At 33.4% G+C, this 60,948-nt stretch overlaps 5 protein-coding genes across 5 annotated transcripts; all 5 read right to left on the reverse strand.

Annotated features, from left to right (window-relative positions):
- Positions 1-23,305: 23,305 nt before the first annotated feature.
- Positions 23,306-26,568, reverse strand: LOC101247173 (pyruvate decarboxylase 1-like). Its single transcript, XM_004249021.5, has 6 exons — positions 25,679-26,568; positions 25,429-25,592; positions 24,392-25,042; positions 24,191-24,308; positions 23,900-24,088; positions 23,306-23,820 (listed from the first exon to the last, which is right to left on the reverse strand). Exons 1-6 carry the CDS (start codon positions 26,195-26,197, stop codon positions 23,650-23,652), a joined length of 1,812 nt encoding a protein of 603 aa, XP_004249069.1. The 5' UTR covers positions 26,198-26,568; the 3' UTR covers positions 23,306-23,649.
- Positions 26,569-32,553: 5,985 nt separating this feature from the next.
- On the reverse strand, positions 32,554-39,140 carry LOC101245813 (wall-associated receptor kinase 17-like). Its single transcript, XM_069290061.1, is given in 5 exon segments — positions 32,554-33,982; positions 34,483-34,659; positions 34,729-35,176; positions 37,503-37,908; positions 37,910-39,140. Coding segments are annotated over 5 exon segments (3,396 nt in total). The 5' UTR covers positions 39,094-39,140; the 3' UTR covers positions 32,554-32,801.
- A 5,342-nt stretch (positions 39,141-44,482) lies between these two features.
- Positions 44,483-45,247, reverse strand: LOC101246105 (wall-associated receptor kinase 5-like). The gene is made up of 3 exons (XM_069290062.1): positions 45,139-45,247; positions 44,535-45,046; positions 44,483-44,488 (listed from the first exon to the last, which is right to left on the reverse strand). The coding sequence occupies exons 1-3, from the start codon at positions 45,245-45,247 to the stop codon at positions 44,483-44,485; spliced, it is 627 nt and encodes a 208-aa protein (XP_069146163.1).
- A 2,363-nt stretch (positions 45,248-47,610) lies between these two features.
- LOC101246395 (uncharacterized) lies at positions 47,611-55,442 on the reverse strand. Its single transcript, XM_069290063.1, has 6 exons — positions 55,334-55,442; positions 53,186-53,229; positions 48,069-48,086; positions 47,905-47,987; positions 47,834-47,847; positions 47,611-47,713 (listed from the first exon to the last, which is right to left on the reverse strand). The coding sequence occupies exons 1-6, from the start codon at positions 55,411-55,413 to the stop codon at positions 47,611-47,613; spliced, it is 342 nt and encodes a 113-aa protein (XP_069146164.1). The 5' UTR covers positions 55,414-55,442.
- Positions 55,443-58,335: 2,893 nt separating this feature from the next.
- On the reverse strand, positions 58,336-60,586 carry LOC101247477 (protein trichome birefringence-like 3). Its single transcript, XM_004249022.5, has 6 exons — positions 60,375-60,586; positions 60,056-60,296; positions 59,703-59,874; positions 59,415-59,614; positions 59,052-59,210; positions 58,336-58,959 (listed from the first exon to the last, which is right to left on the reverse strand). The coding sequence occupies exons 1-6, from the start codon at positions 60,511-60,513 to the stop codon at positions 58,626-58,628; spliced, it is 1,245 nt and encodes a 414-aa protein (XP_004249070.1). The 5' UTR covers positions 60,514-60,586; the 3' UTR covers positions 58,336-58,625.
- Positions 60,587-60,948: the final 362 nt, after the last annotated feature.

Below are 60,948 nucleotides of genomic sequence, written 5' to 3' on the forward strand. Positions count from 1 at the left end.
ACGAGCAACAACAAAATAAGATTGCACCAAATCTAGAGAATTAAAGGAGCAAAATCACCAATTTCGCAGCTACTGTTCACGACAGCAAAACTGAAGCTGCAGGCCACCAAATCCAACTCTGTCAGTTCCTAATCAAAGATTGAGATGAAGATAATATGCTGTCCAAAAATCAGCTCAATCGGACAAAAGACGAAGCGGGAATAGCAATTTGAAGTTGGCTGTTAGGGCTGAATTTTTGACTGCGAAAATCTCTCTTTCTCTCTTTTTGGCTGCTGAAAAAACACTCTTGTATGTCTGAAAATAAGACCCTAAATAGGTTTATATTTGCCTCATAAGAATGAGCCTATGGGCAAAAATGGGTTGGTCCAAATTGGACTTTTATTTATCCACATAGGAAGGGAAAAAAGGTCCATAACCCAACAAGACCATTCTTGAGTTTAAGCAACAACGCCTTTTGACCGCCCAAACAATGACCATACACTGGAGAATTAATCAGAAACACCACCAGCACGGTGATGAAAGAAAGCTGTAGCAAGAGTGATAATTTCATTGTGAGGCAATGTTACAAAAAATGCAGTAATGATATTGAATGATGTGTAACATGTATACAAATAATATTGGCCGGCACACGCATAGAAATATTAAGCAATATCCACTAAAGTTACTGTGTTGCTCCAATTTTGAGTTTTGAAAAAGTAAAGACTGCATCACCATTTTGTCGAATGAGGTCCTACTTCAGATGTTTTAAAATACAAACAAAGTTGATGTTTCTGTCTTTTAATTTATGCATAAGATGGTGAGAAAGGCTACTCTTTTATCTCTTATCTAGTCTTCAGTCTCTAAATTTTCTGTTGACTTGTGTTGTGCATATGCAAGTCAACCTAAAATGTTAATCACATAAGGCTAAATTTGAAAACTTCCAAGAATTTACCTCGTCTGAATACAACATTCAGAAGTTTTTCCAATCTTATTTTATGCTCATATTTAACCAACACGTTCGTAAACCTGCATACGTGATCTGTAGATGATACAAAATAAAGTTTCTGCTGAACCTAATAATTGTGTATATATTCTGTGTCGTGGGCATCCATTAATACGCACAAGTCAAACAATCCAATTGGCATATCCATCAGTCTTTATCTAGCGAGGAACCGTCAAATTCATCATTTACCAATCTTCGATAGTCTAATCAACATTGAAATGGATGTCCTGGCTAACATTAGGTAAAATCATTCATACATAACACAAAAAGATAAACTAAAAAAGCTACTCATAAAAGTACCAAGTTAAATTAAACATTATTTTTGTATGCAGAAGCGCAGCTCTAGACGTAGCTTGTGATTTAGAACCAAAACTAACAGAGACAACTTAGACAAGAAAACTCAAGTACAAGTAATCATGTGTAATCTAGTATACTAAGCATTAACCATGTTTGCTACTCCTCTATTCGGCTTGATACAAAACCAACCCCTAAAACTTGTCAAGATACTTCATTTAGACGCTCGAATTATGCCCTGTTTCAATTGAATATCTCAGCTCCTACTAATCACTTTAAGAGGGAGTGTGAAGAATACTATCTTTGATATTTGTTATACTTAAAGAAATGTGTAGATATTGTAGAGCCTTGCCAGATCATCATAAAAATCATTTCCTATATTCAAATTCAAACACCATATATTCACCAAGTTCATGTAAAGGAAATGTAAGTGAACAAAGTATAATGAACTCCTTCAAACAGAATGTAAAAGATCAAACATCAAAGCTATACTATAGCCTTATTTTTCTTGGCCTCCTTTGGTTTTTATTCTTTCTCCTCCTTTTGTGCCGACCCAAAATTCTTAAAAGAAGTCCATCAACGAGCTCATTGTATCTTTGGCTATGCAAAAGAAGCCAGGTTACGATGCCAAAAGCCATAGAAGATCCCAAGGAAAAACTTATATATTTCCCATCAATTTCATGTTCAGAATGGTTGTTAGGTTGTGATGATCCATTCACTTTGGTTTCACTGCACGTTTTCTTTAAAGGTACACCGCACAACCCAATGTTCCCTTCAAAGGAATCTGCTGAGAATGTCTGAAATTGGTTGCCACTTGGAATCCTACCAGATAGTTGATTAAAAGATAGGTTCAAGAAAGCAAGAAATGTGAGACTCACGAGCTCGTCTGGAATTCTCCCGCTTAAATGGTTACCTGAGAAATCTAAGGATTCAAACTGAGTCAACTTTCCAAGAGCCTTTGGTATTCTTCCAGTCAAAGCATTATGTGAGAAGTTAAGATGGATAAGTGATTTGAGATCTCCCAATGTCTCAGGTATCTCCCCTTGAAAGTTGTTGCAAGAGAAATCAATGGATGTTAAAACTACAAGAATTTTCACATATTCCACTGTTAGACCTTTGATAGTTAAAGTCACCTTGTCTTGATACAGACTATCAACATGCAAATAATGCTCCCCTGGGTCTAGATTTCTGCTTTGCATCATGCCTTTCAAGTTCGAGAAGTATTGTGGTAGCAGTGCACCGCTGAAATTATTGTAAGCAAGATCCACAATTTGAATACTTGACCAGGTTTGATTAGCAACAGAACACTGGAGATCCCCGTAGAACTTGTTCAACCTCATAACTAGTACATGCAAATTGGAAAAATAATGAAACATGCATGGGAATGTATCTTCAATCTTGTTGTTTCCAATGTTCAAAACCTCCAAAGGTTGACATGTAAGCAGGGATCTTGGAACTGTTCCTTCTAAGATATTGCTGCTGAGGTCTAAAGTTCTCAAACTACAATTTAGTGGAAATGTGTCCGGAATAGTGCCACTTAGTTTGTTTCTCCCAAGATTCAGTACTACGAAACGGTCAGCCTTTTGGAATAGACATGAAGGTATTTTGTTGTTAAATGAGTTGTTTGACATATCAAGAAATTTAAGCTGATATAGATTGCATATGAAAGAGGGTATTGATCCCGTAAATTCATTATTGGCAAGTGATAAGAAAGTAATACTACCTCCCCATCTACTAAGGTGATACGTAGCAGCAATGTCAGGTGGTAGAAAGGGTGGTTTACCCTTGATCCTATTGCAACTCAAATCAATGGAAAGAGGAGTGGTAGACATGTGAGATTGTTCTAGAGACTCCAGGAGGTTGTGAGAAAGATTCAAAATTCCAACTTTCCAAACCCAATTTGGTATTCCCCCTCTAATTTTGTTGTCCGAAAGGTCTAATTCAAATAAGAATGATTGGTTTTTGAGATCAGGAAACTTCTGCAACTGGCATGAAGCCAACCTCAGGTGGTGCATCTTAGCTGGAAAGGGAAATGAGGTTGAATTACTTACAATTCTCAAGTTGTTGTAAGAAAGGTCGAGGGTGGTTGGCCTAGGAAGTCCGCTAATCGCTTCAAGATTAATGGTCCCACTGAAAGAGTTGGAAGAAAGCACTAGTTCAGAAAGACTTTTGAGTTGAAAGATAGACCGCGGAATAGATCCATTCAGATGATTATTATGCAAATCAAGTGTATCAAGAACAGAAGAGGATGCATTTGAAAATTCATGGATTTCTCCACTTAAACGACTGTTCTGAATACTGAGAAACTGCAAGGACGGGAGGGAAAGGAGAACTGCAATTTGAGTTTGAGTGGAAGAAAATGGACCATTGTTATCAGAAAGGTTAATGTAAACGAGCTTCTTTGCCTTATGAAAGAATGGGATCGAGCCAGTAAAACTGTTAAATGACAAGTCTAGGTAAACCAGATCTGTGAGACTTCCCATTTTTGATGGAATATCTCCACTGAAATTGCAACTTCCTATGTCAAGCCGGGTCAAATTCCGAAGGTTAGCAATTGAATCCGGTAGGGGACTGGTGAATCCCGTGTTACGAAGCACTACTTCCCTTAATGCACTCTTTTGTGGAAAGTCAGGTAAAGTGCCAGTAAGGTTTTCATTGTATGATAAATCAAGCTCCTGAAGAGTTTGTACCTGAAAGATTTTACTAGGAAATGGACCAAACAATTTGCAGCTCCGGAGACTCAATTTTGTAAAATTTGCTATAAATTCAGGAACTCTACTAGTGATTACTTCATGGTCCAGCTCCAGAACAAGCACATGACCTTCTTGATCACAACTTACACCTGGCCACAGGCAACAGTCGGTGTTTACATCCCATTTAACCAGTTTGGTTGATCTAGAAGAATTGAACGTAAGGCTTTTCTGGAGTTTAAGCAACAACGCCTTTTCATTGCCCAAACATTGGCCACACACCACTAGCACAGTAATGTAAGAAAGTTGTAGCAGGAGTGATATTTTCATAATGAGGCAATATTATGAAGTGAAGTATTGAAAATGATGATGAATTCTATATATATATAGACAAAATAATCTAGGCCGGCACTCGCGAAGACAAGAATTTTTTTTTGGAGAAGTCAAGCCAGCTTCATTGTTTTGTCTAATGAGGTCCTACATCACATGTTTTAAAATCTAAACACCAGTTGATGTTTCTGTCTTTTCTTTTGCAGATGAAACGACTAGACTAATTCCAACTTGGTATAATTTCGCTTTGTAGTTTTGTGTTGACTTGAGTTGTCCATATGCAAGTCAGCCTAATATCACTAACCTAAGGTATAAATTTACACAACTTAAGCTTGTAATTGACAATGCAATGTCACTTTCAATTTTTATAAGAGCTTAAGTTGATGCCTTGCAATGCTTTGTTGTTTCTCAAATACAATAAGATGGAAACTTTGACATTTTGATTTTAGGACGCGCCTAGATATATAAGTAGAGTATGATTATTAAGTGACTCTAAGCTAGGTGCAGGGTTACAACCAAAAGAACAAATATTTAAATGTGCTTAATCCCGCCAACACTTCCTTAGACCTATATGTTTATCGTTTACCAGTTCATCAGGACTCAGTCAAAAGAACAAAAGGAAAAATGAATGTAAACAATAAGGACTCTAGCAGTATTTGTTATGCGGAATTCGAGATAGTACGAGAAAATATAAATGCGAAAAACAAGACAACAGATTTACGTGGTTCACCAATAAATTGGCTACGTCCACGGGAAGAGGGGGATTAGTTTTATTATGGAGAGGCAAAAACAGAATTACAGAATAGGGTTTGCCATAGCGTCTATATATATATAGTGCTAAACTACGCCCTAACAGGCTTGAGCCCAAAATACAGAATTGACAGATAATTAAGGGCCCAATTCAAGGCATTCAACAAATCTCCACCTTGACTTGAATTCTCAAAACAGATTCTTCAGGCCTCCCCCTCTTCCTCGGAATTGCCCCGCAGGGCAATTAACAGCTTCTGATGTTGAGCAAGTCCAAACAGTGTTGAAACTTGCTCTGTGGAACCGGCTTTGTGAACATATCAGCAGGATTATCAGCAGTTCCTACTTACTTCACCTTGATTCTCTCGTCACTTCTCAGAAAATGATACCTCACGTCAATATGCTTGGTTCTCTCATGATGGACTTGATCCTTGGCTAGACAAATTGCGTTCAAACTGTCACAATACACCGTAGCCTGATCATGATGCAGACCAAGATCACTAACCAGCCCTTTCAGCCAAATCCCTTCTTTTGCAGCCTCTGTCAAGGCCATGTACTCCGCTTCCGTAGTAGACAAATTTACTGTAGGTTGCAAAGTTGCCTTCCAACTGGATCTTCCAAGAATAAACACATAGCCAGTCATCGATCTTCTTGTGTCAACATCTCCAGCATAGTCAGAATCAGAATAGGCAGTAACCAAGCACTGAGTATCACCTCCATAAATGAGACCAACGTCAGATGTACCTCTAAGGTACCGGAAAATTCTCTTCACAGCCTGCCAATGTTCTTTCCCTGGTTGTCCCATGAATCTGCTCACTACACTGACTGCATGTGCTAAATCTGGTCTTGTACAGACCATAGCATACATCAAACTTCCTACAGCACTGGCATAAGGGACTCGTGACATATACTCCTTCTCTTCTTCTGACTGTGGAGCGAACATGGCCGTGAGATGGATATTGGCAGCACTGGGGGTATCAATAGGCTTAGATGAAGACATGCCAAACCTCGCCAAGACCTTCTGAATGTAGCTTCTCTGTGACAAGAAAAGTTTCCTTCTCTCTCTGTCTCTAATGATCTCCATCCCTAGAATCTTCCGAGCGGCTCCCAGATCCTTCATCTCAAACTCAGCACTAAGTAAACCCTTCAGCTTTTGAATGTCATACTTCTTCTTTGCAGCTATCAGCATATCATCTACATAAAGCACCAGATAGATAAATGAATCATCCTTGAGCCTATTGTAGTAGACACAACAATCATATGAGCTCCGAGTATAGCCCAACTTCACCATATAGCTGTCAAACCTTTTGTACCACTGCCTTGGAGACTGCTTAAGTCCATATAAGGACTTCTTCAACTTGCAGACGTGATTTTTCTTCCCTGGAACTTGGAAACCATCCGGCTGAGTCATGTATATCTCTTCCTCCAACTCTCCATGTAGAAACGCTGTCTTCACATCAAGTTGTTCAAGCTCCAGATTCTGATGTGTAACTATCGCTAGTAACACTCGGATGGAAGTATGTCTGACCACTGGTGAGAATATCTCATTGTAGTCCACTCCCTCTCTTTGGTTGAAACCTCTGACAACAACCCTGGCTTTATACTTGACTCCTTCTGCTGGTGATATCCCTTCCTTCTTCTTGAAAACCCATCTGCAAGTAATAATCTTTCTCCCCGAAGGCTGTATGACCAAATCCCATGTCTGATTCTTGTGTAGGGACTCCATCTCATCTCCCATAGCAGCAAACCATTTTTCAGAATCAGGACTTAAAATGGCTTCTTTGTAAGTAGACGGCTCAGATGTATCTACCTCTTCAGCAACCTGCAGTGCATAACCCACCAAGTCCTCAAAACCATACCTCGTAGGTGGCCGAACTCCAACCCTCCTTGGCCGATCTTGAGCTACACTCCGATGGATATCTGATGGCATAGATTCTGGAATATCAGTTTCTGTCTGTGGCTCTTGATCCTCCTCTTCAGGTTCTTTCAAATCGCTCTCGTTCTGAATGACTTGAAACTCCACCTGTTTATCAAGACTCCCATTTTTTGACGTAGTTGTAGGCTTCACAATGGTTCTAAGCATAGAACTTTCATCAAAGACAAGTAATGTAAGAAAGTTGTAGCAGGAGTGATATTTTCATAATGAGGCAATATTATGAAGTGAAGTATTGAAAATGATGATGAATTCTATATATATATAGACAAAATAATCTAGGTCAGCACTCGCGAAGACAAGAGTTTTTTTTTGGAGAAGTCAAGCCAGCTTCATTGTTTTGTCTAATGAGGTCCTACTTCACATGTTTTAAAATCTAAACACCAGTTGATGTTTCTGTCTTTTCTTTTACACATGAAACGACTAGACTAATTCCAATTTGGTATAATTTCGCTTTGTAGTTTTGTGTGTTGGGTTTTATTTGCCCTGATTTCTTACCATAAATAGGTTTTCCTTTAAGAAAAAGGTTTTGGATTGACTAATCCTTTTCTTGTAGGAAAAGGTTTAGAACTCTATAAATAGAGGAATTTTCCTTCTAACTTAATCAGCATTCAAATGTAGTTTTAAGGGCTTTGAGAGTTTTGGTTAGAGGGAGAATTTGTGAACCTCTCATGTATTCCGAGTGAATTGGTTGAGGTTGTTTCCTTCTGTATTTTGTACTCTCATGTTTATAGTGGATTGCTCATCTCCTTTATGGACGTAGGTCGATTGACCGAACCACGTTAAATCTTTGTGTCTTTTGGTATATTTCTCGTTGTCTTCTTACTCGTGGTCTTTCGAGGTTTGCTTTGCTAGCTTCCGCGTTTACACCTGCTTATTTTCGATCCTAACATTGTGTTGACTTGAGTTGTCCATATGCAAGTCAACCTAATATCACTAACCTAAGGTATAAATTTACACAACTTAAGCTTGTAATTGACAATGTCACTTTCAATTTTTATAAGAGCTTAAGTTGATGCCTTGCAATGCTATGTTGTTTCTCAAATACAATAAGATGGAAACTTTGACATTTTGATTTTAGGACGCGCCTAGATATATAAGTAGAGTATGATTATTAAGTGACTCTAAGCTAGGTGCAGGGTTACAACCAAAAGAACAAATATTTAAATGTGCTTATCCCGCCAACACTTCCTTAGACCTATAGTTTATCGTTTACCAGTTCATCAGGACTCAGTCAAAAGAACAAAACGAAAAATGAATGTAAACAATAAGGACTCTAGCAGTACTGTTTGTATAAAAGTGAAAGAGCCAAATAGTTTAAAAATGATATCTTTGACTTTTGCAAAAGCAGCCAGATTATGAGGCCAAAGCCCACAGAAGATCCCAAAGCAAAACTTCAATGAAACATTCACACCATCAAGGTAAAGTTCTCTAAGATTCGCTAGGCTTCCAACAAGTGTCCCCAAATCGGGGATCTCTAGATTTAATAGAGAGTAAGGAACACCTACAATGTCATTATTATAAGTAGAGATATCATTACAATATGGGTTACAGCGAAACCAATTTAGTCATTTGTAAAGTCGAAGTCAATGAAGGTACTTGTTTGAAGAATAAATTACAAATTGGGCAAAATCGAATACAAACCAAAATCTCAATTTTCTTAGGGTTTCAACCTAACTTTTGAAAAATAAACAGATTTGGATTGGATTTGAATTCTTTTGAAGAATTTTTAGTATCTTAGTTGGTTGATTAGCTGAACTCTAATCTCGTGAAAGTTTAATTCCTCACTCAATAACCCTCGCCGCATTTCATATCCAATATGAATTGCCCAAACACCTACCAGATAAAGGTGGGAAACTTTTCTGAGTTGTAATAAATAAATTGGTAATCGCGCTTGAAAAACTGTCAGCACGCGTTTGAATATGTTTTCCTTGAGTTGATCATTTTTTAAGTGAACCAATTAGAATTTTTAAGGGTTTTTTAATTTAGTAAATGGGTTAAAAAATATTTAATGTTTTCTATAGATGATAATGTTTTCTTGAAAAAAAAGATTCCTTTTAACTTCTTGTGTTTATTACTTCATTCATTCACAATTATTTGTCACGATAAGATTATACACAATTCTTAAGAAAATTTAATATAAAATGTAATTTGATTAATATTAAATCTTACTATCAATCATTATTAAAATGATTTGTACTTTTTGAAAATCGTAAAAGTATTTTTTTCTGTTTTTCACATTAAAGTAGCCTTGTAACTTTAAAATAACTATTTTTTGAAATCAGTAGTTATGTAATTATTAAGGATAAAATTTAAAAAAATAAATGACTAATTATTTTTTAATTATTTAAAATAATAATTAATTTTAAATAACTATTTTTAATATACTTGACAAACAATAATGGATGGAAGGTATATAGCTCAAAAAATGTTCAAAAATTAAAGTATTTGTAGGGATGTGAGTGATAGAGATGGAGGCTATCGAGGTGATGGTGAGAAGTGTTGGAGGGTGTCATGTCTAGAATTTATTTTTCTTATTTTCACTAGGAAAATCATTTTTCAAGACCTTATTTTCCTTGAAAAAATGTACACGCTAATGTCGAAACTTTGATAATTTCTTAAAGGGGAAGGAGGATTATTCTTGAACCAAAAACAAAGGTTAAATGTATTTTCAAACCTAAATCATTCGACATATACAAAGTCTCATTGGTTACAAACATGTCCAAAAATTATAAATTTGCTCGTGGATATGTATCTTTGCTTTACTTGAAGATTATGCAAATTCAAAACAATCGAAAGTAAGGTCGAATATAATATGTAGAGAATAATAGAAAAAAAAGTATAATTGGAGAGACCTTCTGCTAGACCAACATCGTTAACTAAGATCAGAAGATTCAACTAAAAAAGAGGAAGTTAAAAGGAAAACTTGTTTATGGAAGAAACTCTTTGATTTGAATTGTTCTTAGTTGTTTGGATTGTTCTTGGGTTACTTGGATTGTTTACAAATGACTATGGCAATTCCTATTTATACTAGAGTAGAGATGCTTCTAGAAATTATTCTAGATAGATTTACAAGAAAAGTCTAGATAACCTTATTTTCTAACTATCTAACAAGAATCTAGATTTTTCTATAATCATCATATCATATCATATCATATCATATATTACTAAAAGCATGAACAAAAATGTTGAAAGTTGAATTACGGTTTTACCCTTTCTATAAATTTAATTGTTATAAAATATTTAAATATTTGATTGTATAAATTTAATTAAATGTTAATGACTTCTAGACTTCTTAAGATTAATTTCTAATTAAATATCTAATCTATTAATATTTATCATCTATAATCTGTATGTATATAATAATTATAATTTTTTTTAAATTTTTTTACCTAAATTTCTTTTCTTTTCCTCTTGTTATAACTTTTTCCTTAGCCCCTATCATAAATAATATAATTGATGTGGATAAAGTATTATCTTTTATGATAAATAACGAAATTTAATAATTTAAAGGGTGCAAAATCTACAAAATGGAGACGCACATTGATAATGTCCTCTTGATTATTATTAAAGAATGACTCTAGCTTCACAAATTTAAATTCATTAATACTTATTTGCATGATAAGAACTTTAGTTGTTCTTTTTACATGGTTTGCTAACTTTAATTTTTTTTTCATATTCTTCATTTATTTATTATTATTTCCTAATTACTTATTTAACTTTTATACTCTTAATATTCATAACTTTCATCTTTTCATATTCATAACCTCCAAATATTTAAACTAAAACTTTAAGATATCTTTTGATATTGCTTCTATTCTATTTATATAAATTCAACTTCTTTATCTCATGAAACCCATATCAAAAGTATTATTTTTATTCTATAGTAAAAACAGATGATGAAAACTCTAGAATTTTGATAGGATATGAAAGGAGTCGATAAAAACTCAGAGAGTTATGTACTAATTTTTACTTATTTTTTCATCCATATATACATCAATCTTATAAGAATAATGTCTATATTGTATTTTTTCTTAAATATTCTGTTTCTTTTTGTCTTTCTTTCATTCTGTTAGACTTCTTAATTTAGTTTTCTGTGAATGTTTTATTGCCGTAAGTCTTTGAATTTTGTAATTGTTATATTTTATTATTCATTACAATTTACATATATATTTCCATGAGATTTTAGTTATTCTAAGTATCTATAAAAATTCACATGAAATACACGTGCGAAGCACGTCCTCAGAAACTAGTATTATTATAAGTGGGAAGCTCCAAAGTGAAAAGTTGAATTACTATTTTATCCCTACACTAAATGAAAAGGCTATAAAATATTTAATTAAATTCATCTAATATAATTAATTAAACATTTTTATCTTTAAATAAAGAAAATACTTCTTTAATAATTTGTGTAAAAAAATGTAAATATATGTTTAAATAAATGCTAAGTATCATATTGACTACCATACAATAAATGTTTTTGTTGAATGCCTTGAATTGGGCCCTTAATTATCTGTCAATTATGTATTTTGGGCCCAAGCCTGTTAGGGCGTAGTTTAGCACTATATATAGACGCTATGACAAACCCTATTCTGTAATTCTGTTCTTGCCTCTCCATAATAAAACTGCTCCCCCTCTTCCAGTGGACGTAGCCAATTTATTGGTGAACCACGTAAATCTGTTGTCTTGTTTTTCGCATTTATATTTTCTCGTATTATATCAAATTTCGCATAACAAATGGGTATCAGAGCCTCTCGGTTAATCGGTGTTCTTGGAGAATTCGAGATGTCTACTTTGAACGTGAAAATCGACAAATTCACAGGGAGGAACAATTTCAGTTTATGGCAGATCAAGATGCGGGCTTTGTTGAAACAGCAAGGCTTCTGGGCGCCGTTGTCGAAAGACAAGAACGCCGTCGTTACTCCTGAGATGGCGATTCTGGAGGAAAAGGCGCACTCGACGATCATGTTGTGTCTCGTGGATGACGTCATCACGGAGGTCTCGGATGAAGAGACTGCTGCTGGTCTGTGGTTGAAGCTGGAGAGTTTGTACATGACAAAATCTCTAACCAACAAGCTGCTTCTGAAACAACGTCTATTCGGTTTACGAATGGCTGAAGGTACACAACTCAGGGAACATTTAGAGCAATTGAATACTTTGTTATTAGAATTGCGTAATATCGATGTGAAGATCGAGGATGAAGATGCTGCCCTGATTCTGTTAGTATCTCTCCCAATGTCGTTTGAGAATTTTTTTCAATCGTTCATTGTTGGGAAAAATACTGTGTCGCTGGAAGAAGTCAGATCGGCCCTTCATAGCAGGGAATTACGGCATAAGGCTAACGACACAAGTACGGACATACAACCTTCTGGTCTGTTCACTAGTAGCGGAAAGGGAAGGAAAAACGGCCGAAAGAAAAATAAGTCGATGTCGAAGGGTGCAAAGCCGGATGATGTTTGTAATTACTGCAAGGAGAAGGGACATTGGAAATTTGATTGTCCGAAGAAGAAGAAGCAATCGGAAAAACAATCAGTTTCTGCTGTTGTTGCTGAAGAAGACACCAATTCTGAAGAAGACATTTCCCTAGTTGCGGATGAGCACACTCATCATTCAGATGTGTGGGTTCTCGATTCTGGGGCATCCTATCACATCCGTCCTAGGAGAGAGTGGTTCACGACTTATGAGCAGGTAGACGGAGGCAGCATCTCGATGGCCAACAGTTCTGTCTGCAAGGTGGTTGGGACAGGCTCGATCAAGATAAGGACACATGACGGTAGCTTCTGCACATTGAACGAGGTCAGGCACGTTCCATTGATGACGAAAAATCTGATATCTCTCAGTCTTTTGGACAGCAAGGGATTCAGCTGGTCGGGAAAAGATGGAGTCTTACGGGTCTGGAAGGGTTCAAATATGATTCTGAAAGGTGTCATGCGTGGTACTTTGTATTTTCTACAAGGTTCCACGGTTACAGGTTCAGCCCATGTTGCATCGTCAGAAGTTCACTAGGAGGATATGACTAAGTTATGGCACATGAGACTTGGTCATATGGGTGAAAGAGGGATGCAAATTCTGTCAAAGGAGGATCTTCTTGATGGTCATAAGGTTAAGAGCCTAGAGTTTTGTGAACACTGTGTCTTTGGAAAACTACATCACAACAAGTTTCCAAAGGCCATTCACAGAACAAAAGGCACACTTGATTATATCCATTCTGATTGCTGGGGTCCATGCCGTGTTGAGTCTTTGGGAGGCTGCAGATTTTTTGTGTCCATTATTGATGACTACTCAAGTATGACTTGGGTGTACATGATGAAGCATAAAAGTGAAGCTTTCCAGAAGTTCAAGGAGTGGAAAATTTTGATGGAAAATCAAACAGGGAAGAAGATCAAGAGGTTGCGAACTGATAATGGGCTGGAATTCTGCTGGTCTGAATTTGATCAATTCTGTAAGCGTGAAGGGATTGCCCGACATCGTACAGTCAGAAATACACCACAGCAGAACGGTGTAGCTGAGCTGATGAATCAAACACTTCTGGAGAGAGCAAGGTGCATGCTCTCTAATGCTGGGCTAGATAGAAGATTCTGGGCAGAAGCGGTTAGTACAGCTTGCTACTTGGTTAACCGCGGACCACATACAGGCATATAGTGCAAGACACCTATAGAGATGTGGTCAGGAAAAGTTGCTGATTATTCAAATCTGAAAGCTTTTGGTTGTACGTCTTACTATCACGTCAGTGAAGGTAAGTTAGAACCAAGAGCTAAAAAAGGAGTATTTGTGGGCTACGGAGATGGAGTGAAAGGTTTCAGAATCTGGTCTCCAGCAGAAAAGAGGGTTATTATGAGCAGGAACGTTGTCTTTGATGAAAGTTCTCTGCTTAGAACCATTGTGAAGCCTACAACTACGTCAGAAACTGGGAGTCTTGATAAACAGGTGGAGTTTCAAGTCATTCAAAACGAGAGCGATTTGAAAGAACCTGAAGAGGAGGATCAAGAGCCACAGACAGAAACTGATATTCCAGAATCTATGCCATCAGATATCTATCAGAGTATAACTCAAGATCGGCCAAGGAGGGTTGGAGTTCGGCCACCTACGAGGTATGGTTTTGAGGACATGGTGGGTTATGCACTGCAGGTTGCTGAAGAGGTAGATACACCTGAGCCGTCTACTTACAAAGAAGCCATTTTAAGTCTTGATTCTGAAAAATTGTTTGCTGCTATGGGAGATGAGATGGAGTCTCTACACAAGAATCAGACGTGGGATTTGGTCATACAGCCTTTGGGGAGAAAGATTATTACTTGCAAATAGGTTTTCAAGAAGAAGGAAGGGATATCACCAGCAGAAGGAGTCAAGTATAAAGTCAGGGTTGTTGCCAGAGGTTTCAACCAAAGAGAGGGAGTGGACTACAAGAGATCTTCTCACCAGTGGTCAGACATACTTCCATCCGAGTATTACTAGCGATAGTTACACATCAGAATCTGGAGCTTGAACAACTTGATGTGAAGACAGCGTTTCTACATGGAGAGTTGGAGGAAGAGATATACATGACTCAGCCGGATGGTTTCCAAGTTCCAGGGAAGGAAAATCACGTCTGCAAGTTGAAGAAGTCCTTATATGGACTTAAGCAGTCTCCAAGGCAGTGGTACAAAAGGTTTGACAGCTATATGGTGAAGTTGGGCTATACTCGGAGCTCATATGATTGTTGTGTCTACTACAATAGGCTCAAGGATGATTCATTCATCTATCTGGTGCTTTATGTAGATGATATGCTGATAGCTGCAAAGAAGAAGTATGACATTCAGAAGCTGAAGGGTTTACTTAGTGCTGAGTTTGAGATGAAGGATCTGGGAGCCGCTCGGAAGATTCTAGGGATGGAGATCATTAGAGAGACAGAGAGAGAAGGAAACTTTTCTTGTCACAGAGAAGCTACATTCAGAAGGTCTTGGCGAGGTTTGGCATGTCTTCATCTAAGCCTATTGATACCCCCAGTGCTGCCAATATCTATCTCACTGCCATGTTAGCTCCACAGTCAGAAAAAGAGAAGGAGTATATGTCACGAGTCCCTTATGCCAGTGCCGTAGGAAGTTTGATGTATGCTATGGTCTGTACAAGGCCAGATTTAGCACATGCAGTCAGTGTAGTGAGCAGATTCATGGGACAACCAGGGAGAGAACATTGGCAGGCTGTGAAGAGAATTTTCCGGTACCTTAGAGGTACATCTGACGTTGGTCTCATTTATGGAGGTGATACTAAGTGCTTGGTTACTGGCTATTCTAATTCTGACTATGCTGGAGATGTTGACACAAGAAGATCGATGACTGGCTATGTTTTTACCTTTGGAGGATCTGTCGTCAGTTGGAAGGCAACTTTGCAACCTACAGTGACTTTGTCTACTACGGAAGCGGAGTATATGGCCTTGACAGAGGCTGCAAAAGAAGGGATTTGGATGAAAGGGTTGGTTAGTGATCTTGGTCTGCATCATGATCAGGCTACGGTGTATTGTGACAGTTTGAGTGCAATTTGTCTAGCCAAGGATCAAGTCCATCATGAGAGAACCAAGCATATTGACGTAAGGTATCATTTTCTGAGAAGTGAGAAGAGAATCAAGGTGAAGAAAGTAGGAACTGTTGATAATCATGCTGATATGTTCACAAAGCTGGTTCCACAGAGCAAGTTTCAACACTGTTTGGACTTGCTCAACATCAGAAGCTGTTAATTGCCCTGTGGGGCAATTCTGAGGAAGAGGGGGAGGCCTGGCACTATCATAGTGCGTCTGAAGAATCTGTTTGGAGAATTCAAGTCAAGGTGGAGATTTGTTGAATGCCTTGAATTGGGCCCTTAATTATCTTTCAATTATGTATTTTGGGCCCAAGCCTGTTAGGGCGTAGTTTAGCACTATATATAGACGCTATGACAAACCCTATTCTGTAATTCTGTTCTTGCCTCTCCATAATAAAACTGCTCCCCCTCTTCCCGTGGACGTAGCCAATTTATTGGTGAACCACGTAAATTTGTTGTCTTGTTTTTCGCGTTTATATTTTCTCGTATTATATCAAATTCCGCATAACAGTTTTAACAGTTTCAAAATTGGTTCTTCATATTCTTTTATGTGTATTAGTACATATGTTGAATACTTATAGTCATACGTTTTAACTTTAAAGAATTACGAATTTGGATTTTAATAGTTTTGGAAATATAACCATTTTTAAAGAATAAAATATAAAGTGTCCTTTCACTTTTTTAATAAAGAGATTTAATGATATTTTAATGATCTTTTTCTAACTTGACTTTTGAGTTTTTATACATCTTGGCTATAAATACCATTGTGTGCTTCACTAATTTTCCGATCTGTAAATTATGTCATGATATATATTGTCTTAGTTTTGATGATAGCTACTTCTCTTCATTCATTGTATCTTAATATTTGTTTGATAATTTTATTTTAGATTAACTAAAATCTGCTAAGATTTCTCTTCTATGTGTTCAAGTGGAATTTTTATTTTGTATTATTATATTAGAAATGAAGATACTATTGTTGATGTTCATAATAATATATTTGTTACTTTCACCTTTCATTCATGAAATGGGTTAATGACAAATTCATGATAATCCTTTGAGTCCCTCAATTATATCCTATCGAAGAGATTTTGAATAATTGGAAGAGAATAAAGAAAGTTGTCATCTCTTTTTCTTTCACATTGTTACTACTTTTTTCTTTCACATTGTTAATTTTAGCTTCATTTTATAATATTTTTGTTGATTTTTAGAGGTGTTCTTTTATTTACCATTAAAAAATTTCTATTTTCTTTCCTATTTGATAAATAAATAACTACAAATAAAATATTATTGTACACAATAAGACTTTGAGTTTTATGATTTAAGTTTTTGCATGGTTGATAATTGTTCTTGCTTTGATAACCACGTAAGTTGTATAGCTTTTAAAGTACTTTTTCCTGATTTACTATTTTATTTTACAAATTTTATAGTAAAAATAGAATTATTAGTTCTATTAAAAGTGTGAAGCAACAAAGTTAAGGTTGGATTAATAGAATTATCCTATAAATTTGTATAGAGTATAACATTCTTTGAAATTATAAAATTAGAAGAAATTGAAGGGTTACTTAATAATTAAATACACTTAATTTAATATGTTGACCATATTCATCTACTAAAAGTCTCTAGCTACTGGTGAAATATGTAAAGATGTTTGAGACTGTTGTGCGGAATTTGAGATAATACGAGAAAATATAAACGCGAAAAACAAAACAACAGATTTACGTGGTTCACCAATAAATTGGCTACGTCCACGGGAAGAGAGGGAGCAGTTTTATTATGGAGAGGCAAAAACAGAATTACAGAATATAGGGTTTGCCATAGCGTCTATATATAGTGCTAAGCTACGCCCTAACAGGCTTGGGCCCAAAATACATAATTGAAAGATAATTAAGGGCCCAATTCAAGGCATTCAACAAATCTCCACCTTGACTTGAATTCTCCAAACAGATTCTTCAGACGCACTATGATAGTGCCAAGCCTCCCCCTCTTCCTCAGAATTGCCCCACAGGGCAATTAACAGCTACGCCCTAACAGCGAGACCCCCGTCCTTTCTGTTTGTAGCGGGTCCGATTCAAGGCATTCAACAGAGACTTCGATTCCTATCCTTCATTTTCTTTCATTTAATTCATTTTAATTCTAATATGAAGTTTAAGTTCAAATTGTCCAATTTAATTAATTATTTCTCTTAGTTAAGTTAAGACCGTCTTTACAAGAAAAACGTACATATATCTTCCATTACAAAAGAAAGACTTTTTTGATTTTCTTGAAAAGAAAATTTGAAAGTTTTCTTATAAATGTGAGTTTTCTTATATAGTGGTATGCCTTCTATTTTGCCTAATATTTTCTTATATATGTGAAAGTTTTCTATATATTTTTCTTAATTAATTATTGTAATTTGTAACTATCTTTTTGTTGATCTATTTTTATTTTATCAGCAAATTACTAAATCAAAATGTACGCACATTTAACATATAATTATTTTTCTTTCACAATATTTATGGTTTCTTCATCTTTAATATCAAAAAGGTCATACAAACACATCGTTACAAAAACTTCATGCAATTTAGCTTGGGGAACATGTGCTACTCACGTGTCTCGAACTAGTATTATTATAAGCATGAAGCTCAAAACTTAAAAGTTGAATTACTATTTTGCCCTTCTAATAAATTAAAACTTTTATAATTTTCATATATATAATCTTCTTATTCTCATTCCATAATCTTGACCTTTCAAATTTCTAACACAAATGTAAATAAAAATAAAAATGAGTAATTATTCCTTATAGACAAGAAACTAAAGTAGATTCATGTATCTTTAAAATTAAATTTCATCTCTATATCTTTTATATTTATTTTAACAATAATTCATGTGACTTTTCATATTTCCATAATTTTGTTCTATAAATTTAACTTTTTCAAGAAAAACTTTTATTTACCACTCCTACAATTCTTGTGTGTAGGAACTCTAAACATGTGAAATAATGTCACAATTTGAGGTGAAAGTTGTGAGATTCCCTTCGGGTCACGAGAATAGACAAGAATTCAATTACTGAAGTATCGGAGTTTGATGTGTTAGTTCTATATTTATTTGTAGTAAGAATTATAATAAGACTTTTTTGTCTCTCTTCATATAGTTGGATTCTTGTTTTATTAGCAAGTTGTTCTAAATTCATATTTGTATTTTGTATGCTCAAATATTCAGTTTCACTATAGAGACAAAAATAAAATGAAATGCCTAATTATCTTGTTCATCTGTACCTTTTTTTTTTTTGCTTCGTAATAATTTTACATATACATTAATTTTCATCTTTAAGAATGAATGTGATAAAATAGGATGTTTACTCTTTTCTTTCTTTTTATGGAAAAAAAAGATGAAACATATAATATTAGATTAATGGTGGATAAGTTATGTATGAAGAGAAAATTAAATTTTATATAAAAATAGTAGTTATTCATAAATATTCTGATTTTCAAAATATAAATAATAAGACTTTTTACATCATAGTTTTAAATATTTATAGTTAACTAATTAGTTTAAAGTGTTTGTGGATAAAAATTTCATACAATACTTTAAACACATTCAATATAATTATCAGAAGATTCAAAAGGCAAAGTAAAACAGTTGAAAGGTTTTGTTTTCCTTTCACTCAAAGTTAATCTTACACTATTTCTTCTAACATTATTCTACCAATAAAACAGAACTATCGAGAAATTTAATTTAGATAGTTGTTATTTTTCCTTTTTGCTTTGCAAACTTATTTTTGAATTATAAACGAAGTTTATTTTATTAATTTCTCATATTATTATCTCGATGCATTTACTAGGGGGTCAGAAAATTGAAGTGTCACAATTAGTAGTAAAACAAAGTAAGAAATCTCAATTAGACATATTTTATTATTTAGTAATATTATCTTTTAAGAAATAATACACTCATGGGTTACACGCGCAAATCGAAAACTAGTATTATTATAAGTGGGAAGCCTCCAAATCCAAAGTAAATTACGAAAATGCCCATACAAATTTTTATTAACAATTTTGTTCTACACTAAAAAAAAAAACTTTTAAACAGAAAATCATTCACTTTTGTTAAAGAATGACAAAAGTCCCACATCGGTGATTAATGAGATGGATGGACTCCTTATAAGGCTTGGACAATCCTCCTCCCTTTGAGCTAACTTTGAGGTGTGAGTTAGGCCTAAGACCTAATTTCACATGGTATCAGAGCAGGGCTCGTCTCACCCAATGTTAGGACCCTCGAAATCAAATTGTCCACGCACCAAATGCTAAGCACTGGGCGTGAGGTGGGGTGTTAAAGAATGACAAAAGTCCCACATCAGTAATTAATGAGATGGTGGACTCCTTATAAGGCTTGGGCAATCCTCCTCCCTTTGAGCTAGCTTTTGGGGTGTGAATTAGGCCTAAGACTTAATTTCATAATTTTCTACATTGAATTTGATGTAGAAATTATTCCATCTTCCCACAATTATTAAATGTTTGAAATGCTTAGTTATCACCTGTACTTATTTCAATTTTAATGTTTTGTCTCTTTCATCTTCCATGTTAGTAATAGCTTTTTCATATTCTTTACAAAATTCTATAAATTTGCATAGAGAAATATATACATTGATCAATCAAATTATCACTCAAATATCTAATTTCTTGACAGAAAACAATGTTAGAAAAGCAATCAGAAGACAATTTTACATATTTGTTTCTTCAAGCATAGATATTGCCCTTCTCCTTCACTTCTCAGTAATCCTTTTAGGTTTGAAAACCTTTTCATAGGTGTCTATTTTAATGCCGAATTGATCCTTTCCCTAGCAAATCATTCTAGGTATGAGAAAGTTGGTGCAAATTATGCTTATTTGGGTTTTGATGATAATTGTATGAAACATTATTTGGGTATTAAAAATATGCTGATTGTAATCCCATAATTTATGTATTAATATTATGTATTAATTTTCATAGGTGTCTATTTTAATGCCGAATTGATCCTTTCCCTAGCAAATCATTCTAGGTATGAGAAAGTTGGTGCAAATTATGCTTATTTGGGTTTTGATGATAATTGTATGAAACATTATTTGGGTATTAAAAATATGCTGATTGTAATCCCATAATTTATGTATTAATATTTGTTAATTATTTTTTGGGTTTATATGATACTTCTTTTAGGATGAGTTGTAATAATATTTGTATCCTATACAATTTTTACTAATATTCCTTACAATTTGTCTTGCTGAAAATCCCTTCATTTTTTCCGTTTGTATAAATTAACCATTTATTTTTCTCGCTTTGTATATTTTGATAAATAGGTTTGTTGAGTTGCAATTATTTTGGTCTTTTGATAAGCTAATTTCTTGAATTATATGTCATGAATTTTCCTTTTTGTAATTCGGCTTCTTCAATAGAGAAGACGTGGGATTAGAAATTCTTTATAGTAGTGTTTCATATGCTTTTAAATATGTTGTGCAAAAGATGATGGACTCAAAAATCATATTTTGAAAGTTATACTATAAAGTAAAGTCAGAAGTTTCATATCTACTTGTTATTTATGTGATACAAATAATTCATAAATTCTTGTAAACAAAATAATTAATAATAAGATTAAAATTTCAATAAGTGAAGCAGATTGTTGTTGATACTTTTCTCTTAAGGACTATGTAGTATAGCTTCTCATGTTAACATTTTTATTTCATCTTGTTTGACTTGTGCAAATTACGTATGATAAGTTTCATTATACTTTTAAGTGACTTGTATAAATTAGGTATGCTAAGTTTTATTATGCTTTGAAGTGTAAAGCCGAATTATCATTTTAACTCTATGCTAAATTTTATTATGCTTTCAAATGTAAAGTTGAATTATCATTTTACCTCTATGCTAAATTAAATATCTAACTAATTAAATAGTAAACAATATCATATATATATATATATATATATATATATATATATATATATATATATATATATATATATATATATATATATAATATTTTTCTCATTTTATTGCAATTAAAAGTTTATTTAAATTTTTACTTTTAACATCTTTTCACTTTTAGTATTTAGTATAATATATATATATATATATATATTATACTAAATACTAAAAGTGAAAAGATGTTAAAAGTAAAAATTTAAATAAACTTTTAATTGCAATAAAATGAGAAAAATATTAACAAAGATATAAAATCAAAGATCAACACTTTTCATTTAATTTCTACAAAATTAAATTTTAAAACTTCATCTTCCATTCTCTCATGTTGAATGAAGGAAAAAATTGGACTGCACACTATAAATTATGCATTGGGTAATATCTTATAAATCAAAAGAAATGGTAGTCTTTAATTATTAATTTCAAAATATCTTCTTTTATTTTATTCAATCTTTATACGTGTTTTACCATATTTAGTTGTGTTTATGTCATTTTTTCCATTTCTCTCAATTTTGATGGCATCATATAAATCATAAATATAGGACAAGATAGTGTATAACTATAATTATATGTGATAATTCAATAATTAACTATATTTCTTCATCTTCCATTCTCTCATATTGAATGAAGGAAAAAATTGGACTGCACACTATAAATTATGCATTGGGTAATATCTTATAAATCAAAAGAAATGGTAGTATTTAATTATTAATTTCAAAATATTTTCTTTTATTTTATTCAATCTTTATACGTGTTTTACCATATTTAGTTGTGTTTGTGTCATTTTTTCCATTTCTCTCCGTTTTGATGGCATCATATAAATCATAAATATAGGACAAGATAGTGTATAACTATAATTATATGTGATAATTCAATAATTAACTATATTTGGTAAGCCTTTCTTACTTCTTTATAGCATTTTTTTTTATGTTCTACAATATCAATCTCTGAACTTTTAAAATTTGTTGATTGCGTGAAAAATATGATATGCATGCATTATTATTTGGAATAAACGTGCAACACACGTTTTTGGAAACTGGTTTACTATAAATATCTACTTCTCTAGAACATCTAGATTTTTCTTAAGCACAAATATCAAAGATATTTACTCTATCAAATTCTAGAAAGTTCTATTATATATCTAAGATATTTTTGTATCTCCAAAAAATCATCTTTATTTTTCACATAATAGTTTGTTTTTTTAAAAAAAATAACACTTTTATTCATTTTATGTGGCAGTTTTTTTTTCTCAAAATTCAAATCAAGTAAACTTGTGTTATAGACTAATTAAACAGGAACAAAGTCCAATCCAGAAGACTAATCTAGTAGGTGGAAATTAAAGCACATTTCAGTCTATAAACTCATTATTATGTATCATTTGAATTAAAAAGTCAGTATAACAAAATTGTGAATTATATGGGATTTTTTCTAAGAATTAGTATAAAAATTTATACATTTTCATACATTGACATTTTTTTTACAGTGAGTGACAATTGAGACGTAACAATTTGACCAACATAATTGAATGTCTTTTTATTATATTAATATGAAAAGAATGGTAATGAATAATACTTTTTATACAATTTTTAAATATCTAAAATTTTGATTTGAAAATATTAAATTGATCTATCTGAATCTGAACTTTAAATTTTAATTAAATTCTCTTAAGTAAATTTTCTTTTCATACTATCAAATTTTTGTTTAGCAAAATCCTGTTATGAACACAACAAAAATACTAAAATATGCATTACAATGTTACACTTAATATTTAGAAACGTTCAGTTTTTCTTATATAGATGGTAAAACCAAACTTTTTGAGGGTCTGAAATGCTGAAAATTGAAACAAATATTTTAATGGTCTTAACCTGACTTATTCATACTTTATCACATAACAAAGGTGACAATTTCGTATAGAAGACATCAATTTAAACAAAAACTTGGTTAAATGAAAGAGACAACATCCCAAATATTGACAATTTTATGGACAAACAACACTAGCAGAATACGTGATAGTTCGAATGAAAGAGACAAAATTCCCAATGTTGACAATTTTATGAACATACAACACTACCATCATACCCTAATGATGTTGATAGGAACTAGAAACTGAAAATGAAAAGATAACATGGGAACTTGACAACTTGATAACAGTTGCGCGGTGATCTGAAACTTGTTATCGAACATTCAGACGTTTTACTGAGGATTTGGAGGACGACTATTAGCTGCCGAGACTCTAGAACCCCATTCAAGCAGTTCTTTGCTGGTGTCATCCTTGTGAACAATCACTTCGATGAAGCACAAACTATCTTTCTTTGCTTCAGTTGCAGTTCCAATTGCTTCCACAAGCTCCTCTTCGCAACGAACCTAGTATAAGAATGCATTATTTTAGTTGAAATAACTCTTTTGACTCCACTAATGGTATAGGGATAGAGAAATTCCTCACCTTTGTTGTCCAACATTTTCCTTGCCCGTTGTGGATTGCATCGACTAGTCCAGTGTAATTCCAGTTCTTGATCACATTGTAAGGTCCGTCGTGAATCTCAACTTCAATTGTGTAACCGCCATTGTTTATCAAGAAGATGATAGTCCTCTGACCACATTGCAGCATTGTTGAAATATCCTGAGCAGTCACCTACAACAAGTATATGCCAATATAGAATGATAAGAACACGATGAAATAGATAAACAAAACGAACTTATCGTGTTGAATTCAGTTCACAGGACTTCTTTATACCTGAAAACTACCATCACCAATGAAAGCAATCACCCTCTTTTCTTTTGCTGCTTGTGCGTAACCAAGAGTTGCCCCAACAGACCAACCAATAGATCCATACTGCATTTGGAACTCGTACCTGAAAGATAGACAAAGAATTCCAAATGTCATTACGATGAACACAGAAGTAAACGTCATTTCACATTATTATTTGGAGCTCACCCACATCCCTTGGGCAGTTTAAGTTTCTGGCAATTGAACCATGAATCCCCCGTCTCAGCAATCACAGCCGTGTCACCAGACAACATCCTCTGAATGTGCTCAAAGAGAACATTAACCCTCAATGCCTCTTTAGACTCACACATGAGAGGATGTCCCTCTGGAACATAAATCCTTCGATAGTTCTCGTAAGCAGTCGGGTTGTGCTTTAGCCTCTTGCCCAATGCAGCAAGGAAATCCTTCATTAAAATACAACCAAATGTAGGTCCATTACCAACAGTCACACGATCCGGCTGTACAATGATAGCTTTCTCTCTTTTGAGAAGCAGAGAATACCCAACAGAGCTATAGTCATTAAAAATAGGTCCAGCAAACAAGTAAGCATCAGCTGATTCCACAATTTCGGCGCAGAAGGCCGTACTCACTGCACCCCAATAAGTTCCAATGAAATGAGGATGGTGTTCTGGAACCATCCCCTTAGCTGATGGCATCACTGCAACAGCATATCCACTTGCATCCGCTAATTCAACAAACGCATCACACGCCTTTGCAACGCGCATTTTTGGCCCTCCCACAATGACTGGTTTCACAGCTTTGTTTAAAAACTCTGCAGCTGCCTCCACTGCTGCTTCCAAACCCATCTTATTACTCAATCTAATACCAAAAACAAAGTAAACACCTTGTTCACATTACTGGAAAAACAGAACCAACACTAGTGAAGATGTCCATATGTCACAACTCATATAGTATCTTCTGTAACATACAAATCAAATCAAATCCGCATAATACATAGATATGCCCTTCAATTTAATAAAAAATTTAACAATAAACACATTTGTTCACTACGTGTTGCACGTAAACACCACTGAGACAGAAACTTACCATACACATATGACTATGCTAAGTTAAAAGACACGTTCATGTATTATGTCATTAAGTTAACATCTTAAACTTTATGCGGAATCAAATATTATCATACCAAAAAAGGAAAACAGAGCATATTATAAGTGAATAAACGAAAAATTCTCAAAATTACATACCTGGGAGCGATGAAAAATGGAACAGGTTCACGGCTAAAAGTAGGATGTGGAATCCCCGGCAAGTTACAGCTTATACTTATATAAACCGGCTTACTCTCTTTCAACGACGTAGAAATCGCGGTATCAATCATTTCATGTGCATCCTCTAAGTTATTCACCACAGCCTGAAAACCCAAAAACACGACAAAAAAGAAATTCACTATCAAATACAAAACATGTATCTACCGAATTCATTTAAATACAAATCTACCTGATAGCAAGTGACAGCTTGAAAGCAACGAAGTTCTTGACTAAAATCAGGCAACCCAATCGTATGATGAAGGATTCTGTTCGTTCCATAATCGTTCGAATTAGGTCCACCCACAATACAAATCAATGGAAGATTTTCACTATAAGCACCAGCAATAGCATTAAGAACACTAAGTCCACCAACAGTGAAGGTCACAACACAAGCTCCAACACCGCGAGCTCTAGCATATCCATCAGCAGCATATCCAGCATTAAGCTCATTACAACACCCAACAAAATTAAGCGCAGGTTCATCAATTAAGTGATCCAGCAATGTCAGGTTGAAATCACCAGGAACGCCAAAAACATCGGTGACCCCAACTTGGACTAAACGGCGTGCTAAGTGACGACCCAGTGTGGATTCCGGCGAGTTGAACGGAACGGCTGGATTGTGAATGGTTACGGCGTTAACCGTCGGTAAACAGCCCACGTCGGTGTGCGGTGGTTTACACGTGTCAATTGCTCCGATCTTCACGTCCATGATGAAATTGAATGTGTGCCGTATGTGTTTTTTTTTTTTTTTTTAATCAGAAAATGTTGAGTAATTTTTTGAGTTTTATAAGAAGGAAAAAAACTGTGTAGTAGAAAAACAGGGGGCGGCCTTTGGGATTTTTTTTGTTTTTTTTCGTATCAATTTTACTATTCAATTCTCTGAACACATGGGCGGTGGTTTAAGAGAAGAAACGGTGGGAAAGTGCTTAAGAGTGTTTTAGAATGAAGTAGAAAAAGTTGATTTTGAGTTATGGTAAATGAAAAAATGTTTGTATTTGTATTTATGAAAAAGATATTTCCAACGACCAGGGAAGGTTTTTTGTCAAAAGAAAAATAAAATAGAGGTCAATGTGTTAACACAACACATAACAAATTTAAATACTCAACTATATTTTTGTAGAATAAATGTGAACTTTGACAAAGTTCATGCTCAATTTTGTCATTTGGAGCTGATATACTCCTTGTTATAAAAGTGATTCATATGTGTCCTTATCGTTATACAAACGATTCACATATACCCCTATCGTTATAAAATGGCTCACATATACCTAAAAGTTAAAAAAATTGGTTTTAAATTTATATTTATTACTTCTAATTTTTTAAAAAAATTATTTAGGAGTATATATAATTCTTCTATCAAAGTTCTAGGTATATTTTAATTTTTTTCATACATAAATTATTTTTTTACTTCTTTCATTATAATTATTTGAGTTTCTTATTCTTATTTTGTTTTTTTCTTACATTCCTTAGTTTAAAGAAAAAAAATTAAACTATTTTTTTTTGTATGTATTGTAATTTAATTTCGTATTCGAAGAAAAAATTTGGTTATCTACAATAAGTTTTACAAGAATATTAGTGAAACATAAATAAATTTGATTATCAAAATAATAATTATAAATTAGTCATTGAAATAAAAAAAAGTCAAAAAAAATATGTTTGACCAGGATTAAATTTACTCAGGATTATATTTTTAGAAAAAAATAATAAAAATTTAGATTAAATTTTTTTTTATTTCTATCAGAGGAAAAGGGTATATGTCAGTCATTTTGTTTACAAATAGGGATATATATATGAGCCACTTTCATAACAAGGAATATATTAGCTCTAAATGACAAAGGTAAAGGATATATCAGACCCTTTTTCTTATATATATAAAAATAAATTTGATTATATATAAAATAATATAAATCAAAAGGTATTTCGATAAAATTTTGAACCCTCAGTGGCTTCGATTCTGATAGTAGGAGCATAATTACATTTTGTTTATGTAACTGAAATATATTTTTTAATCTGCTGTCAGTGCAATATGGAATTATTTTATTTTCTACTCACCGAGAATCGAACAAAAAGCACATAGTTGAATACGTCACAAGAGGGAGAATCACTTTTCTACTAGTCCACTTTTCCACCGAAGAAGATTGAAATATACGCAAATTATCGTTTTGTGCTTAATATAAAAAAAATAATTAAAAAGAACTTTTTCGAAAACTTTAATTTAAAATATTTATATGTTCACCTAATAAAAGCGATGATGATCCGAAAACTGTCCTTGGTATGCAAATACAGGGACCTTTATCCTTTCGAAATGGCCCAATAATTTGAGTTTTTAAACTTTTATTTAAAAGTTTTACATTTGATATTTAAATCGAGCTCGTTACATTAAATTTGTCTTATAAATTTAAAAAATTATTATATAAAAATAATATTTTAATCTGTATACATCAAAAAATAGCGACAGTCAAATTGCCTTTGTCATTAAAAATAAATAAAAAACAGGGAGCTAGCCTTGGGTTAGCTTTAATGGTTTTTAGTTCGAAGAAGAGAGGCAAATGAGTAGTGGCTGTCACAAACCTGATTCAGATTCGGCCTGCCCCAGCATTGATGCACTTGGCGGCTAATAATAATTAATTTTTATGATTAAATTATTAAAATATTTAAAAACTATATTATATAAAAAATACAAATTACTGTATGATTTTTCATATCAATATATACTAATAAAATTCTTATTAAATATTAATAAAATTTTAAACAATTTAAATATAAAATAATAAAAATGTAACATAAATGAGAGGGAAAAAAAGTAATTTATTAATTTATAATTACTTGTCAATTTTTTATTTCTATTAATTATCAAGTAGATGAAGAAAAGTTAATTAAGGGATAATAGGTAAAAGAATTTAATGTTTCTTAATTTTGTCAAAATGTACAATAAAAATAGACGAGTGAAATTTTTTTTAGAAAAAAGAGTCATAGTTAAAGTTCACGAGTCAGCTTCTTTGTTTATCTGAAACCAATCACATTTTGCTTTCTGCTCTACTAACCACTTTTTTGTTTTATTGGACTATCTTCGTGGTTGGTTTTGTATCCACAAGACAATTATATTTAATCCCTCCATCCTAATTAATATTGCAATCAATGTTTTAAAAATGGAAGGTAAGAATACCCGTTTTATATCGTATAGGGCGAGGCGTAAATTTTGTGATACAAGATATAAGTCTCATAGATTTACAGGACGTAATTTGTATCTCAATTTTATAGTTTTATTATTAATATAATAAATGAAAGTAAATTTTTTAAGGAATAATTGTATAGAATAGCAAACTAATAATGCAAAATAAATACAATAGCTATCGTTTGATTTTTTTGTATTCCTTAGCAAAGAGTTTGATTTATTTGTATTCATTAGCAAACTGTTTTGCCAGTGTCATTTGTCTCTCTCGCTTCATACGAGTGTCCAGACCACTCTCTACTAAGCTCTCTCAATATCTGGTTCACTTTGAAAATAGAGTGATTTGTGTTTCCAAGTACATACAATGCATTCACGATACAAATACAATGGATTTTTCCTAGCAAGATAGCTAAAAGCTCCAGTACCTTGTTTACAGAACCTAAATGACGACTCGTCATCTCCATTAACCTATGTCAAATATACACCAAATCTAACATTTACTAACACGGCCTTAAAAGGATAATGACATAAAGCTGAGATATATACTGTGAAGCATAGCAATTTGTATAAAGCGAGAGAAAATTGTATATATACCTGCAAAAAAACATATATCTTCGTGCTATAAACTTAATTATACAATACACAAACGTTTTACTTCGATTCAATTGTATACAAATGCAAATTTACAGATATCGTAGCAAAATAGGCCAGCGAATTATACAATTGCAGCGAAACACAATTTTCTCTTGCTTTATACAACAAAAGTGTATAAATTTTTGTTTCTGTTTTGTATAAAGCGAGAGAAAATTGTATATACACATGCAAAAACATTATCTTCTTCCTAAACACTTTAATTATATTATATACAAACATTTTACTTCGATTCAATTGTATGCGAATGCAAATTTTATAGAAATATTGCAGAGAAATAGGCTAGCAAATTATATAATTGCAGAGAAATAGGCCAGCGAATTATACAATTGCAACGAAATAGGCCAGCGAATCACACAATTGTATATGTATAACGAATTATACATTTATAGGTTTGTTATGGACCAATTATACAAACTTTGTTATAGCATATAAATATGATTTTTTTTGTTTGCTATATGTGAAAGTTGCCCATTTTTTAATAATATACGGACTTGCATTTTTATGCTTGATGCTTACACCTCAATTTTTAGGACTTACGCCTTATGGATCTACGTCTTTAATTTATGCCTCAGAGCACACCCTGCCACGAAACTCGCTCTAAAACTCCCCCCAAAAACGTTTTTAAAAATATTGATTGTGATTTCCAAAATCGAGATTTAATTGACTTAAAATTTAATTGTGATTTTTTAAATGTTATACGCTTGTTATACAATAACCAGACATATAAATATTATCTCAAAAAGACATAAATTTTTTATAATTAAATACATAATAAAAATAAAAAATAAAATGTGTCACCTAATTTAAAATTGCAAAATTTGTGATATCCTTCTAGACTATTCATGCTTGGACTCGAAAACAAACATGCATGACTTTTATTACGTGAGCGTGGTGGCTGAGCATCCAAATAAAACAACAAGAAAATGGAATACGTAATTGCATGAGACGTTCAAGGCAAAATAATATAAAATTTCGATTATAACAAAAACTCGACATAAAATTTACATCTGTTTATGATTTGAAATTTCTATTTCTAATCCAATTTAGCAAAATTGACAGGATTGATTCGACTTAATTTAACTAAAATTTAACATGATCTTAAAATACTTTTTTGTCTCAATCCATTTGATATAATATTTTGAAAAAATTATTGAATATAGAATGACTCTTTTTTAATATTTAAAGATAATTTACTTAACTTTCTTATTTTATTCACAATGAGATAATTTATAATCACACAAGCAGGGGCGAAGCCATCTTTCAATAGAAAATTATATTATTTATATATGGTTAAAAAATATTTTATGTATATATAATAGATGTTGAACCATCTTCAGCTACTCCGTGTGTCTATTCTACGAATTTTGAACCCCTTATTAAAAATTCTGACTCCACTATTACACACGACTATTTATAACTTACTCCAAATTATGAACAACAATTTTTTTTAAAAAACAAAATAAGTAATCATACTAATCAAACATATAATATAAAAAGAGGGGGATACAGTATCATATATTGTTTGTATTTATTTGCGAAAAGTAATAGTAAGTGCAGTTACTTTTGCATCAATTGATTTAAATATTAATAAAAACGGAAAAAAGATTAAAAATATCTTTCGATTTTATTTTATTAATTAAATATATTATCGCTGTTTAAAAAAAAAAAAAAAATTCAAAATACGTTTTCCAGTTACTCACATATGTAAACAAAACTTGTATCTTCTTATCAACATTTAAATCACTTACATTATATATGACAATTACACTCATCAATCAAATGTATAGTTGATTAAGATTATCATGGGACAAACTATATTACTGATATTAATCTCAAAATAACAGACCATAGATACTGATAGGTTGTGAACAACCAACCATCATAATTTAGAAATTTGTATTATTACTCTTACCTAGCTTTAAAACTATTTATATTGAGGAAACATAAGCTCACATAAGGAGATTGTCTATACTAAAATGTGGGTGAGGATTATGTTAAACAGTTGTACGCTATGATTCATATTAGTTTTACCTTTTTATTGAACTAAACGTCCATCAATACATGATGTATTTTTTAAAGAATAACTTTATACTCTCTTTGTTTTATTTTATGTGGCAATATTTGATTCGGCACGGAATTTCAGAAATAATGAAGATTTTGAAATGTTTACTATATTATCCTTCAAAAAAAATAACTTACTTTTCTCTCTCCTTATAAACGCATTAGAAAATTAAGTGGGATCAATAAGGGTAAAAGAGAAATTATATCTTCAAATACTTACCATATAAAAAAATGTGTTTATTTTTTAAATTGATCAAAAAAGAAATGATGTCACATAAAATGAAACGCAGAGACGGAGGAACTAATATTTTATATGTTATTGCTATAAGCTTTCGTTTATTTTGTCAGATTATATATAGAAAAACTAAGAGAACTACTTGTGAAATTTTAGTGAGTAAAAATACAATTTAAAATTTCAAATTATATACCAATAAAATTTTAAAACTTTATCTATAACTAAATAAGATACTACATAAATAAAATTTCTCACGAGCCCATCGTAGTGTGGATTAATATTATTGAAGGTTTTAATTTCTTCCATGTCCTTCTTAATGCCAAAAATCTGTTAATTAGCGATGTTACTTTTTCTTCGGGTTCGCTTAGTGAAGGCCCAGGGGAAGGGGTAGATCTATGTAACTGTTTGAATTTGCGTCTCCTATGAGAAATTTGTGGTCTGTATTGTGAAATCAATTGCGTCTCTGGAGTTGTTTACTTGAGCTTTTTGCCTGTTCATTGTGAAATATGGGAATCTGTAATTACGATTGTGAAATATTTTAAGATTCAGATTTGAATGTCGATTAATTGGCAGCCTGCACTGACCTTGGTACATCTTTTTACTGCCGTGAACTTTAGGTATCCAGTATTTTAGTGAATCGCATGCTTTTTATTTGAGTGGGTAATGAGCAATTTGTTGACTTCAGTTAATGTTTATGTTGCTATTAATGCAGTTTATGAACAAGTTTGAATTCTTTAGGCTGCGAAGCTCATCTACAGTTCTATTGGGGATGAAACAGAAACAAGTGTTGCTTTCCATTATTGCCTTCCAAGGTTCAAGATATCTCTTGTAAGTACTACCGCATTTTTATCTATCCGTATAGTAACTCAGTCATGCATAGTATGTATATATATATATATGCAAAAATGATAGGGTATTTGAAAGAGGAGGAATTAAGGAGCTCTTTTTCTTACTTTTACAGTTAATCAGTATGATGAAAATAATGTTGAGTTATAACAAGTTTAAGTGTTCAGTTGACAAAGTGCCGAGTGTAGGGGTTGGGATAACAATCCGGGACAAGTACAAGGGTATCCCAAGCCATACCACCTTGAGAAGAAAAGGAAAAGGAACCTACATTAGAACATTCAATATGGAAGAAAACACAAGGATAGTACAGTAAGAGGTGCCAGTATTAGTAGCCTAGATTTTGGATCAACTTGGATTGTATGTAGGATGCATGATACGAGAACTATCTGAGTTGGGTTTTTTTTCATAGGCGTCGATTGGAACTGTGTAAAGATCTGATAAATCATCCTCTTCGTGTAGGTGTTGATTAGACCAAGAGACCCCACTTACCTTCCTTAAACCTTCAAGTTCAATAGCCACTTCCTTCATTGTAGGCCTATCTTCTCCATGCAATTGAATACAGTTCTTCACTAGCTCAGCCATCTGTTGAAGTTGCTCAAGATTCCCTTCTCACAAAACACGACGATCAAGAATTTGAAACAAGCGATTATTATTTACGGATGAAACAAAATAATCAGCCAAATTCTTTTGATCATCGTTTCTATCTCCAGAAACTGGTTTTAACCCCGTTAGAAGTTCTGCCAGTACTACTCCAAAACTGTAAACATCACTTTTATCCGTCAATTGACTTTTGAAAATATATTCAGGATCCAAGTACCCAAATGTACCTTGAACTAATGTAGCCACACGTGTTTGATCAAGAGGGATGAGCCTTGAAGCTCCAAAATCTGCCACTTTAGCTGTGGAAAATTCATCTAACAATATGTTGGAAGACTTGACATCTCGATGAATTATAGGCATGGACGCAAATGAATGAAGGTAAGCAAGTGCAGTGGCTGTCTCTATGGCAATTCTCAACCGATTTTGCCAATTTAACCAACCCGCTCGACGTTGGCTGTGAATGTGCTCGTAAAGAGTTCCTTCAGATACATACTCATAAACCAATAAAGGAACTTCATCTTCCAAACAACACCCAAAGAGCCTCACTACATTTCTATGGTTGATTTGAGTGAGAATAAGCACCTCGTTGATAAACTGTTCAATCTGACTCTCATCCACAATTCTAGATTTTTTAATTGCAACTACGCGGTTATCACTTAGCACACCTCTATATACAATCGCATGGCCACCACGACCAAGAATTCTGTCATTGGCATGATTGTTTGTAGCTTTCTTGAGCTCCTCAGCTGTGAAAATTTTTGTTGCTTTCACATCACCATCATTAGTGGAGATTCTGTGTTTCAATAATAAACCGCCATTTTGTTGGAAGAATTTCTCCCTAACTTCAATCAATTTCCTTTTCCTGATTCTGAAACAGAGCCAAACTATTCCAACCACTAGGGATATACAGGCACCAGCTCCTATACCTGTATAATTAGTGGAATTGAACTTTTATTAGTCTGTTTCAACTAGATCAAAAGTACAGGACTAATTGTAGACATATCTGCTAACGAGTTTGTGTTCCAAGTTGCTGTTTCAAACACAAGATATAAAAAATTGCTTATCTTTCTGTAATCACTATTAGTTGAATGGACAAAGACAGGGTCACCAATCCAAATTTACAAAACTAAACTAAATAGTGTGTATTCATAGCATTTGTGTGACCATAAAAGCTTCTCCTTAAGGATCAAATGAGAAGGGTAAAGTTAATTGTTTTTGAACATAGAAATGTATCAATACTTCTGGAATGAAGGAAATAGTATTTGTGGTCATGAAAGCAGGTTCGGCCAGAGGGACCAACTACCAAGCCAGTAGCCACTTAAAGCAGGCTTTAAAAAATATTGATATGGAAAATAAGGCCTGCCGTTTTAAGATAGTTTTAGGCCACTAATCTTATTGAGTCGCCCATGTATAGTGAGATATTAACCTGCGGAGAACTTGATCCATGGGAACTCATCATGGTAGGGAGCTATACAACCACGACCATCCTTTTTGCCGTCACCAGTATAGCCATGGGGACAAGAACAATTGTAACTTCCTGGGGTATTTATGCACATCTGTTGGCACAAACTGTTATTTGGATAATCAACACATTCATCAACATCTGAAAAAAGATCAAATCAATGCATGAAAAGCTTGATGAAGAATCGAAACATTATATATAGTCTTATACCTTGGCAGCCTTGATTGAGATAAGGATTACCCTGATAACCTGTATTACAGCTGCAGCGGTATCCACCAAGACCAGTATCTGAATCAATGCAGTGGCTATTTTCACTGCAAGCATAATCCTCATTTTTCAAAGCTTGCGTGCAAGTAAGACTCCCGATGGCCCAATCCAGCACAATGGGGACACTATCCTTAATCCTATCATAAAAATTATTGACATTTAGATCATCACCTAGATCTGGCAAGCCCTGGAAATGGATGTGATCCGCCTCTCCCAGAAATGCATACAAACACGAATTGAAGGACCAAACATGAGTATGATTTTTTGTGCTAGACATGGTTGTGTTATAGTATTTCAAGCCCTTGGGTATCTGCGTCTGGCAGCAGCCTTTTCCCGTACACTCTCCTTCTATCACATCCATTGAGTCTGAATTTGTCATGATATGGGGGCATATACATATTCATTTAGATCAGATTCATGTCCTCCTCCTAAATGTATTCACTGTTTGGATTTTAACTAATAAAGTAGGAATTGTTGTCAAACCTTCCGTTGCCCCAAGATGGCGATAAAAAAAAACAAAAAATATGAGACAATTCATAATATCGTAGTAACATATTCAATAAAAAAGATACTAAAATCATATAAAATAAATTATTAATTAATAAGTCATAACGAAAATAATTATAATAAAAAAATACTATATTGTGCCAAAATGAGTAAGACTAATAAGTACTAAATAATTGCCTAACTAAACATTAAAAGTAAAACAGAAAAGGATTAAAAATATCACTCAACTATAAGGAAAAGTTTAAAAATATATTTCATCCATCTTTTAGTCTAAAAATATCTTTTTATTCATCTTTTTGGTCTAAAATTACCCTTCCATCTACCTTTTTACTCAATTATACCCTTGCAACTAACAACCTTTTTTTTTTTAAAAAAATAGTTATTATGTGTCATTTTCTTATTGAATGAAATAAAAATTCACATTTTTTCCCCATAATTTATCCAAATCAAAATAATATATTTTTTCAAAATTCAAAAGTTATATTTTTTAAAATCTAGTAATTTCTTTTTTTCAAAAAAAAATTGTTTTAGATAATTAATTTTTTTTTAAAAAATATTAGTCAATTTTAGGATTTATATTTATATATTATGTCCCGCTAATTGTGGCATGAATAATATTTTTTTAAAAAAAATTAATTATATAAAGCAATTTTTTTTGGGAAAAAAGAAATTACTAAATTTAAAGAAATATATTTTTTGAATCTTGAAAAGACATATTGTTTTTATTTGGATAAATTATAGGAAAAAAATTAAAAAGAGAGGGTTGTTAGTTGTAAGGGTATAAGTGAAGCAAAAGATGGATGAAAGGATAATTTAAGACCAAAAAAATGATCGAAAGGTATTTTTAGACTAAAAGATGGATGGGTGATATTTTTAAACCTTTTCTTATAGTTCAGGGGTATTTTTGGCCTTTTTCCGAAAGCAAAATATTATTATCTATCGAATTTGAATATTGGATTAGGTCGGGCTGAATCAGTCTTTTTAATTGAATTTGTATTTAGATTAGAAAAAATTAATAATAAATAAAAAGAAAAATAAATGCTCATCGAAAATTGAATTTTATGGAATATGAGATTTTTGTGTTAGTGTGGATAAAATTTTATAATTTTTATGTTAGAATATACTCTACTTCCTCTGTCTCTTTGTATATGTCATTCTTTTCTTTAAATAGTTGGAACACAATACTTGTCATTTTATAAAATTTATGCATAATTTATCATATTTTGCTCATTATAATAGTTAATTAATCTTGAAAATGTATTCATCATTTATTATAAAGTTGACTTAATAAAACATTAAATAATGCTAGAAGGATAAAGTTACATCATTTCTTAATGTGCAAAGTGAAAATATGACATATAAAAAGGGACGGAGAGAGTGGTTAAGTGTCTCCGAACTTTTTTCTTTTCAAAAAGGACATAATTACCTGGCAAATCTGTTATATTTCATTAGTTCATAATACATAAATATATCTTTTAAATTGACGTCATTTTATATTTATGACCTTAACTTTAGATATGCGCAACCAAACATTTAAGCTTGTACTTCTGTCCCTCGAATTCAACCATGAATGCCAATTGCCGTTGGCCTATTGTCATCTCACTATCGTTCCCTACTTCAACCTATTAAGGTTCCATAGCTTATTTGCTGCGATATTATAGAAGGTTTTAGTTTGTTTTTTCTCCTTCTTGGTGCCAAAAATCTGTTGATTTGTAAGGTTATTCTCTCTTCCTGTTTGCTTAGTGAAGTCCCAGCGGAAAATTAGCTGAATTTGTGTCTTCTCTGAGGTGAAATCAGTTTTTACTTGAACTTTCTGGCTGCTGTTTATCCTACTAGATCTCTGTCAATTGCCCTTGCAGCGGGTTGAACATTAGTTCCTGGTTTATTGTGTTTGACAATGTGATTTCCTTCCTTCTTATGGATGCGTCCAGGAGTGTTAGAAAACCATTTGGGACGCGTGGGTTGGTTTTGTATACAATATATGCACAATTCGTTTCAAATGATTTGACTTTTGGAATTTGTTTGTCTATAAGCAACAACGAAAAACTAATTCTTATCATGAAAAGGTTCGTTATATATAATCTGCAAAGATATCCAACACTGTGTCTTAAAAGAAAAATCTAAATTGAGAGGAAAAGGAACCTCGAATAGAACATTCAACATGGAAGAGGCAATGTAATGCCATTATTATTGGACGAGATGTTAGATCAGCTTGGAGTGTATGTAGGATGCATTATGTGAGAACTATCTGAATTGGGAGTATTTCCATTGGAGCTGATGGGAACTGTGAAAAGATCTGATAACTCATCCTCTTTGAGTCCATGTTGATTAGACCAAGAGAATCCAGTTACCTTCCTCAAACCTTCAAGCTCAATAGTCACTTCCTTCATTGTAGGCCTATCTTCTCCATGCAACTCAAGACACTTCTTCACCAACTCAGCCATCTGTTGAAGTTGTTCAAGATTCCCTTCTCGCAAAACACCACGATCAACAATTTGAAATAAGCGATTGTTATCCACGGACCAAACAAAATAATCAGCCAAATTCTTTTGTTCATCGTTTCTACATCTAACAATAGGTTTCAACCCTGTCAAAAGTTCTGCCAGAACTACTCCTGTAAACATCACTTTTCTCCGTCAATTGACTTGTGCGAAAATATTCTGGATCCAAGTATCCCGATGTCCCTAAAACCAATGTAGCCACATGTGTTTGATCCAAAGGAATTAACCTTGAGGCTCCAAAATCTGCCACTTTAGCTGTGTAAACATTGTCTAACAATATGTTGGCAGACTTAACGTCTCTATGAATTATAGGCATGGACGCAAATGAATGAAGATAAGCAAGTGCAGTCGCTGTCTCTATGGCAATTCTCAACCGATTTTGCCAATTTAACCAACTCCCTCCACGTGGGTTGTGAATGTGCTCGTAAAGAGTTCCTTCAGAGACATACTCATAAACCAATAAAGGAACTTCATCTTCCAAACAACACCCAAAGAGCTTCACCACGTTTCGATGGTTGATTTGAGTGAGAATAAGCACCTCATTGATAAACTGCTCAATTTGACTCTCATCCACAATTCTGGATTTTTTAATGGCAACTACACGGCTATCACTTAGCACACCTCTATATACAATCGCATGGCCACCACGACCAAGAATTCTATCATTGGCATAATTGTTTGTGGCTTTCTTGAGTTCCTTCCCTGTGAATATGTTTGTTGCTTTCACATCGGTATGGTTTTTTTTGCTAGACATGGTTGTGTTATAGGATTTCAAGCCCTTGGGTATCTCTGTCTGGCAGCAGCCTTTTCCCATACACTCTCCTGCTACCACATCCCTTGTGCTTGTACAGCTAACATTGCAGCCATACACAAAGTTATTAGGCCCTGTGATGGAAGCATAGTCATCGCAACCAACTACAGTAAACCTGTTCAGCGAAGAGAAACTATACGGTGTTGTTTCTGGAAATGTGGTCCAAGCAAGTGATTCGCTGTGCACAGCTCCACTAGAGTTGTACCATCTCCAACCGATTGAATTGGAGATACGCAATTCAGCATCGGTGATATTGTACACCACAATGTTATTTCCTATGAGGAGTTTCTGTGAACCATCATTAGACGTGTTACACCGCAGCACGAACCCCCAATCATAGGCGCAATCTGAGCCAATACCAAATGGGTATGGAACCATAACGTTTCCACACTGCTTAGTGCATCCTGGCTTTGTGACTTCAGTGGTGTTTTGGGCTGTGGCTAATGTTAATACTAGCGCACAAGCGTAGAAACAAGCAAGCAAATTCATCTGTTCAAGTTAAATCGTTTTTGAGAATTTCCAAAATTATACAAACTAGTTCGACCAACAACTTACTGTAATTATTAATATATAGACATTGTACTATGATTTTTTTATTTTCATATTAATAAAACAAAATGCAAAGACTTGGGGTCAACCATGCCTAAGGGACCAGGTTTATTACTGGTTCAGAAGAGTCAAGAGTCTAGTAAATCTGTCGTATAGCACAAAGAAAGCAAATTTCAAATAATAAGTTTTGCGTGAAAAAGAAACTAAATTATCATTGTTATTATTTCAAAAATACTTAGAACAAAACTTTGAACATCTTTGTAAGATAATAAAGTTAAAGAACATTTTGACAACTAAAAAATCAAAACTAGTAGCGAAACTAGAATCAGAAACATATTAAAAAAATATACGAAATATTTTTCTACGATATATTAAAAAACATATTAATGAGGTAATAAAGCTTAAAGTTTTTAATGATTTGCTAAGTTTGGTAGATTTGACCAAATAGTGTATCTATGAGATGACACGGTTAGAAATCACCTATGTGAGTGTGAAGTGGAAGCCGTTTCAAAGAAAATTTTATGTCAAAAGCCTATTCTCTATACACTCATGAAAACAGGAGGTGTTCATGGATGAAACAAACACAACTGTAAGAATCATAAACAGTAAAGGGTTAATTGTGTGACATATTGTTGTCTAGGTATACACCAAAGCTCGACGGTTCAAAGATATCACATCCATCGATTGACCGAGTATATCCGACATATGTTCACTACGGAAAGTCCAAGGAGAAACCTACTTATCCAGATGCAATTAATCCTTGCTTGTAAAGTACAATTGTCCATGCATTCCTATGTTATAACCATTCCCCATCAATGTGGGGGATTGTTGGGTATGTAGCAAGAATTGATGGGAAATAGAGGGAATGAGAGGAATTTGAAAAGTTGAGAACTTGAAGAGTTGGGAACTTCAAAAGTCTTCTTATGCTTTGATGGAAAAAAACAATTGTCCCTCATCGGTAATGGAAAGAAAAATAGGAGAGTTTAAATACATAAACACTCTTATTAATTTTTAAAAGGGTTGGAAAGAGGAACCCTCCTCGCGTCGTCGTCGCTCACTTCGGCTTCGGGCTTCGACAAATGATCGAGAGATTATTTTTTGGACAAAATTTATTTTAATTATTTATTTAATTAATTATATGACCAAATAATATTTTAATTAATTAGTTGGTAACAGAAGTTAACCGAAATGTTTTCAACTTTTTAGTTAACCGACCCGACTCGGATCCGCTCGCGTGACCCGTTTTATTTTTCTGTTTTATTTTAAATTCCCGCCAGGACTGTTCTGAAAGATTGCAACTTTCATGAACAGTCAATACCATTTGAAAGTTTGCAACCTTTCATGTTTGTGTCAATTCTGAAAGGGTTGCAACCTTTCAGAACATATTCTTCTTGCCTATAAATACAACTCATTCTTCAGAATATTTTCAAACGAATTTTCTGATCTTCATTCTTTTTATAAACACATTTTTTCTTCGTGTACGTTCCTGCTGTGGATTGATTCGCTGACAGGAGAGTTTTTGGTATCTACACTCTACTTATTAAGATCATTTTACCATGGGAGGTTATATTCCAAATCAAACCTCGAATACTAGAGGGGAATAATTTCCTTAAGGGGACACTGTGAGTTCAGTGGACTTGATCTTCTTACAAACTAAAAGATTGTTTCAGTTTCTGGTACGTTTGTTTTAAGTATTTTCTAAAATAATTTTCTGTTCATCTTGCTTATTGGTTCGATAAATTTCAGTTACTTCGTGTTTCTGAATAATTTATTACAATCAGTAATTTCTGGTTATAATAACATCAGATTGGGGAAAAACAATTAACAATTACAGCTACACAATACAACTAATTATTTAGCTCAGCCGTAGTTAGTTAGTATGTTACAAGTCATCAGCTTGCTTACTCATAATTGTAATTTGTTCTATGGCAGTTAGTTAGTTAGGATTTTTTTTCATATCTTTGATTCTTCTAGAATAGTCTCATCTACATGTATATAATGCTGGGTTCATCAATGAAACAGTATCAATTTTCATTCTCTTCAAACACAGAACTCTTAGCTTTCTTCGTGCCTTCCCTATTTCGTCTCAATTGAGTTTGTTGTATGTTTTGATAGTATGGAACCGTAACATTCCCACACTTGTTACGACATCCTGGTTTAGTGAAATTTCCACCTTTAGTAATGGTGGTGTGGATAGTATTAGTCGTATTTTGGGCAGTGGTTAATGTTAGTACACAAGCATAGAAACAGGCAATTTGGTAAGGAAGCAAATTCATCTGTTTTAGTTCCATAGTTTTTGAGAATTTCCAAGATGATTCGACCAACAACTTACGAATTTTTAACCAAACTAAGCCATTATATAAAACAATTTACCAAAGTAATATATTTTTCTAAAATTTTACAAAACTAGTATAAACGTATTTCACGATAACGTTTTAGGGTAAATTTTTTTTAAAAAAAATAACAGCATTAGGTTGATATATGTTATTGTAAGTAATATTTTACTCCTAAAACGTTATTTTCAGTAACGTTTTACTCCTAAAACGTTACTCCTAGTAACGTTTTAGGAGTAAAACGTTACTGTGAGTAATGTATATCAATCTGACGCCATCAACTTTTAAAAAGTAAAATATATCCTAAAACGTTACTGTGGAATGCGTTTATACTAATTCTGTAAAATTTTAGAAAAACATATTATTTTGGTGAATGACTTTATATAATGGCTTAGTTTTGTTAAAACCTCAACAACTTACTATAATATTAATATATAGACATAGTAGTATCATCTTTATTTATTTTTATTTTTTTTTACTTTCATATTAGTTAAAAATATGCGAAGACTTGGGGTCAACCATGCCTAAGGGACCTGGTTCACACGCAAGTCTTGTAACTCTGTCATGTTGTACAAAGAAAGCCAAATTTTAAATTATAAGGTTTTGCGTGAAAAAAAAAAACCTAAATTATCATCGCCACAAATATTGGAGTTGGGCATATAATCTTAGAAAAAAGACAAGCTAGTAGGAGTAATATCCTTTGATTGACTACCTCGTAAGAATAGTCGTTAACATCATTTCAACTTAGGATAATTTGTAGTTCTAGTATTTAGCAAAAAAATACTAGCCATGAGACGTAAGAGTTTCTCAAGAGGATTTGTGGTAACCACAACTCGTGTCATCGGTCATCAAAATATTTCACCAAGCTATAAAGATATCCTCTAGAAGATTCATACCATACGTTAAACCTGAGCCGGCATATTATTGTGCAACAAACTATATTTTCCAACGCCGATAATGATATAAGTATATTGTATATCATATAGATATGTTTAGGAATGATCAGGAGGATGAAAAGATACACTGCTGAATTGACCATCTTTTATTGTATGGAGTGGATGGTGGAGTGTTGGTAAATCAAGAACTCACATGTTCAGGAGATGCATGTCGCAGAGACAACAATGTTGAGATGAATGTGTGGGCATGCTAGGAGTGACAAGATCAGGAATGAGGTCTTTCCAGAGAAGGTGAGAGTGGGCTCTGTTGCGGACAAGATGCGAAAAGCAAGACTGAGATTGTTTGGGCATGTACATAGGAGGTGCACGGACTCCCATGTGAGGAGGTGGTAGAGACTAGTTGTAGGGGGTACACAGAAGAATAGAGGTAGGCTGAAAAAGTATTAGGGAGAGTGATTCAATCGAACATGTTGCAACTTCTATTACAGAGGACATGACTTTAAATAGGAATGAGTGGAGGTCGCGCATTAGAGTAGAAGGTTAGTAGGGGTGTGTAGAGTGTTGTCTTCTTGCGAAGGTTTAGTGTATGTCGTACCCCAATAGCACTTGACATTTGTTAGATTATTATATTTCTATATATTATCACACTATTTTATTGTTGTTGTTTCTCTCTTGTAAAATTTACACTGTTTTTCTTATCAACTATTAAGCGTGTTTGTTCATTATTTTTTTCTTTCTTTTACTTGAATTTGATGCACTTGAGCCGATAGTTAATCTTTGAAAAACAATCTCTTTTCTACTTTCATAAGATAGTAATAAAATTTGTGTACACACTATCGTTTCCACGCCCCACAGTGGGATCTCACTTTATGTTGTTGTATGGGTGGATCCTCACCTTGCTATTTCCAACACAATTGATACGGCAGACCATTTGAAAGGTCAACAGAAACGACACATAACTGAGAGTAATTTGTCAGTGCAATTACGTTCTCCTTTTTGCCATTTGAATTTTTGTTCTCAGAAGATTACAGGAGAGGTTAAAATCATTTGCTAGTTGAAAATGAAATTTAAAAATGACAAGAGGACTACATAGCACCACCTATATTCATATAAATAAATATCATGCAAAGTTGCAAATTTGGCTTCTCTCCATTTTCTATTATCTTGTTTTAAAATTAGTGATGTAAATTAAGTTCACTAAGGATAATTAATTATATATTTCCATATATTTCTCCAAAAAAAATTGGCAATCCACTATTCTTTAGTTTTTCTGCAGGAAATGAATAGTATTTCCAATAAACAACTTGCATTGATGTTTTCCCATACAATGAAATATAGTGATGAAATCTTTCGTCTCTATTAGGGGGCGGGCATAAACGCCAAAAAATTAAAATATCGAATCGAATCAAAGAATTTTGGTAGTTCATTTATCAAAATATATTATATTAAATAATAAATATTATAATTAAATTTAAAAATAAAATAAAATTAAATCAAAAGAGTGCACAAAACTTAAAACCTTTTGTGAGTCTTTTCAAACTTTTTCCTCTTCCACTAATTTTCTACCTTTCTTAACACTTTACTTTTTCAATCTTTTTCAATTTTGAGTTTTGACTAGGCAAGTTATCTTTCCGGCGACCTTGGCATAGTTCTCTTTCGGCGATTGGCATCGAGTCGCCACTCGCCAGTTCCAGTCGACCAGCATGCACAACAGCCAATCCAAGTCGACCGGCGACCACATCAAGTATTTTTTTTGTTAATATTTTTTTTTCCATTTTATGTCACCATAAAAAAATCGAACTAACAAAAATCGAACAGAAATAATAAAAATTGAACCGGATCGAATTATTTCGATTCTGTACGCATGATACAAGAACCGAAAAGCAAAAAAAAAAGAAGAAGAAATACCGAATTCCCAAGCCCTTTGTCCCAATGGATTTATCAACACATACAACCAGGATGAATATAGTTACGATATGTTGTCTCGTGTATATGTTCACTTAAATTTAATGTATCTAAGTGGTATATGCTCGCTTAACAGACTTTATTCTTTCTCATACAATGAAATACAGCGAAGATACATACAAAGAAAAAGAAGACTTAAATCTATACAACATGAACAGGATGAAAAAGCAGAAGAGATTCCAGTTACCTTACTCAAACCTTCAAGCTCGATAGACATTTCCTTCATTGTAGGCCTATCTTCTCCATGCGGCTGAAGGCACTTCTTCGCCAACTCAGCCATCTTTTGGAGTTGCTCATGACTCCCTTCCTGCAAAATACGACCATCAATAATATCAAACAAGCTATTCTCATTCATGGACAACACCAAAAAATCGGCCAAATTCTTGTTGTCTTCATCTCTAGCTCTAATAATAGGTTTCAACCCTGTCAAAAGTTCTGCCAGAACTACTCCAAAGCTGTAAACATCGCTTTTCTCAGTCAGTTGACTTGTACGAAAATATTCTGGATCCAAGTACCCCGATGTCCCTAGAACCAATGTGGCGACATGTGTCTGATCTAGAGGAATTAACCTTGATGCTCCAAAATCTGCCACTTTAGCTGTGTAAACATTATCTAACAATATGTTGGCAGACTTAACATCCCTATGAATTATAGGCATGGACGCAAACGAATGAAGATAAGCTAGTGTAATGGCAATCTCTGCTGCAATCCTCACACGGTTTTTCCAAGTTAACCAACCCGCTCCACGTTGGTTGTGAATGTGCTCGTAAAGATTTCCTTCAGAGACATACCGAATGGGTACGAAACCGTTTCATTCCCACACTGCTTAGAACATCCTGGTTTTGTGACATTGGCACCTTCAGTGATGGTGTAAGTTCTATTAGTGTTGGTCTGGGCCATGGTTAATGTTAATATTGTTGGGGATAAATCCGTAACAGAAATAATATTTGCGGTAATAAAGACAATAAATGCGGAACACAACAATGTGGTTAATCAACGAAAATAAAACAAATATAATGACAACAAAATTTTACGTGGAAACCCCCTAAATAAGGGAAAAACCACGACCCGATAGGAGCAACGAATATCACTATTGTAAGGATTTTACACTTGTATGTCTGAGTAAAACTCCAAAGACCACCACTACACATTCAAAAGAGATAACACTCTTTTGAATTTTCCACCTCACTACAATATCGCTCACACTCTCTATTTTTCCTCACAGATTATTTTCCTATGCTTCACTCTTCTTTCTCTCCTTTTGTATTGAAATGAGCAAGAGCTTTGTATTTATAAAAAAATCTACTCCTAATGATGTCACCAGTGATATCACAAAGAACACAAAGTTTCAATCTTTTCACTTGTGAAGAAATTTTGCTAAGATTTTAGTTGAAAATTTCAATACCAAATCTGTCAAACTTTGAAATTGACAGAAAGTTATTCAAAGTTTGCTACATGGGGATGTACTCTACAAATATTACCACACAGGCCAGAAAAATCATTTGTTGTGGGTGCATGATTTTGAATTTCTAAGATAATGCAGTTTCTAGTTCGAGTAACAACTCAGGTTTCTCATATATGTATTATTTTAGTATAATAAACTATGCCCTACCTTGAACACTAGAGTCAAGTGGGACGACTCTCTAGTCTTGTGCTTCGAAACGTTGTAGTATATATTAGCTCATTGAATATTTTAATAATTTATTGTAATAAATATATTATATTTGATAAATGTTAATGGAAAATTCAACACGAGACATATATATATTTATTTTTAATTAGGTAGTTGGTATTAACTTTTAAGCTAATTTAGTCTAAACTAATTAATAAGTATCGACTTTAATTGAAGAAAAAATAAAACCTAACTTGTACATCTGGACAAGACTTTATAAGAAGCAGTTTTGTCACTATAAACCTCTAGCGTGTACATAAACTCTAATTGGACATCAGAAAAGAGTGGTTCAAAATTGGCCATGCACTCTTAAAAATCAAACCAGTCTGACGTTATAGGTATACATTTTAAAAATATTTTATATACACAGGTATTCAGTGTGATAAAATTTATAAATATTTATTTAACTTTTTCATAATTTTGTCTTTTAACATTTCAAGTTAGAAACTAATATTTTTGAATAGTTCAAGATAACTCATATATATCTTAGTAACTCAAAAAAAAGCTCAAATCAATGTTAATGTTATTAAAGAAAAAAAGATCAATTCAACACTACATGCCAACAAGAATGTTGAATATATGTTTTACAGGTCAATTAAATATATTAGCCTAATTTTATTTTTTCTTTAATATTTAAACATGTAAATAATACTTATTACTAGAGCTGTCAATATGGGCTAACCCAGCCCATCCGGACTAACTCATACGGGCTTTGATATTTTACGAGTCAGGCCGGGCTAGCCCATTTTTGGTGTGGACCGGAAAATGGTCGACCCAACCCACAAGTACGTGGGCTACAGGTTTGTCGGGTCAACCCACTTTTTAAAATTATATATATATATATATATTATTAATTTAAATTATAATTATAATTTAAAAATGTTATCATAAATATCGACAAAACAATATTGCATGATGTTAATGTTACTACTTGTTATCAAATTCACAAATAAAATTGTTTTTATAAAATATTTATTAAGTTAAGTTACCATTTTCAAGAAAAAATGTTAAGTTTTTTCAAGTAAAAGTATAAATATCTAAATAGAAATATTAACGTTTTGAGTTTAGACTCTCTTTAATTTTAAGTTTAATATTATATTATATTTTTTAATTAAATTTTATTGGCCCACAGGCCGACCCTACCAATATTTCTCAAGCCCCTCAAATCAACAGGCTTATTCAGATCAGAATAAAAAACCCTTTTTTTAAATGAACTCCAAAAATTTTAACACAACCCTACTAAATCCGAGTTAGGCCAGACTGACACAACGGGCCTAGCCCATATTGACTGCTCTACTTACTACACTTATTTAAGATGACTTGATATTTTTAAATTATGATATGAAAGGCCAAACCTTTACAAAGGAAGCAAAATCTGTGTGCTCGGACAACAACTTTAGTATAGAAGTTGTAAAAAATTCAGTACAGGACTAAAGGTGCGCATAGTTCTCAATTCTCATAGCGTCTCCTGTACATAAAAGATAAAATGTCAAGCTATAGAGCACCAAAGATTGAGCAGATACTCCGTGCACTTTTTCACATGCTTTCTAGAGACATAATTCGAAATTCACAAGCACTTACAAAACACATATCACAAAAGCGACAAAAATGGGAAAACAATACGATGCAACATTGTGGCATCACTACTAAGATCACTTCTACACTGCCATGTGCAACAAAGCCACATTACAGAACTGCAATTATCCTCGAGGGATCATAGTCAGACAGAAACAAGGACTCTATTTTCTTCAAAATATTAGTTTGGGAGAAAAAAGCTAACTCTGTACATCCTTACACCATTGCTTCCAAGTTACTTGTTCTTGTATGACTGCAGAAAAATGATCAGTTAGTAAATTACTCATCAGTTTAGACTTGTTATAATTACTTTTAAGAGTTCCACAGTTAAAACCTCAAAGTTTTTTGACACATCCTCGATCTGGTCAGCAATTTTTCGCTTGGTCTGCACAGCTGCATGTATGAAAACAGATGTGCTCAGAACAGACTGAAAACTTGACTAGAATAAGGAAGAGATATTGGTATATTAGTTACCCATTTTAGATAGATCATCTATTCTGACAAATTCTAGCATGGAGTTCGAAATTACTCCATTGAAACTTCTAGGACTAAGCTGAGTTTGAAGAAGAAGAGGAGGAAGAAGGAAGAAGTTGTTATCTTGTATTCATGAATCTTACATGTGATCTACATATATATACAAGCATATTGCAGCAATGTTAATCCTCTAACTAACTCCTATCATTCCACTCACGTTTACAACACACACACACACTAACTAACTGAATCTGCAGCTAACTAACCATGTGCATACAAAGCTGGCTAACTAACTGCACTAACAGAAAATAGGAAAGAAAACTAACAGATTAACTAACAATGGGAAAGTTAACACTCCCCCTCAAGCTGAAGGATGCAATACGTTAAGCACACCTAGCTTGCCTAACAGATGAAGATGTTGAGTCTGACTCAATCCTTTGGTTAATAGATCAGCAATTTGTTGATGTGTGTGTACATACTCTGTTTGAATCAATCCAGCCTTAACTTTGTCTCTAATGAAATGGCAATCTATTTCGATGTGCTTGGTTCTTTCATGGAACACAGGATTTGCAGCTAATTGAATAGCAGATTTACTATCACTCCACACTGTAATTGGCATTTGTATTGGCACATTGAGCTCATTGAATAATCCTATCAACCATGTCACTTCTGCTATTGCTGAAGCCATGCTTCTGTATTCAGCTTCAACTGAACTTCTGGACACTGTCTGTTGCTTCTTGGACTTCCAAGACACTAAAGAATCTCCAAATTTTACTATGTAGCCTGTTACTGACCTCCTAGTATTAGGACACGCAGCCCAGTCTGAATCACACCAACATGTTAATGTTGTAGCTGACTGAGCCTTCAGCCATATACCCTAACCAACTGTTCCTTTTAAGTATCTCACCACCCTGATAGCTGCTTCCCAATGAGACCTTTTTGGATGTTGCATAAACTGACTTAGTGTTTGCACAGCATAACTAATGTCAGGTCTTGTAATGGTAGCATACATTAGTTTTCCTACTAATCTTTGGTAGGCTGAATTATCTATTAGCACATCATCTCCTTGTATTCCAGCAGTTTGATCAAATTCTACTGATGTCAACCTAAAGTTAGTTTCTAATGGTGTATTTACAGGTTTTGCACCACTCAATCCTGTATCAGAAATAAGCTCTAATATATATTTCCTTTAATTCAAGATAACACCTGTTCTGGACCTTAGTACCTCAATTCCCAAGAAATATTTGAGTTCTCCTAAATCTTTGAGTTTAAACTTCTGATGCAATACTTTTTTTGCTTCTCTGATTAATAACTCATTGTCACCAGTAATGAGTAAATCATCAACATAGATCAGTACTATAACCATCCCCTCTGGCTTCTTCAAAGTGAACAATGAATAATCATAAGAACTTTGGATGAAGCCTGCAGATAACAAAGTGTTGGACAACTTGATATTCCATTGTCTGGATGCTTGCTTAAGTCCATACAAGGATTTAAGCAATTTACAAACTTTGGTTGACCCTTGAGATCTGAAACCTTCAGGCATCTCCATATATACTTCCTCATCCAAATCTCCTTGTAAAAAGGCATTGTATACATCCATTTGGTAAAGAAACCATCCTTTTGAAACTGCCACTGCAATAACACTTCTAACAGTTACCATTTTTGCAATTGGTGAGAATGTATCATGATAATTCAATCCTTCTTGTTGACTATAACCCTTAGCTACAAGTCTAGCTTTAAATCTTTCTATGTCTCCATCGGCCTTGTATTTGATTTTGTAGATCCACTTAGAACCAACAATATGTTTCCCTAAAGGTAGATCAACTACCAACCATGTCTTGTTATCTTCAAGAGCTTTAACTTCTAATTTCATGGCCTCAATCCATTTTGGATCTTTACTAGCTTGGCCAAATGTTTGAGGTTCAACTGTATCTGAAAAGTTGGCCAGGTAGCTATGATACTTTGATGACATATGATCATAACTAAGGTGATTTGCCAGAGGATACTTACTATTCTGTCCAACAGCAGTAGTCATATAATCTTTCATCCAAATGGGAGGTTTAGTAAGTCTAGATGACTTTCTAGAAGACGTTGAATCAACATTTGAGTCTTGAAGCAACATATCTTTATGCTGAGTATGCAATATTTCATCAGGAACACCACTCAAACTAGTGGAAGTAACATCATTCTGTGTATCTGTTGGTATATAATCATCAGGTGCTATCTCTTCTGAATCCTGTTCTTCTTCAAGGCTATCAGGTAATGGATCATTAACAGGTGTTTGTGAATTTTTTGAAGTAGAAAAAGGAAAGATATGTTCTTGAAATACCACATCTCTATTCACTAGGAACTTCTTAGTCTGTATATCCATTAACAAATAGCCCTTCTGAGTTTCTGAATATCCCATCATGATCACAGGCTTTGCTTTTTCTGAGAATTTATCATGTTTAGGAATAACAGAAGCATAACCAAGACAACCTATAACTCTCAAATGACTGATATTAGGAGACTTAGACAACAACCTCTCATAAGGACTTTTGTTATGAAGATTGGATGATGGTATTCTATTAATCAAATACACAGCTGCTTGAACACAAATTCCCCAGAATCTAAGTGGCATGCAAGACTAAAATCTGATAGCTCTAGCTACATTCAATATGTGTCTATGCTTCCTCTCCACTACACCATTTTGTTGTGGTGTGTGAGGGCAACTACTCTGATGTATAGTACCTAGACTTGTAAACAATTCTTTGCATTGAGAGTTGAAAAATTCTGTCCCATTGTCTGACCTTACAGTCTTGATTGTACACCCAAACTGATTCTTTATTAATGTAAAGAAGGTTTTTATAGCTACTATAGTTTCAAATTTAAGCTGCAGTAAATGTATCCAAGTATATCTGCTGTAATCATCAACAACTGTAAGAAAATAGTATTTCTTATCAAATGTGGGAACCTTATATGGTCCCCAAAGATCCATGTGAACAAGCTCAAAACATTTAGAGGTTTTTGATGCACTGATAGGGAATGACAATCTAGTTTGCTTAGCTAATGGACATACTGAGCAACTGGTAAGTAAATCACTGCCTTTATTGTTATGTAATATGTCTAAACAATGCAATACTTGGTTTGAAGGATGACCAAGCCTTCTATGCCACAACTCACAATCTTGTAGTGATACCTCTACAACAATTTTCTGAGGAGTTTGAGTTTCACATTTGCTCTTCATGTCAGAATCAGTTCTGAATATGTACAAGTTCCCTTCTTCCCTACCAATCCCCTTCACCCTGCCACTGTAAAGATCCTGAAATATATAGAATTCAGGGTAAAAAGAGACAAAACAAGATAGTTCCCTAGTCAACTGTGATACAGACAACAGGTTGAACTTGAACTCAGGTACACACAACACATCTTTGATCATTTCATTGTTAAACAATTGTGTATCTCCTATGTGTGTTATAGAAGCCTTGTCACCTGTAGGTAAGTTCACTTTGTCTTGGTGAGAGCTAGCAGTACATTTACTATTTCTTAGCAAATGCTCATTTGTTGTAATGTGATGAGAAGCTCCAGAGTCTACTATCCAACAATGAGAGGCAACATTAGTTGAAAAACAATTTGCCATACCTGTCATGTTGGCCTGCTTCATTTCCCTCTTATCTTTCCCCAACATGTCCATTATTTGCTTATATTCTCCATCAGTGAATGCATGTCCTCTAGCCATAAAAGCATTGTTAACTTCATGATGACTAGAAGAGGCTTCTCCAGAGTTCTCTTTGGATATATTGTTGGCTTCTCCAACAAGGTTATGGTTATTTCCTCCAGATGAAGAATGCATGTGGCCTGACCTTGCATTATTAAAACCAGACCTCTTTCTGTGTTTCCAATCAGCTGGATAACCAATTAACCTGTAACAATTCTCCTTAGTATGTCCAGTATATTGACAATGTTCACATTTTCTTCCTTTGTTACTCTGATTTCCTTGATCATAATTGTTTCCTCTGTTAACATTCATAGCTACTACATCAGATACCTTGTTAGAAATGGATACACAAGTTGTTTGTTGTTGCAGCTCATCCTCTACAATCATAGCATAAGCTTGATTAATGGTAGGAGTAACACCTTTTAGCAAAATTTGCCTCTTAGCCTGTTCATACGACTCATTCAACCCACTAAGAAACTGAATTAGTCTAAGCTGATATAGATGATCAGCATACTCTTTGGATTTTGGACAAGCACAACTAGGAGCTGGCACAAGTGCATCAAATTCCCCCCACAAGTTCTTCAGTTTTGTGTAGTATGATGAAACAGAATTTGTACCTTGTGAGAGTGTGTTGATCTCCCTGTATAATTGATAAACTCTCATTCGATTAACCTTGTCAAACCTCTCTTTTAAGTCTTGCCAAACTGTATAAGCACTAGTAGCATATACTATTCCACTTAGAAGATCTTCACTAACTGAATTCATCAACCAAGATAGCACAATTGCATTACATGTTTCCCACTGTTCATGTAACTCATCTCGATACAAAGATCTGCTGCAAGCTCCTGTAATGAATCCAATTTTCCTCTTCCGTGTCAAAGCAATTCTCATTGATCGACTCCATATTCCATAATTTTCAGGTCCTGTGAGTTTGATAGGAATCAAAACTGCATTTGAAGCATCTGATGGACCTATATAAAGAGGATCATTTGGATCAATTCTTCCAGCCACCATTGTTGTCTGTCGTTGTCTTCTTCACAACCTCTACTTAGCCTACACTGCTTTGATCTAACATTGCTCTGATACCATGACAAATTCTAGCATGGAGTTCGAAATTACTCCATTGAAACTTCTAGGACTAAGCTGAGTTTGAAGAAGAAGAGGAGGAAGAAGGAAGAAGTTGTTATCTTGTATTCATGAATCTTACATGTGATCTACATATATATACAAGCATATTGCAGCAATGTTAATCCTCTAACTAACTCCTATCATTCCACTCACGTTTACAACACACACACACACTAACTAACTGAATCTGCAGCTAACTAACCATGTGCATACAAAGCTGGCTAACTAACTGCACTAACAGAAAATAGGAAAGAAAACTAACAGATTAACTAACAATGGGAAAGTTAACATATTCTCTTCGAGGTCCTTACTGCAAATCTTTGAAAAGTTTGGCTGAGATTAAAAGAAAGATACAGTTAATGGACATATTTCCAAGACAATCAGTATAATATCTCAGGCTTCACACTAGAGGACATCACAAAATTAAAAAGAAAGAAAAAAATAGATTTCCCATGGTAGCAGAAGGATCTGTTTCCACTTGTCGTAGGAACAATTTATCCTTTTAAACAGAGAACTAGTCGCGTGGTTTTTTTTCTTTTGATAGGTCAGTCACATGAAGTAATTCCAAACACTCCCTACAAAATTAATTCCTGGCACACAACATCATTTTAACTCTATCAACAATTTTACATCAACTAGGATGTCTACAAGTGGTCAGCAACATAAGCGAGAAATGGTAATACTTGTAAATACGACTGCCTCCATAGAAGCTATAACTTGCCTAAAAAGCTAAATAGTAATGCAACAACAACTCTATAGATTCTAATATTTTGTTTAAATAAAGCTGCAAGAAAATCTTTTTCATCTTTTCATTTGTTGAAATTAAAATTAGTCGAAGAGCACGCAAGATTGTATAAACACCAATGTTATCAGAAATAAAAAAATAAAAGAACACACAACTCACTTTAAAGAGAAGAAAATCATTCCCTCAATCGAGCACAACACAAAAGTGCAACAGATACTAAGAACTTTCCCAATAAAAAAGAAGATAAAATAGAGATTGTGTATGATAATGCTAAATTTCCATCATCTTCACAATCATTACAACCTACAAGCCTATAGATCCATCTTTGGCAAGCTTAAGATGTAATGTACTAAAACCACAACCCCAAACTTGATATAGCATAATCCAACAACAACAACAACCCCCACACTTGATAGGACAATCCAAACACGTTGGTGAACTCTCTCAATTCAAAAATCAATGATTGAATTGATGTACCTCATCGATTACTCCTAAATTTCATTAATTTATTGTTGAATAGATTGGTAAAACTGATCAACTTGACGAGTTTTACTCCGTAACACCCCTTAACTTTATGTTGGACTAATTTATGGCCTAAACTCAACTCGCAAAACACTGTTAACTACCCTGCCCTCGCCTCATCGTCATTCCTACTTTACTCCATCAATTTTTGATAACTTCAAACATGAAAAGAGCGAGCTAGATTATAAATTGTTAACTGAAGACAATAACAATCAACAGAGTATGTTTAGCAAAAAGGTTTAACATGTTTCAATCCATTGTAAAAATATATTCTAATAAACATTTGCTCTCTATAGAAAAAAACTGAAATGAAAACTGATAGAATATGAGCCTTCACTTAACAAGTAATGGATCAGGTCTCTTACTTCACTCCAGAAAAATATCAGAAAGTTAAATGCAGTAAAATCAACACAATGATTTTACGTGAAAACCTCCTTGCTTAAGGGAGTAAAACCACGACCTGTCTCACAGGATTTTCAATCGTTTTCACTAATCTTCAAAAGCAAAAGTAAAACACGATTACACCAAACGTAAGAAAGAGTTATCAATCTTACCGTTAAGCAATAGTACTCTATTGCTTAACAAGCCTAAGTAGAAAACAATATACCCACTAAGCTATCCCACCTAGACAACCTAGACTTTTAACACAACACACCAATTCCTTTATAGATTCAGGAATGGTTTACAGTTTAAGAACAAGAGAATGTATTCCTAAATAACTAAACGAAAAGCTCCAGATATTGCTGTTGTTCTTGGAATAATTCTGCCTTTGCTTTGTAGTAGCCTTTGCAAGAGTTCTTGAAAAGTTTTTATTAAGTTGCAAAAACTGCCCAAAAATATTTAGGAAAGTGCCTTTTATATGAGCAAGTCACTTTCCCAAACTTCTTTGCCATTGGCTGGAAAAGTCACACTTTCTGACGTCATCGGGAAGTATGCACCTACTTTCTGTACCGTCTCCAGCTGGCAATCAACTGGCTCCTCATCATGAGAGTCTGGTACCTCTACTAGGTCCCTGAGTTTGTTTCATCTACAATACTCAAGCAAGAACCCTGCAACAGACAATTAAGAAACTGGTACCTTTACAAGGTTCCCAGATTTGTCAAATCATCAAAACTACAAATAACAAAAATAAATACGAAAATAAACCAAAAGCAACGAACAATAGATTACTTGTTGGCGAGTCCATTGACGATCAGTTTGTTCTCTACGTAAGAAATAACCCTGTGAAGAAAGTTTCCTCCTCCCGCCATAGCTGATTCCTACAACACTCTTTTCTATACAAGTATATATATGGAATTTCTGTTTTTGTTCTATTTTGGGAACTTGGGGAACAAGGAATCAGCTATATTAGGTTCCCGAAGCTTCCAGAAATTAGAACTGTATCTTCGAAAACTAGACGAGACTCGTTCGTTGCACGAGACCCAATATTGTTGGGCTTTCACAAATGGGCTTGGAGTTGTAAGCTTTCGAAGTCACTTCTTCTGTGGGAAAATTAAGATGAATATTAGTTAGTAATCATCCTAAATTAGAATTTTTGTTAATTAATGTTTAATAATAATTATGTGGGCTAGGATTTTGAGTTTGTATAATTTGAAATTTTAACTTTCTACAAATAGTTCAATTATATATAAAATATACCCGTAATTTATACAAACTCACGCGCAAATTATACAAACAAGACGGTTTAAATTGTAGGTATGATTGACAAATATTTAAATTATAGCTACGAAATATAATTAAATTTATTATAACGACTATTTGTGAAATTTTCACCTTTTTTTTACGAAAAATTACCTCGGATAAACATATGTTACGTATTTATCAAAAATAAAGACAGTACCTACTTCAACTTTACCAAGTTTTAATGCCTTTTTTTTAAAAAAAAAAATTAGTTGGAACAAACTTCAACCAGAATAAAGGAACAATAACAAAACTTAATTGGATTACTCAAGAAGAACTAATACAGTAGTGAAATTGGACAGTTCTATTCTCAATGAACAGCAGTTGCAGTAAGAAAGAAATACTAAAAATTAATGTGTGATACATTACTATTTGTGTATCTTATTTTGTTTGAGAAATATTATATTTTATAAAAAAAATACATTTAACAAGTTTTAGTGAGTTGATATGTATATGATACATGTAATAAAGTTTTAAAATTGTTGAATATGATATATACTGTGCATCATGTACATATCAATTCATTTGATACACGATGCTTTATCTATAGAATAATAACGTTTATGTATCAAGTGTATTTGTTGGTTAATATGTACAAGCACATAATCTTCAAATTTAAATAAGTCTAAAATTTAAGGGATAATGCACAAGTATCCCCTCAACCTATGTTCAAAATCTTAGAGACACACTTATGATATACGAAGGTCCTATTACCCCCTGAACTTATTTTATTAATAATTTTCTACCCTTTTTTGGTCTAAGTGACACTATTTTGTGGGCCCAACGCTGGTTGACTTTTTTTTTCAAGATAGTGCCATGTAAGCCCAAAAGGGTAGAAAATATAAAATAAGTTTATGAGGTAATAGCACCTTAGTATAGTATAAGTGTGTCTCTGAGATTTCAGACAAATGTTTAGTGCATTTTCCAAAAATTTAACACCATAAATACATAACAACAATTGACACACGATAAATTATACAATTTGAACACAATATATTGAGCATGATGATTTGTAATGTATCATAGTGTTAAAAGGAAGGTATTATACATTAATTTAAGAAGATAAAAATAACTAGATACATTAAAAATATGAATCCACACATATCAAAAAAGATGAATAAGAGAACAATATGATCTGCTTCTCTTTCTCCTTCTCAACATATCGATAATGTATCCGATTTTTGCTACATTTGTGGTAGTTCACTAAATGCACAATAAAAACCTTGTCAATACATTGTCATAGCACCGATATTTGAAGGAGGATGAGATGGACCTCATGATCTCATATTAGTATTAGAAGAACTTAATTGAGTAACCTTATGCCCATCAAGTGTTTGTAGAAATGTCTACGAGAAGAAAGAGGTCGATATACGTTTACACTTTAGTCAGCAGAATCAACCATTTTTATTTAGTAAAATACATTGGAAATGTTGGAGTTTGACCCAGATGTATCGAAAAAAAATCTGAAAAAAAAATGGAAGAAGACAATAATGGCGAAGAAAAAATTCTACCTATTCAGATGTTTGGAATTGATCAACCGCTCTTAAATGATTTCGTAAAGTTTTCATGTCTATTCATAATTTTTTTAATTGTTTCTTTGTTAACACTTTGTTTAATCTCATAGTGTCTTATTCAGTCAAATGAACATGCATTGTTTTGAAATTTGGCTTCTATAAAGAAAAAAATAAGGCTCTTCTTTAGCAGAAATAAACTGCACTCTGGATTTATTTTCATTTTTTTTACAATTGCTTGATTTATGCAAGTGTATTATTGTATTTTCTCTTTGTTCTTACAGAGTTTTAAACTAATTCATTTTATTTTTACTCTTATCATTTGCGGGTGTGGAAAGATTTCATTGGAACATTTATTTTACATGAAATATTTGAATGTTATTATAAACTAACAAGTTGTAGCATCAAATATTTAATTGTACGGGAAATATATTTGGGAAAATCTACTAATTGCAATTATATTCGAACTTGTTGATTTCACTAAAATTTTATTCAAATATATAATATATTTCCCAACCATTTACACAGCTATATGCATGCACTCGAGGGTTTTACTATATTTTGTTGCAAATAGATAAATGCTAAATGATGAGGAGACATATGGATGGAAAAAAATTGTTAACTGGAGTAAGGCCATTTTTGGGTAAATAGACACGTCTACAAGATTTTGATTGAATTTATCTAATGAAGTTTGTACAACTTAGAGAGTATAGATATTTAATGAGAATCTGTGTTTAATTAGGTCCCTTTTCAATGTTCCTTTACAAAATTTACATTTTAGTTTACTTATGTCTGATTACAATATTAATCATGATGCATAAATTTATAGTTACTCTAAATCACGTGTTGGGCGCACAGGCATTGGACATCTAGTATGCACAAAAGCGTGTGTATATGAACAAATGAAAATAAGTAAAAAAGCAAAAGGCAAAATAAAAAATAGAGGAACAATTCCTTATAGATTAAATAAAAAACTTACCATTAAAGGACCAAAATGCGATCCGCTCAAAATAGATAACATGTTATTGATTTGGTTATCATTTTATCTCGTTTACAAACCCAAAATCATAAATCAAACTAGTAATACATATATTAGACCAAATCGATCTATAAACAACCCGGGAAGTCAGTTTAAAAAATAAATAAATTACTTTCAAAACATTTTGACCAACCAAACATTACTTTGCGTATTGATTGAACGTGGTTACAAGAATTTACCAAATAATCTCTTTTCAGTCTGTTTAGACTTTTTAGCATTACATTCTTTTGTGCTACAAATATGCAAAAAGCAACTGATTCCAAGTATCAGGAACTCCAGGCAAACACCAATGTATACAATCTGCAAAATGCAATGGATCTGCTCTTTGTTCATCTGTTAACAACTTGCCTTGCAATTCACCATAAATCGACGTATGTGCATCGATTCTGTATTCAGATAGTTGCGTTACGTTTAGTACTGTAACAGGAACTTTCATTCTCCTCATGACACTAGCAACAACATTCATCATCTCTTTATTTGAACCACTTCCCCAGTGACCCTTCTTCGTTACTGGTCTCGTCTCGTTGAAGCACCTGATCCCGTTTATGTTCCCCCATTCTTTATTTCTGATAGCAAAAGGTTGAATGAGTTCAATTTCTACAGGATTTAACGCGGTTTTAATAAGAAATTGACGTGTTTGTTTGTCGTGATGACTTACTTTTGGTGTGAAGGGGACATTGTAGTGAAAAAAACTTTTGTTTTGCTTGGATCAATTGTTGAATCAATCCAATTCGCCCATGTCCTTAATGCTACTCTATAAGAAACTGCTGTTTCTAATTCTTCGTAACCTTCTTCTCCGTTTTCGAATTCACCCCATCTGCATTTTTTTAATCACTTCAAAATTATAATGTGCATATCAGTCAACTTTTTTCTTATGTATATACTCTCTCCGCCTCAGTTTGTTTGTTTTACTTTCCTGTTTTAGTCTGTTAAAAAAAGAATATCTTTTTTCTTTTTTGACAGCTTCTTAATTCTATTTTTTCTTCTGACATGTTTAATATCACGAGATTAAAAAACTTACAGTGCTTTGGTCTTGAGTCCACTCATCCACCAAACATAAGTATTGAAAACAAGGATGTCTGCTCCTAACCAATTTTTGGCACGCTGAGAAATTGAGTCTACTTTTATAATTCTCTGCTTTGGATCACTTTTAATAGGAATATCGGTGTTAGATTCTACTAAGAATGGTGCCCAATAGAACTCAATGGTGGCATCATATTCCTGTTACATCACAATTTTTTTCAAACTTCAACCCCGTTGTTTGTTCAAGCAAATTGTTGAACAAGACAAGATTTTTATGGTGAATTACCTTAGCTTTGAATACAGAATGAACGCGGCCTCGTTTCATTGATTTCTTGTCTTTTGGGATTACAGAGTCAACCAAACAAATAAAAGATATCCATTGATTTCTCTGTAGTGAATCCCCTACAAACATTAGTCTTTTCCCTTGAAGCTTTCTCAGAGCAACCTCAGGATCAAACCTGAATTAATTGTCAAGATGTCATTTTGCAATGTGTTGCGTGAACTTCCAAAAATGCACTACTTTGGAAGGATATAACATACATCTAGTGGCGTTTTTTTTTTTTGAAAAGTTCGAGCAACATATATAAAGCTAATTTTTACGAAAGAAACAGAGAATTGAAATTGGAGTAACTTGCTAACCTCGGTAACATGCAGTCATCAGGCTTCCATTCCCAGTGAAGATAATATGAATCATTTCGACCATTCTTAATACAAGAGTATTGTTTATCAATATACGGACATGTCCTGTCTGTGTACAATGGCTTTATCGAAGAATTAAACATCCATTTCCCATGATTGACACTGCATTCATCAGGATCAAAATCAAGAATATCGTCTACTGGATTGTCTATTGAATCGCTCTCCAATGCTCTATCATCATCTATCAAGTACAGAAATAAAAAGAAGAAATCAGCACGATAATTGATTTGGATCGAAAATAATCAACTAGCTGATATACCTGCAGAGATTCTTTTTGGACAATTGAGCTTAAACCTCGAAACAGTAGTGATCCTTTCGGTATACAAGAGAAAAATGAAGGCTAAGAAGGTAAAGACTATGGCTGTGATTATGGGCAAAGAGAGCTTTGTCCATCCCATGTTGAATATGAATCAATTCACCATAGGAGAAACTTAACTGCTTAATGAAGCAAGGGAAACTGATTGGAAACATGAGATAAGCTTTTGGAGGATATTTTTTAATTTTTTTTGGGGTCATAGACCATAGTATGAGTGAAGTGAAAGTCATGCATGTTTGGTGCAAAATATTGATTTAGCCAAGTGGGGTCGAGGGTGATGTGTATGTAATCTTATTTCTACGTTGTGAAGATACAAAGAGACTATTTTCGATTACATTCAGACAGGACGAACAAGAGTAATAAGTAGGTGGAAAAGGTTTTCCGCAGATCATTCTATATCCATATGTCATGACTTGCATTTGCAGTCACTAACAGATCATAAGGTATCTTTCTTATACAGCAAGTTCAACTTATTAATTGTACCAAAAAAAGGTTCAACATATTATTATTAATCAAA

This window comes from Solanum lycopersicum, chromosome 10 (assembly GCF_036512215.1).
Source record: "Solanum lycopersicum chromosome 10, SLM_r2.1".
NCBI lineage: Eukaryota > Viridiplantae > Streptophyta > Magnoliopsida > Solanales > Solanaceae > Solanum > Solanum lycopersicum.

Excerpts from the sequence above, each read along its gene's own strand:
- LOC101247173 (XM_004249021.5), bottom strand. The coding sequence starts at position 26,197 with ATGGACGTGAAGATCGGAGCAATTGACACGTGTAAACCACCGCACACC. Across the intron at positions 25,043-25,428 it reads CCATTTTTCATCGCTCCCAG|ATTGAGTAATAAGATGGGTT; the intron begins GTATGTAATTTT and ends TTTTGGTATTAG. Across the intron at positions 24,089-24,190 it reads TTGGTGATGGTAGTTTTCAG|GTGACTGCTCAGGATATTTC; the intron begins GTATAAAGAAGT and ends TACTTGTTGTAG.
- LOC101246105 (XM_069290062.1), bottom strand. The coding sequence starts at position 45,247 with ATGGCCCAGACCAACACTAATAGAACTTACACCATCACTGAAGGTGCC. Across the intron at positions 45,047-45,138 it reads AACGGTTTCGTACCCATTCG|AGATTGCCATTACACTAGCT; the intron begins GTATGTCTCTGA and ends GGATTGCAGCAG.
- LOC101246395 (XM_069290063.1), bottom strand. The coding sequence starts at position 55,413 with ATGGCGGGAGGAGGAAACTTTCTTCACAGGGTTATTTCTTACGTAGAG. Across the intron at positions 53,230-55,333 it reads GTCAATGGACTCGCCAACAA|CCAAACTTTTCAAAGATTTG; the intron begins GTAATCTATTGT and ends TTTTAATCTCAG.
- LOC101247477 (XM_004249022.5), bottom strand. The coding sequence starts at position 60,513 with ATGGGATGGACAAAGCTCTCTTTGCCCATAATCACAGCCATAGTCTTT. Across the intron at positions 59,875-60,055 it reads GATGACTGCATGTTACCGAG|GTTTGATCCTGAGGTTGCTC; the intron begins GTTAGCAAGTTA and ends CAATTAATTCAG. Across the intron at positions 58,960-59,051 it reads ATGTCCCCTTCACACCAAAA|AAATAAAGAATGGGGGAACA; the intron begins GTAAGTCATCAC and ends TTTTGCTATCAG.